Source organism: Papilio polytes, unplaced genomic scaffold (genome assembly GCF_000836215.1).
Source record: "Papilio polytes unplaced genomic scaffold, Ppol_1.0 DF822845.1, whole genome shotgun sequence".
NCBI classification, from domain to species: Eukaryota; Metazoa; Arthropoda; class Insecta; order Lepidoptera; family Papilionidae; genus Papilio; species Papilio polytes.
Window position 1 is genome coordinate 3,928,412 of NW_013526359.1, and position 72,089 is coordinate 4,000,500.

The following is a 72,089-nucleotide window of genomic DNA, read 5'->3' on the forward strand; positions in this document are numbered from 1 at the left end:
TAAGGACTGTACGAGACCAAGTTATTAATTAACACATAGCTATTGATAGTGAACCTACCAACAGTAAATTATTTACCTTACTGTAATCCATATTTTCTTTGTTCGTCTCCGCTACCGCTTATACACTATACGCTGGGGTTCGCACTTCGTTATTCTTTGTTCGTATATTATTCAGTTGGGCCGAGAAGCGGCGCCGTTTTTCTTTGCCAACTTGCGTCTGATTTTTTTCTTTGCAACTGTTAAATAAATGTCTTTCATGGATTTAATTAATTTTATATTAAAGAAGTTAAAAGATAATTAAGATAAATATCACATATATCTATAAGTAAAATATGATAGAAACCGGACAGTGGGTCGGATTGTATTGATTCATACCCCAAAGGGAAAAATACCCCCATACCCATTAAGTCGATTGGCCCAACGGGAAACACCCAACCGGACCAATTACCTATAGCTGTGTAGCTTGATATATAGGAAGATGGTGTCATGATAAAATTAAAATCTAGATAAATTATGACGCTGGTTCTCTTGTGTCGGAGGCCAAGACTCACTTTTGTGTTGCGCCAACGCAGTAAGTAAACTATGACGCTTACTTGATTTCAATTAACACTTTGTTTAAAGCCAAGTCGCTAAATAGTGTTCAAATATCAGACGTTTTACTATAACAAAACTTTTATGAATATCATTTTAAACGATAGTTGTTGAAGATGCTAGTTAAAATTAAAATACTTAAATTAGATCTATAATAATATTATAAAGAGATAAGATTTGTACATTTGTCTCTTTGTATGCGTTGAAATAACTCAAAAACTACTGGACCGATTTCAAAAATTCTTTCAACATTTAAAAGCTACGTTATTAGTGAGTAACATAGTTTTTTTTAACTGCACGCGGACGAACTTGCGAGCAACAGCTAGACATTTATAAAGTTTTTTCTTAGCTACAATCATATAATAGTATTTTCTATTACAAGTATTATATGTATGGTTAATACTAAAACGTATACAGGGTGCTAGGTGGGAGGCTTAAACTGTACACTGAGCCTGTCGACTCCCCCGAGGGTAAAATTGCATCGAGAAAAGTGGGAATTGCCCGGAGTTGGTCTCCATTCGGATCAAATTCACTTAGCCTTCCTTTTTGCTGCTGGAGTGGTCGCTGATAAAATATATACGTGACTTATAAGTTGTGAAAACTTATTGTTTACTATTAATTTAATAAAAGATTGTTTAAAAAACCTATTTAGCATTTACGTATTTTTAATTATTAGTTACTGCTTTTTGAATAAGTAAGAGACAGGTGGCCGGTTATTAAAATCATTTGCGCAGACCACCACATGATTAGGATAAGGCTAGGAAGACCATAAATTATTACCGGTTTTTAAAATACATTTTTAAGACTGCGTCCTACTTACTAATCAAATATGTCTATAAGTAAACTAAGATTCAAGTGGAACTTCACAACGTCAACAGTCGTCTAAGAAAAGGAAAATATTTTTAATAATGAAGAGATTTTTCCTAAACATGGACATTCCATTTAGGCGCCAACCAGTGTAATGGTATAACACAGGTGTACAAGAATACCGTACTAAAGCCTAAACAAATAAAGTTTGTGACAATTTTCCTATTCAAGCTATTACTACATTGCCGTGCGCTGTGGGCGGTGGGCTCGGGGAAAGCCGAAACGCCATATGTTATGTTATAAATTATTGAAAAGTCTTGCAATAAAATCGGTTGTTATCCTCGCACGAGGCGACATGTTGCGAGAATGTACAAAGTTGTGAATAAACTGTGTGTAACTGCCTGTAACTGCTTGTGGTGCAAGTTATAAGATTATGACTTTTTATTACAAATATAGAAGAATTCAGATGTTTCAGGATTTTGGTAAAGTTTGATCTTTATTTCATATGTGATGTTATTCTATTGTTTGATTTATTTTAAATATTGTGCATGAAATTAACATAACTAAAAGTAAATTAGAGAGAATTTTAGAAAATGTGCTAATTTTGTTTTGAGATCGCTGTACTCTTTTACCTTACATCTTTCAGTACCTTTTTCTACGGTATATGATTAATATGAACGAGTAGTTCGTATGTTTAACGTTTGAGAACAATTGTAATATCAGATACAGATTATGTAGAAATTATGAAAGAATTAATTTGATGGGAAGTATCATATACACTTTCTGCATGTTTAATTGTATAACGCTATGCTTCTAATTCCCAGTTTTAATTGAAGAGTCAAAATGTGTACTTAAAATTGTCAGAACTGAGAAAATGTATTGGCTTTTAGTTACTCCTAAAAAGTTTAACTTTCGTATCTAATTACATTTCGATAGCATTTATTTTACTTTAAAAATTGAAATAAAGTGAAGGTTGTGTTGATATGTAATTAGATGATTTTTTTTATACAATTAAAGTTGCTTCATGCCGAAGCACACAGTTTAAGTACGTCGGGTATTACGTTCTTTTGCGAAGCTAGCGTCATGTGCAGATCAAAATAATTGCCTCCCTCGAGACCCGAGGCCGGGAATCTTATCTCCTACACCACAATAATAGGGGCTCTTTATTTGCTCAATTTACTACGTTGATTAGAGTAACATGTTAGTACCTAAAGTATTGACTTGTGTGGAATTACTCCGCGAATCCGACCGCGTGGAATTATAAAACAAAGGTACTCGTAAGTAACATATGTGTTCTTCCAGACTATCCCCTTATCTATGTCAAATTTTATCGAGATTAATTTAGCAACAGTAGTCTACAAAGACTAAAAAACATCAATTAAATTTTAAACTTTTGCATTTATTATATACTAGCTTTTACCCGCGACTCCCGCCGCGTGAAATTTACAAATAGTAATAAAGAAGTGATAAAAATATAGCCTATGTTACTCACAGATAAATTACCTTTCTAACGGTAAAAGGATTTTTTAAAAATCGGCCCAGCTCATTTATTACATCAATCAAAATATAGGGTAGGCTCCGAGCCCCTCGGTGGGGACGTATCGTGAGCTGGTGATGATGATGATGATTCAAAATTTACCTCTTTATAATATTAGTAAATAAAAATAGCATTTTTAGATCGAATAAATAAATTTCATTTCAAAATCGCATTGGTTTTAGGCAACCGATCGCATATTTCCCTTGCATTTTACGTACCGTCAATTAGAGATCCGTTCAAAAGCCTGCCCGTTCTAAGCCGATTACCGCCGCAGACTGAGAGCTATCTTTAATTTATTGTCACGCGGAAAATTTTGTGTTGCGCTTGCTTTAAACCTCCCAACGTTTTAAACCCCCAACCGACTGGAGCAGAAACAGTTCGCTCTTTGATATACACAGATCCCTTTCGCATGAATAGAAGTGGGAAATGTATCTAGCCTGAATGGTTGTGAGTTTTTAACAACTCTAATGGATTGGACAAAGTTTATTTTAAAAGTTTTAACAATTTAAAGTCCAAACTTTTCATTTTGACTATGATTACTCCCTGCTTTTCTTAAAAAAAAACCTATTTTAGATAAGCCAACAACATTAAATCCAAATAAATTGTGAGATTGACCACAATAGACTACATGATATCGCCACAGGACAACCGCAAGTCAGCACAATTTGGGATTATCCTTACAAAGATATATTGCATTGCCTCTCTAGTTAGGGATCTCTCTTCGTTTTCAGAAAGCTAAGCGCTATACTGCGACAAATTGGTTTAAGCATTTTGTTTTTAAAAACATTTGTTAAATTTTAATATCAATATCTTCTAAATGTTGAACGTTTTAACGATTTTGTTTTGGAATAAATATCCTATTGAATATAACAAATAGAACATTGTTATAAATGTTCCTCGATCGTACTCTTTAAATAAATATCAGTAATATAAGTGCATCGTTAGCTGCAGATTCATCTTTAAGTCGTAGAATCCATTTGGAAATCGGAATTTGCGAAACAAAGCAACCTTCAAGAGGTTCATTTGCGAAGTAAAATGTCTTCCTCGTTTGCTATTCTACTATCGACTTTAAATTTATTCTATCTGCTATCCACCAACATTATGATTTATTATAAAAAATCTTGAGATAGCCGGTTGTTGTTTGTGGTTTAAATTAATTTTTTGGTTGTTATAAAATTAACTTTACATATTTTTATTTAATCATGTCAAAACTTACCTTTTGGGTTACTAAAATTTTGAGTAAAGCTGCGTTCAATTTCAAACCTTTAAAAAAGAAATAGAATCATTAGAAGTGTAGATATAGTTAAAAAACGTTTTTGAATATTGTGAATTTCAACTTAACGGGCCTTGAATTTTATAAACTCAATCAAGTCAATAAAATATCCACTACTTCCACTTAAGCATATTTTAAAGTTAAAAAAGTAAAGCAGTGGCTCTTAATTAAGTCTGTTTTCAGTAACAAAACAAGCAATATTAAAGAGTAATTTTTCCTTTGTGACAGTTGAAATTTGAGGTTATAACCGTAAAAACAAAAGAACCAGGTGTTGTTATTTTTTATGATTAGACCTTTTATTTTATTGTTTGCCAAAATGGCGGGTGTCTGCATGCAGATGGCGGGTAAGCGGCGAACTTCCGTTGTTTAATACAAGCTTCGGGATAATTATGGTTGAATCTATTTTGCGGTCTACCTCCTCGTTTTCGTGAATATTATCTGTGGTCAACATGTTCCCGCGTTTTATTTCCTTCCGCAGTTGGAATTTTTCAAATTATGTATTCGTTTTCCTACTTCCTACTAAAGTGGTTTTTTCTGGCTTATACGATTTTAAATGTCAAAAGTTTACCAGAATTATTCATAATATTTGCTTTTAGGTTATGATTTTTTTGTAGTTGTGCATTTTTTATTTAATTATTTGTGCATTGTCTTGCGTCTTTTGTCCTGTACAATACAGCCGCCATTGTAAAGCTTACAAAGAGGGCATTGTTTGTGTTTTCTGCTTCGACGATTTGAATCAGCAATTGAAAATAAGAAATAAGATTTTGTAATAATGAACACAGGCCTCAGGTGGTCTTTTATTGCGTCATTTTCTTATTAAATAACAGATGCATAAGAATTACAATTATTTCTTTATTTAAAAAAATGAACTTTGATCTGTTCTATTTTAGTGTTTATTTCTTGTTGATTATGATTCATTTCCAGTATAACATTCGAATCATTTCGTGCATATATTCTGATGTTCGTTGAAAAGCCACCCTTGTAAGCCGCTTAGCTCTGCCACAGACTCTAAATTATCGTTACGTCAGAAATTTTGCGTGGCTCTCACTTTAAAACCCTTTTAACGGGTGCTAGAGTTTGCAACATTGCTCTTTGATTGCCCTTCCTGATAATTTTGTAGCGAAATTGTCAACTATGTCGGGAATTTTATTTTACTAATGATACTTACTGTTTTAATGGAAATTAACACAACATTTAAAATTAGCTTTCGCCCGCGACTCCTTTTTAATTTTTTTGATTTTAATGGTGAAAGAATTTTAGAAATCGGCCCAGTAGTTTTTGAGCCAATTCATTACAATCAAACAGAAGTTTTAAAGATCAGTTGAAACACAGTCAATTCTGGTCTAGTACAAACTGCATTTTATTTTATCTTTTAATTTCTTCGCAGATATGTATGTAAAGTTTAATTAAGATTTTTCCCTGTACCGTAAGAACGTCGCATAACTACTTTGACTATGCCCTGAACTTACCATAGTAGGACATAAGTATAGGGAGAGGAAGATAAGCAAGTAATAACGCGATCGCGATAATCGTCCTTAGGGTTTTAAAACCTACAATCACTATACAATTCTTGAAAAAAAAAAACACATCGCCTATTTATGTAGACTAACAAAAAACAATTAAAAAAACTCCTTCGCTGTAGGTATTCTGAATTACATTTGTAATTAAAATTTAGGTACATATGTTACGTTTATAAAAGTGGTTAAATCAACTCCGATGATGTAAGGATTATCATTGTTACCCGACAAAGCACTCGGCGAGTCAGCACGGTTCGGGATTATCCCAAAAAAGATTTATTATTTGGACACCCGACACTGTCAGCAAAACGTTACTGGAATTATTTTTAGTTGCTAATGTACCGTTATGATATATTTTTTACTTTGATATACACTAAACCAAACCGCAAACAAAATTTCCTTGTAAATTATTATTTTTTGGTTGTTCAGTAAAATACCACTACAATTTTAATGTGTTATTCAAGTGATAATTAACAGTAAAAGGAAATGAAAAAACGTAGTTAAGATAATAAACGAATGTGTGGTATTAGTGCTGTATTTATTAATCAAACTCAAATTAATTACATCAGGGTTGTCATCATCACCTTAATAAAAGGCAATTTTATAATTATCCGTATTCAAAACGTAAGTTTATATAAAATTGTAAATTGTTGAAATTATTGAAAAATGTGACTTAAAAATAAACACGCGATGTTAAAAAAACGAATAATTTTCGATTGTGACAGCCCTATATACTTTATACGATTATGTCGAAAATAATTATGCAAACGCGTTTAGTCGCTCCACAATGAACGGAACTGGTAAATTAAACTATGTGTCACAAAAATTATTCTTAATAAACCTTAATAAATACGTGCAATATTAGAATGACGTGCGGTGAGTTAGTTCCTAATTTAAGCAAAGCATATTCTTGGAGTTAGATCTTGGACTCTAGCACGAAAATTTTCGAAAAAGTCTTTGTTCATTATGTACAAATGTTTAAGAATTGTTACTGTAGCTGGTACGTGTCAGTAACTGTAATGGTATGTGCCAGCTATTGGTATGTGTATTACTTGGGTAAGCATTTGGGTGAGCGCAGATTCTATGTGGTAGAGATAAGTAGGATAAATTTGTGGTTCGACAAGAAGGGATAACATATGAGAAGAGACGACGACCACATAATTAAGAAAGTAATGTGATAGGCTACAAGAAGTTTAAAAGAATTGATCGATGTTGTAATAAGGTGAGTGTAAGAAAGAAGTGATTTCAGATTTTTTTTTTACAACATAAGGTGGTAAACGAGCAAGCGGCCACCACAATCCGCCAAAAGCGAAGCGACCGCTGCCAATAGACATCCGCGATCGCAGATGCGTTGCCACCCTTATCCGACGGAGGAGGAGACGCACATAAAGAGGATATAGTCCCTTCCTATGCATCTCCTCCACCGTCAAATCTACTTCCCCTTCCGATCCTCTCGTTATAAGAAAAGGGTGGTAAAGATAAAGGGACTTAAATTAAATTAAACTTAGATATGACAAATTCCACTAATTAAACACAAACTGTTATTTTAAAGTGTTCCTTTCGTACGCTTTAATTGTACAATGGGAATGTCAATATTTTGTGAGAAAGTATTTTATTTCATCCTTCCAACATCAAAGCGTTCATGTAAAAATAATATTATAAGTTAATTGTGATTACGAAATGTCCAACCTTCTTTATCGTGCGGTTTATCTTTTGACTTTAACTTTTAAGAGACTGGACCTGTGACGCGCGCATTCTCTGTCTAATAATAAAAACAAAGTATCAAAACAATAGTATCAAAAAGTGCTATGAACTAGCCTGATTGTATACTTGGTTTGCATGAAAAAATATAGTTTTTTTTTTGTATTATAAGGTGGCAAACGAGCAAGCGGCCACCTGAATCCACCGAAATGGCGAAGCGACCGCTGTCCATAGACATCCACAATTGCAGATGCGTTGCCTACCCTTAATCGACAGATGAGACGCACATAAAGAGGATATATCCCCATGAGCTACGTCTAATTCGCCGTCAAATCCACTTTTCCTTCCCATCCTCTCCTCTTAAGAAAAGGGTGGATAGGAAAAGGGACGAAAAATAGGCCTCCGACACCATACTCATCAGACGAAACGCGGAATTGCTCCCACTTTACGCCTGTCTTCTGTGTGGTCGTGGTATTACACCGGGCGAGCCGACCCATTCGTGCGAAGATGTTAAAGCGGGCTCTACCACTTTTGAATGTATGTTTTGTGTCAGTATGCATTCATAAAAATATTTCAATATGCACATGTGTGATTGTCAACATGCCATAAAAGTGGCTGAATTTATTTTCTTCGTGGCTCTTTTGCTAGTCCGTTACTTTGTACTCAAAGATTTAGTGATGTTGATTTGAGCTCATGTCGGCATTTAAATCCATTTATGTTTTTAATTATGCTATGCGTGTAATCTGTTACGATAAGATATTTTTGAACAAGCGTTGGTGCGGCTATTTTCCTTTCGAACGTTTTATCGTATAATCAACGTTCAACACTTAGGAAATTGTAGATTACGCTAGATCAAAGGTTCTCAAACCTTTTTCTAGTGGACCCCATGAGTTTTCATAAACTATAGTTTTAAAAAAAAATTGTAGAAAAACAAATGAAAAAAATAACCCAAGATCGATTAATAAATTCGTCGGCTATTCAAGTACAAACATTTAGCTGTATTCTATATAATTACTAGCTTTCACCCGCGACTCTGTTCGCGTGGAAAAAACAAAAGTAAATATTCTATGTGTTCTTCCAGACTATCCTCTACATCTATGCCTAATTTCAATGAGATCCGTTCAGTAGTTTAGGCTAACTCTAAGAAACATCCATCAATCTAAATTTTCGCATTTATATTATTAGTAAAATTTATAATTAGTACCATATGGTTATGTGTAACACCATGAGTCATGTTTCCATCTAACAATCGCAGTGTTATCACAATGTTTTTTATCAGTAATACTGGTCGATAATATCAATCTGTTAACGTAATACGAAATAACCACACGTCAGTGTATTATCTACACCAGTCACGGAAGATCGTGCAAATAAAATATTTAAAAAATGGCCTTATGACAAAGTTGTTTATTGTATATGTATTGTTTATGATTTTTTTGTGTGAAAATGGAAGTGAATATTGATATTTTAAAAGGTGAGGATGTTATTTAAATTGTGGTATCGTGTTGCATGTTGAATATTGTTTTGTTTTAAGTTTGTTGACGTTCGGAAATGTTTGTAAGTAATTTTATACATGACCTTATTAAAGAGCTGTGACGCTAACCTCGTGTTAACATTCTTTATAAGGATTTGTACGATCGCAGGCTACCTGTATTAGGTGTATAGAATTCGTACAAGATTGACGAGCGAGCGGCAAACCTACTTCGTGCGTTGACTAACGTTTGGTCGTTAATTGAAGTACGACCACAGACCTATATAAATAGACTATAAAACATACTATTTTGTCGTAGTTGGTAGCGATGGTGTAGATTCTAATGAACAATAGACATAGAAGTAACTGTCATTAATAACAGGCACGTTTTATTCGATAAGTAAAAGCTATTATTTCAAAAAAATAAATAGCTACTTTTTTCCAAGAACAAAAAAAAACACTTAATGAAATTTTATTAATATTTTAAACTAGCTTTCGCCCGCGACTACGACCACTTGGGATTAAAAAAAACTAAAGTGTTTAGCTTTTACAATATTAGTATGATGCGAAAGTTTAGATGGATGTGTGTTTGTTAGAGTTTGTAGCCTAAACGGCTGAACGGACTTCGATGAAATTTGGCATAGATGTAGAGGATAGTTTGGAAGAATACATAGGCTATTTACTTTGTGTTTTACGTAGCGCGAAAAGCTAAGCGACCAATCTGTACGACCCATCCGGTAAAAATAGTTATATCTTTTCTAAACATACTCGGGTTATCTATCGAGTTTTTTTCTAACGATGTGTGCTTATCGAACTGTTTTGGTTTAAAATATTTGGAACACGAGTTAGTCACTGGTTTACCATGTGTTGTACATATGGACTACGCGGTGATTATTCCTTGATTCGTTGACTCTGAGTAGCCGCGTAATGAAGCGTGGACTAAGCTGTAACTGAGACTTAAAAATGTTATCTCAGTTATGATAAACAATTTTTTAACCAATTGAAAGTTTTTGTTGTGGTTGATTTAAATAAATTACTAGCTTTAGCCCGCTACTCCGTCCGCATGGAATTAAAAAAAAGAGAGTGTTCCATACCATACTATCCTCTATATCTGTAGCAAATTTCATCGAAACCCGTTTAGAGCTTTAGGATTCAAATTCTAACAAATATCCATCTATCTAAACTTTCGCTTTTATAACATTAGTATGAAGTCTGATTAGTATGATAGCCATTTTGCTTGCTGTAAAAGATTACAATTAAAACAAAAGCACGCATTTTTTTTTAATTTAGGGTGTTTGTAATTATGAATTAAAATTATTTTTAACGAAATGTTATAATCGCCGACAATAACGCACATAATAGGTATAAATTAATAGATACGGATAAAATAGGTGTGCCCGTAGTATTCCGTAATCAATAATTAGACCATGAATAGTAGGTCGATACGCTTTTTTTGGTAAAACTATAACTGTCTTAAAGTACATAGCCAACTTCGCGTTTTTTATTATTATAAGGTTGCAAACGAGCTAACGGCTACTTGAATCTGCGTGGTAAAGTGACCGCTACCCATAGACTTAAACAATTGCAGATGCGTTGCCTACCTTTAATCGACGGAGGATTAGACTCACGTAAAGAGGATATTTTCCCTTCCTATGCGTCTCCGCCGTCATATCCACTTTTCCTTCCCATTTTTTTTTCTCTTAAGAAAAGGCCGGAAAGGAAAAAAAACTAAAACTAGGCCTCCGGCACTAATGATGATCTCCTCGTCCATAATTTATGTATATTCGGAGCAGTATGTTCTAGGCCTATAGATCGATTTATTTCCTGTCATCTCAGTCAGTGTATTCTTAGCCCTTAATTCGACGGAGATTTTTGTAGCGAAAAAATGTTACCAACACACTAAAATCAAAATCTCACGTATTTCTAAACTGGTTTAGTAGATTTTTTTAAATTAGTTTTACTCACTCTGGACAATATCGAATTAATGGGTAATGTCGTCACTTGCGCTATCTATCCATTATTTATAAGGAATTCTAGTGGAGTCAACATTCATAATTCAATTTGATTCTATAACTTTTTTAATTGTCAATTTTATTAAAAACTCAATTCTCTCTAATTGAAGATAAGACCACTTTTCAGTTCTACATAACATAAATTCGTCTATTCAAATAAAATAGTTTTAATTTCTCCGAAAACTGTTATCCTAAAATCTTGTAAAATAATCAACAGTCTAGACTTGTGAATGATATCATTTTTATCACGAATCTTGATCCAGATAAGGTTATGCGAATTTTTAATTGAATGAAGTTATTAAAATAACTTTATTGGTTTTCTAATGTTTCGTATATACAACTAGCTGTTCCCTTGCGACTTCATCCGCATTAAATTATGAAAATTTTATTTTATTGTTTGTCAAATTATCATTTGCAAATGTCAAAATGACATGACAATTACAAACCATGGCAACCTTCCTTCCTTGATGTTGGCAGCAACTTATGGTCTCTTTCCCACATTAGGGTTTTTATCCAAAGTATTTACCCCCTAAGTTTAATGGCGTGAAAATATATAGCCTAAAGCGTGACGTAAGTGTAGGGCTTTTTATTAAAAAAAATAATTATTCAAAAATATGCTGTGATTGCTGACATCTTAGGCAACAAAGATGTGTGTGTTTACGCTTTATTATAATAGTATAGATTATTAGTAAGAAATTAGATAACAATCGTACAAAGAACCCGGGTAATTATTACTGTCCTTCTGTTAATTTCTTTTTAAGACAAGTTTTTTATCTGTTTGCTGTTTCACGCGATGACAGCTAGTTTACATAACATTATCAACTTAAACATGTCTATTGCTGTCCCTATTCCCACAAAGGGATGAGAGGGACAACGATATGTTTCTGAAAATGAATATCTGCAGTGGAAATTTAACTTTAATGTTTATTTGCTACGGAAAACGTTTAGTGCCGTTTGTTAATTCATCAGCGCGGTCGACCTCAATTGTCAAGTATTTTTCATTGTCGTGTCAACCTTATTGTTTTTTTTTAAATAAATAAAAATAGTTGTTTCTTGTTGTCTATGTTTGGTGATTTTAGAAGATTTATGTCACGGCCATAGTTACGGTGAATTATTTTAGGTTTTGATCAAAGAAGATGTATATATTAAGCCATTGTGTATTTTAAATTAGTTATAGTTTTTGTCTCGCGAATTAAATTTGATTTCTGAATGAAAGTAAGGTACATATATTAGTTGTTACTAACCGTTAGTAAAGAAATTAGAAAATGCTACGGGCACATTAAGTGCGTGGAGTAGGGATAGCTGCTCCCTAGAGACCAAAAAATTGTAAAATATAAGTTTAAATCCAATTAAAACATAATCCACAGACCCACATAGATAACTAAGAATCGATTTCTATGTTGTTTATTAAAAACTAAAAGAATTCACTAATTGCTAATGTGATGTTACAATACAGACGGATACTAAGATTTCTTCCTCTTACTAATATTGTAAATGCGAAAGTTTGTATGGATGGATGTTTGTAGGATCTTGTTTCTAGGAACAAAGTCTGAAGGAATTTTCTTTTTTTAATTCCACGCGGACGGAGTCGCGGGCGAAACCTAGTTGTTAAGTAAATTTGATAGTTACTATATATTAAGAATTACAAAATGTAATTACGCTTTAATACTTATTTTATAATTTATTTCTTGTTTTCAGGGAATGATCCACCTTTTCACAACAATGTCCGTCACAGCCGACAAGTCAAAGCATTCCAGGACTACAGTATAATTGACACGTCTTTCTGTAAATCAATGTGCTACCGATTATCTTCTATAGTGTTCCATGCAACTTCTTTAAAGTTTTTTCTATGGATCACCTCAATGAGTTTCATATTATCCATATTCATTACACATTTTATCAAAACTAATGAATACAAAACCATCACCGTACTCCAAGAAGAGGCAATCAGGAATGTTGGACTTGATTACAGATATACTGAGGTATACAAAAGAAAGCAGAAAATATCAAATGAAATTAAGTACATTTTGGAATGGACGCCGAAAGACTACGAACCTCTTAGACAACTTAGACAAGGCAAACTTTCCTTCATCAAAAACAATTGTTCATACGTAAACTGTTTCGTTACTGATGATCGAGATTTTTTCAACGGAGACTTGACAAAGTTTGATGTCATAGCATTTAACGGTCGAAATATACTGAACGCGAAAGAATCTGATCTTCCCAGAAACAGATCGCCTCATCAGAAATACATATATTTTAACATGGAGTCTTCTGACAATTATCCATTGTGCAATCCAGTGTTTGACGGTTTTTTCAATTTGACAGCTACGTATAAATTGAATTCCGACATCCAATTCTCTTATATACAAATAAGGGATCGTAACGGAGAAGTTGTTGGTCCTAGAATAGACATGAAATGGGCAGAAAATATGACTATTGATGAAGATTTGTCGATGTTAAACAATAAGAGCAAAGCAGCCGCGTGGTTTGTCTCAAATTGCAACAGCCGAAATGGAAGAAAAGAATTAGGAAAGAAATTACAAGAGGCTTTAGAAAAATATGGCTTAGCAGTAGATATATATGGCAAATGTGGACCGTTTCAATGTCCTAGAAATGAGAAGAAAAGATGCAATGAAATGTTGGAGAAAGATTATTTCTTTTATTTGTCCTTTGAGAATTCCTTCGCTGAAGATTATGTGACTGAAAAGGTGCTTACACCTTTGCATCATAACGCTGTACCGATTGTATTTGGTGGCGGTAATTATTCAAGGTACATGATATTCATGTTTATTGACTAAATATGTCCATTCATGAAATTTTTAATTTCGGCTGTGGTGACTCACATATTAGTGCCATCAAGCACTTCTACTAAATCGAATTCTATTCAACTTAACAACGGATGCGGGTGTAAGTTCAGTTTTGACAGCCTAGAGTCAAAATTGGTTTAGTAATTTATACTAGTCTTCGATGTTGACAAGGGAGGTGTCATTTTATTTGTACTATTCTCCGTAGTGTTTAAAAAATCATTAGTATTATTCAGGGCGGGCACATTTTTTTTTTTATCATACGAGGTGACAAACGAGCAAGCGGCCACCTAAATCCACCGAAATGGAAAGCGACCGCTGCCCATAAACATCCGCAATTGCAGATGCGTTGCCTACCCTAATTGACGGAGGAGGAGACGCACATAAAGAGGACATTTCCCCTTCCTATGCGTCTCCTCCACCGTCAAATCCACTTTTCCCTCCCATCCTTTCCCCTTAAGAAAAGGGTGGAAAGGAAAAAGGACTAAAGTTAGGCCTCCGGCACCACACTCATCAGACGAAACGCGGAATTGCTTCCACTTCACGCCTGTTTTCTGTGTGGTCGTGGTATTACACCGGGCGAGCCGGCCCATTCGTGCGAAGATGTTAAAGCGGGCACTACCACTGTTGAGCACATCTTCTAAACTATGGCACAACTGTTGTGCGATTGTCAATTGTTTCGCATCCCATTCAACTGTTTATTTGCACAACTATAAATCGAGTAACAATACGCACAAGCGCACCTCCAAATAAGTTTATAGGAATTAAAGAGCGACTAAACAGTTGTGCGATAGTTTAGTCTAAGGTGCGCTCTAATTTAATTTTTATAATTGTAACAGGTTTCTACCTCCGGACACATATCTGGATGCGAGATTGATGACGCCTGAAGATATAGCCAGTACCGTAGATCGGTTGATGCGTTCACCGGAAGAATATAGAAAATATTTCAGATGGAAATCTTATTATACATACCGTGACCCATCGGACACGGACAGTGTGTGTGCAGTGTGCGAACTCCTTAATAATGAAAGTATAATGCAACAACATACTGTTTACAACGAGTTTAGGGCTTGGTGGAATCCTGATTACAAACAGCGATGCAACTTGTGATATTTTTTATAATTATTAAATAAGTAATATTAAGATTTTTTAGTAAGAAAATAGAAATATTTTTTTTTTATTTATATACTCGTAAGTTTTTAGTTCCTGTAATCGTAAGCAAAAACAAAATATAGGTCGTATGGATCTAAACAATGTCAGAGAAATATGAACGAAGCAAAATGAAATTTCGTAGCTGCAGTTTATAAATTAGGTCCTAGGTTATTTATGTCCATAATGAATTTATAACTACAAAGAAATTCAAAGATAAGCAGGTTGCTTGATGATATTTTTCTTTACCGTTAGAAAATCAGGTGAATTACACAAATGAAATTCGAAAACTGAAAAAATATAACGGGCTTCGAAACCAGGACTTGCAGATTATAGTGCTTAGCCCCTGAGCCACTGTTGTTTTAAATATATCTAAATACAATTCTAATCAGAACTATTTAAGTGCACTACGATTTCCTGTTTGTTTATCGCAATTTGGATTGCTTTGTATATTGATAACAATTATCTGAAAACTTTCCATTATGGCGTAGGCAGAAAAATAGAAAGAACAGTAATTAGATTTCCGCAATGTGAAGAACTCTTCACGTTAAGAATAAACTTCTGAAGGTAAATTTTACTATAGTAAAATTTGTAGAAAAATCCTGATGAAATTTTTTATAGTAGATAGGGGAAGGTAATATCGTAACAGATACGACAGTGAAACCACACCAAAGTATAGAAACACGCAAGACATGCATTGTAATTTACGCTAGTACTATAAATTATTTTTGACTTACGGCCAATTATTGAAACGGATCTAAATACTTCGTATCGTAAGCGCCGATTCCACTGATAGATTACAAAATTTGTAAGTAATTGGAGTTTAAGCTTTCGGCTGTTACATATTTAACTAACGTCTCAAGATTCGGAAGTGTTGCAAAAGTACCAATGATGTAAACATTTTTGTTAAGTTTGATGTATTTTGTGTGTAAATTTGTTAACTTGAAAGGGCGTAAAAATTAAAGACAAAGTGAAACATAATGTTTGGAAATGAAAAAATCTAATGTGTATTATTTGTTTATCTTCATATTTTAATAGCCGTTGCTCGCGACTTCGTCCGCGAGTAATTTAAAAAGTGACAAAAAAGAAAGCTTACGTTACTCGGCATTAACGTAGCTTATAATAGGTGAAAGAATTGTTGAAATCGGCAAAGTAGTTTTTGAGTTATTTCAATACATACAAAAATCCAAAAGCACAAATCTTTTCTCTTTATAACACTAGTATGGATATAGATATTTTAGTTGTACATAATGTGTATTGATTGTACTGAAATTCGTTTAAAACTTGGTAACGCGTTTTATGCATATTTATTTTGCACTTCCTCAGTTCACCATAGAACTAAGTACGTCATGTTTATAATGGCCTTGACTGAGAAACAGTACGCAAGCGGCCGCCGCCCAATTCGACCGACTTTGCATCACTCGCGTTGTGGTCATTTTTAGTACTAACGAAAAGGTTTTTTCTTACATAAATCAATTCACAATATTACTATTAAATTCTAAATATTGTTAAAAATATTATCGTTACGTAAAAAGACTGTGATATGTGCATTTCAAGACATTTTCCAATATCATGTTGCGGTGTGTTTTTGGCGGACAAAACGCGCATGTGCGGAATAACTCGACGAATTTAAAGAGCTCGAAGACCTAATGTTAGCACAATTTACGCAACGGCCATTGTTTTTGTTTGGATTATAAAGTGACACGAAGTATACGGCAGGTGTGTATATTTTTCTACAATTCCGTTTTTAAATTATTTAGACAGAAATAAACATGTAGGTACCATAATGTTTTATTTTGTTTTTTTACAAAAATATTTCCAAAGCGGTTAAAAAACAAAAGTGATTAAACAACATATTTTATTGCATTAAACTTCCATTGTTTTAATTAACTCTTTCCAATTAACGTTATAATACAAGAAAAGAATTAGGAAAAAATGCAATTATATAAAACCTGCGAAAAAGATAGCAACAACAGCAACAAAAATGTTTTCGAATAATTTGGTGTTTTGTTATTTTTAGAATATTTAATTATCTTTTCCTTAATTCATATATACAAATATAGTAAGGTACTTGTAGTTTCGGTCACGTTATCGCTGTTCACAGCAATAACGTCACCGAAACTTCGTAATTTTGATATAATTTTCAAGAGTAATTATGTTTATTCAGATACGAAACTATTTTTGTACGTTATATTGTAACTTGATTAAACTATTGAATTTTAGATATCCGAATTACATTTTTAATCTTTGTATCCCTTCGTATTTATTTAAGATTATTAATATATTGTGATTTTATATCTTTTTCCAGTATTTTTCTTTATTTACAGATATAACTAGCATCAGGTTTGGTTGTCCAATGCACGTAAAAATATTTGAGTATTTAAAATGTTTGGACATGTCATTGCAGATATGTCTTTATTTATTCCGCTACGATTTCGTTTCTCATCTATTTTGATCCAGACAACTACCATCAAAGTCTTCCTTTTAATAATCTCGATAAGTTTTATCATCTCTATATGTTTTATTCAATCAACAAGCAAAGATTATGTATCGATTAATGAACATTCTATACAAGAGGCGCTCGACAATGTTGCTAAAGATTTAAGATACGTGGACGTATTTAGAAAGAAGGATCGTCTCCCCAAAGGTCTTAAATTTATATTATTATGGACACCAAAAGATTTTGCACCGTTCTATAACTTTGGTGAAGGACAACGTGCGTTTATTAAAAATAATTGTTCCATAATCAACTGTTATGTTACGGATGACAAGTACTTCTTCGATGGTGATGTAACAAAATTTGATGCCATTGCTTTCAACGGTCGGAATTTCAAAACTTTATCAAAATATCACATACCAAAGAAACGATCACCGCATCAGAAATATATTTATTTCAACACAGAGTCGTCTGACTATTATCCAGTTTGCAGTGATATGTTTGATGGGTTTTTCAACTGGACAGCGACGTATAAATTGAATTCTGATATTTTGTTCACATATGTACAAATAAGAAATCGAAGTGGAGAAATTGTTGGACCGAAGAGGAACATGGAATGGGTGAAAAATTTGTCATTTAAAAATGATTTTTCAATAGTACAAAATAAAAGTAAAGCAGCTGCTTGGCTTGTGTCTAATTGTAATAGTAGGAGTAAAAGGGGGGATGTTGTGACACACATACAAAAGTATCTCCAAAATTATGGATTAACTATAGATATATATGGATACTGTGGTTCGTATAAATGCCTCGATGATGATAAGGAAAGTTGTGCCACTATGTTAGGGCGGAAATATTACTTTTATTTGTCTTTAGAGAATTCTTTTGCAGAAGATTATGTAACTGAGAAACTTTTAACAGCATTAAAACATAACATGATACCCATAGTATACGGTGGTGCGAATTATTCAAGGTAAATAAAATAATTACCTTAATTTTTAAACGTTTCTTTAAATCTAATTTTACTACCTATCCCTTTCCATCCTTTTCTTAAGAGGAAAGGATGGGAAGGAAAGGTGGATTTTACGGTGGAGAAGACGCATAGGAAGGGAAAATATTCTCCTCCGTCAATTAAGGGTAGGCAACGGATTTGCAATTGCACATGTTAATGGGCAGCGGTCGCTTTCCATTTCGGTGGATTCAGGTGGCTCTTGCTCGTTTGCCACCTTACATAAAAAAAACACTTCCTAAAAACAATTAGTAATTGATAATTTTATATTTTCATCTTTTGCAGATTTCTGCCGCCGAACTCCTATTTGGATATCTTGAAGATGAGACCGAGAGAGTTGGCTGATACGATAGCGCAATTAATGATTTCACCAGAGCACTACGTTAAATATTTCTCATGGAAATCTCAATACGAGTACGTAGATCCGTTAAGAACGGACAACGTGTGCGCAGTGTGTGCAGCACTTAATAATAAAACTATGATGGAAAAACGAATGGTTTATAAAAATTTCAGGGCTTGGTGGAACCCAGTTTATAGAGATCGGTGTTGAAGTATATTTTTTAAAGTTGTACCACGTGCTATATTTTTTAAAATAAGATTTTGTGATTTTTCTACGAATGTTAATGTAAACCAAAGATAGAAATAACCATGTGTTATGTTTTATACATTATATAACTATTGTTATTTATTGCTAAGCAAGAGTATTCTGTGTTTTAAGTATTTATAAAGTTTTTTATTTTAGTACTTTTGCACAAGATTTAATTTTCTCCACTGCCGTCCAAAATCCATAGTGGTGCTAAAATAAAAATATTGGGTTTTTTAATGTAAAGATTATATTAAAGACTTTGTTTTTCTATGTATTCAGAATGTTTATTGGAAGAATAGTCTAAAAAATTACTCGGAGGGGAATTACAGAGATTTTATACATCTTTTATGATGGTTAAATTGGATAAATCAATTGTTGACATTAGATGTGTTGCTCGCCTATTTAAATATAAATTTAAACAATTGACAACCAAAGTTATGTTACCAAAGTTAGTTTATTCCAATGAAAACTTTCTGCAAATCTATAGTAGTTCGTTTCATCATGAACTCATCCTTTTCCCTATAGAGTGTACTCTTCTACACATCTCTATCAGCTGTCAACTGAATTACTTTCTTATGCATATCCTTATTTACGTATTCATCTTCGGTCATCCACTTTTAGCCCACATTCAAGGTTCCTTCCTTGTTTATATGAACATCTTTGCTTACGTACGATAACCTTTTCCTTCACAATTTCTCCATCAGAGACGCTACTTCTAATTTCTTATTTAACTTTTTTAAATAATATAAGGTGGCAAACGAGCAAACGGTCACCGAATCCACTGCAATGGAAAGCGACCGCTGCCCATAAACATCCGCAATTGCAGATGCGTTGCCTACCCTTAATTGACGGAAGAGGAGACGCACATAAAGAGGATATTTCCCCTTCCTATGCGTCTCCACCGTCAAATCCACTTTTCCTTCTCATCCTTTCCTCTTAAGAAAAGGGTGGACTAAAATTAGGCTATATGTACTCTTAAGTTTGATTGTAAAATGTTTCTCCATTGTACTTTATAGATGTATAATTATTGTTCACATAAGAGGTACGAGCAGTGTATGTGATGTTTTAAAACAATGTTTCAATTTGAACAATTGAACTGTTAGGCTGATACTATAATTATTGTTCTAAATGAAAGCGTTCCAAGAGTTTTATGTAAACATTGAAGTGTTATAATATATTTGTTATGAGTAGTGAGTGATGCCGTTTCATTATATTAAATTATACCTTTAGCTCATCGAATAGATTTAGGTTTCACAAGAGAATATTATAATAAGAAAAACTAAAAGATAACCCCTAGCGCCTTCCGTGGAGCCCCCCTGACTACAGACTTTAAGGACTTCAGAACGTTAAGCTAAAATTACACACCAAATGAATTATGTTTGCATTTCTATACATGTTTACACTAATTAAACGCCCGACCGAACCACCGACCGCAAGATAAAAAGTCTGTGGTCTACACGGGCTCATAATAGAAACAAATAATACTCGTATTTTCATTTCCCATCTTTCTTCTGTGTGGTATTCCATCGGTTGCACAAACCACTATTGCGGACTTCAAAACTCTGGTTGTAACCACTCGTGTTAGGATGTAATACTTTTTTGATTCTACTTATAACGTGCCCACATCTGAAACTAAAATATCGCACAACTGTTTAGTCTCATTTGATTCCTATGAGCTTATATAAAGGTGCGCACACTATTCGATTTTTAGTTATAAAAAACAGTTGAATGGGCTGCGAAACAATCGACAATCGCATAACTGTTATGTGATAGTTTAGTCAAAGTTTTGCGTCTCTAAAAGACTGGTAGTATAGTGAAAAAAGGATGTGTACGTGTAGCCCGATGAGAAGCGCTGGCATCGGTTAGTTCTGACAGAAAATATGTACAACCTTCATGGTCATAGAAATAAGTATAAAAGAAGAATACATGACAGCTGCGTGACAAGGTTCTGTATGAGCTTTATTGATTTATTTTTGGTCACCTCATATTGACATCTCAGACCATTTTTTTATAATTTATATTTATTTATTATTGAATACCACAGATATTGATTATTATTGTAACTTGATGTTAATACTTGCTTGCTATAATATCTGTACGAGGGTAAATATCACATGAAACAACGCCGTTGCAAAAATACAAAACAGAAAAAACAAACAACAAAATGAGGATAATAGTAAATAACATCAGGCAATTATTTAATCTATCAAGTAAGTTCAGAATAGCTGGGAACGATAGTGTTTGGGACTCACCTTTTAGACTGAACATAGGAGTTTAGATAACACTAGCTTTTGCGCGCGATTCCTCCGCGTGAAATTAAAAAGAAACTTGGTACGAATGATATGTATTATTCCAGATTATATGCTACATATGTGACAAATTTCGTTAAGATCCGTTAAACCGTTTTGGAGATATTTGTTATTTATATTAAACAAACATTCATTCATCCATCGATTTCGCATTTGTAATATTAGTATGAAGTATTTTAATATTACAATTACATGATCATCATCTCCCCGTTCTTATCCTACCCCCGTAGGGTCAACGCAGGTTTTCGTTTTCTAGGTAAATATATCTCCTGTCATCTTAGTCATCACTTCCTTCTTGATCATGTCATCTATCACGCAATCCATCCATCTCTTTTTACGTCTACCTCTACCGGTGTACCTTCATTCATTCTTATATGTTCGAAATGAGGCGACAGCACTGATACTTAGATTTATTTCCAGGTTCAAGCGGAGAAAATGAATTACATGGACAATCTTTAATTAAGCTACCATTTCGATTCATTACAACTTTAAACAAGATGACTGCCGTCAAAGTTTTCCTATTTATGATTACGATTAGTCCCATCGCTTTCATATGTTTTATTCAATTATCAAGAAATAGTTACATTTCAATCACTGAAAACCTTGTAAAAGGGGCTTTCGATAACGATAAAGATTTAAGATATCTCGTGCGTACAACAGAGGATGGTTTGTCAAAAGACCTAAAATACATTTTGCTGTGGTCGTATTGTAAAAAGCACGACCCATTCATTCAGCTGGGTGAGGGTCAAAGAGCGTTTATCAAAAACAACTGTTCTACAAATAACTGCTACGTCACTTATGATAAGTACTTCCTCGGTGGCGATGTTACAAAATTTGACGCTATTGCATTTAACGGTGTTTTTATAAATAGTCTGATAAAATCTAAGCTTCCGAAAAAACGATCCCCTCATCAGAAATACATTTATTTCAATATCGAGTCGCCTGATAATTATCCAGTTTGCAGCAGCATGTTTGATGGGTTTTTCAACTGGACGGCGACATATAAATTGAATTCTGATATTTTGTTCTCGTATCTACAAATTAAAAATCGCAGTGGAGCAATTGTCGGACCAAAGAAGAACATGAAATGGGCGAAAAATGTGTCATTGGAAAATGATTTTTCCATAGTACTAAATAAGAGTAAAGCTGTTTCTTGGCTTGTGTCCAACAGTAACGATAGAAGTGGAAGACACGAAGTTGCCACGCACTTACAAAAGTATTTACAACGATACGGATTAACCGTCGATATTTATGGATATTGTGGTCCTTACAAATGTCCTAGAGAACTTATGAATAGCTGCCGCAACATGTTGGGAAGAAAATATTATTTTTATTTATCTTTCGAGAATTCATTCGCAGAAGATTATGTGACTGAAAAACTTCTTATAGCTTTAAATCATAACATGATACCTATTGTGTACGGTGGTGCAGATTATTCAAGGTTAATATTTATTCAAATTAATTAACAAACGAAATATCTATTTAGGCGGCATCTGCAGAATAAGTCCTCACGTGATGCGTCAGAACAGGTTCATACAGATCATTACTATTGTTTTCTGGATGCAGTTGTAGCATCACCAAAGGCATAGTAGTGATCAGCTGATCAAACATGCTAGAGGCACAAAATAATCTAGGGAATTTCAACATCATCCTTAAAACCCTATTATGTTGGATGCATAGGTCATCTAACGTCTCTTAACATCAGTAAATCTAAAAATAATCATGTTATTTAAAAATTATATATTAACATACTCATATAACGTTACATATGCGTTGTTACTTTTTGTGAATAGTCAATTTACAAATTTAAACGGTGTGATTTTCTTGCAAGTTAGAAACGATGATATTCTGCTGAAATAAAAAATTAAAAACCAATACCAGATGTGATTAACGATTGTAACTTATTTTCTTCTTTTTATGCAGGTTTTTACCTCCAAACACGTATTTGGATGCTTTGCAGATGAGACCTCGAGAATTGGCTGACACCATTGTACAGTTGATGACCTCACCGGAGCAGTACGTTCAGTATTTCTGGTGGAAATCTCAGTACACGTATTCAGACCCGCTAACTGTGGACAGCGTGTGCGCAGTGTGTGCTGCACTTAATAATAAAACTATGATGGAGACTAGAACAGTATACGATGAATTTAGAATCTGGTGGAACCCTAGTTATAGAATACGATGTAGATCTCCGTAAATGTTGTAGGTATCCATGAATTTAGACTGTCATAGCACCTGTTTTATAATTCTATTGTTTATGCTTAAAGAATAAGGGATCATTAAATGGTTTCTTCCAAAATAAAAATTAATGCACAAGCATTTCAGGGTAGCGTTTTTTTATTTAACTTTGTGGTTCCTGTTTCCTTATTTTGGCATGTGTTATATCCTGTTGCCTTAGTTTGCCTTATTTCCTTGTGGTTGGTCGCGGTAGTGCGGATTCGAACTAATAATAGAGATATAATTAACTATCCATTACCATCAACGTCTGTTGATAAGTGTATACTTAGAGACCTATCCATTTAAACAGATCAGATATTATTTAAACTAAGGAGTTTTAATATTTTAAGCTTTCTTTTTCGTTTTCTGATATTGACGTCAACTGACAAATCCAAAAGAATATTTTTATTTATAATGACATTAGACAACATACAACGATAATAAGTCTGCCTTCAATTTAATTAAATTTAATAATTCTGTTTGTTAAATTAATGTGAGTTAAAACAAAACATTAAACAAACATGAATAACAGCGATGTATCAAAATTCAAAACGAAGAGAACTCGACACAACGATATGAAGAATTTGGCATGTAATATAAGACATTTATGGAATCAATTAATAGTGCGTGCAGCAACAGAAAACGGAAAAGACATGACTTTGCTCCAGGCAATGGCTTGGACTTCACTTTTAGGCGAACTGCAGAAGCATATATTGGCCATCATTCATTGTTGTCTGTGCTCCCTTTATCAGTTCATCCCAGCATGTGCTTTCCGTTTTCTTATACTCGTATATATCGTAGTAAAACATTGTAGCACAGGATTTAATAATCTATTACTTGCAGGTACTAACAGAATGTGTAAAAGTAAATCAGTCAAAAACACCTTGTCCTTGTTTAAGCTACGGCGATTTGGCTGCATCATGATTTTAAAAAAGATAAACGCGTTCAAAGCTTGTTTACTTATAGTCACAATTACTTTTATTATCTTCATACGCGTCAATCAATTGTCAAGTTATATATACAAATCAAAAGTTCAGAATCTTGTAAGAGAGGCCATCGTAGATGTTGAAGAAGATTTTAGATATGTCGAGGTGTACAAAACAAAGTACAGTTTGCCGAAGGATCTTAAATTCATTTTACTGTGGACGGACTGCAAATTTAACCACCCATTCAATACAATACGTGATGGTCAACGTGCGTTTATATTCAAAAACTGTTCGGTGTTCAATTGTTACTTCACCTACGACAAGTCTTTCTTCGGTGGAGATCTAACAAAATTTGACGCTATAGTATTTAATGGCCCACGTATACATACTCTATCAGATGAACTTCCAAAAAAACGCTCCCCTCATCAGAAATACATTTATTTCAGCATAGAATCGCCTGATTATTATCCAGTTTGCAACGATGTATTTGATGGGTTTTTCAACTGGACAGCGACATATAAATTGAATTCCGATCTTTTGTTCTCATATATAGAGATAAGAAATCGCAAAGGAGAAATTGTAGGGCCAAAGACTAATATGACATGGGTTAAAAATATGTCAGTTGAAAATGATTTTTCTATAATACAAAATAAGAGTAAAGCAGTTGCATGGCTTGTGTCTAATTGTGAAGACAGAAGTGGAAGAGGTTTAATTGCTAACAACCTGCAAAAGCATTTACGACCGTATGGATTATCCTTAGATATTTATGGAGATTGTGGTACTTACAAATGTCCTAAAAAACGTATGAAAAGCTGCCTTAACATGTTAGGGGAAAAATATTACTTTTATTTGTCTCTAGAGAATACTTTCGCAATAGATTATGTGACTGAAAAACTTGTAACTGCTCTGAATCATAACATGATACCTATAGTGTACGGTGGAGCAGATTATTCAAGGTTAACATTTGTTCTAATTTATAAATCTGATACGTATGAAATATCTGTCAGAATTCGGATTATTCCCAACCGTCCCCACGTAAGGTCAGATGAGAAAAAGTTTCATCCGACCCACCCTTTGCGATGAGGGGACGGTTGGAACTGATTTTATTTCATAACGGTTTCTTCTGTCACCTTATTAGTGATTGTGGGACTAAAAGGTGAAACTTTTTATTCTCATGTGGGGACAGATCGGGGTGACGGTTGGAAATAATCCCTGAATTCCGGCGATTAGTTTAGATGGATGTTTGTTAGAGTTTGTAGCCTAAACGGCTGAACGGATCTCGATGAAATTCGGCATAGATGTAGAGGATAGTGTAGAAGAACACATAGGCTAAATACTTTATTTTTTAATGTACGCGGACGGAGTAATTACTTACACTATACTATAACGTTACATATTAAATATAGAATTGTATAAAGAATGTTTTCATGAAAAATCTAATTTCAATTGGGTAACTTATTAACAGTTTAAAAAAAACTCGTTATTAGTGGGCAATGATTATACGTAACAAATTATAAATAAATACATACATACATTTTATCCTTGTAGGTTTGTACCTCCGCACACGTACTTGGATGCTTTACGTATGAGACCTCGAGAATTGGCTGCTACTATCGCGAAGTTGATGACTTCTCCGGAGCAGTACGTTCAGTATTTCTGGTGGAAATATTATTACACGTACTCGGATCTGCTGTTTGTGGACAACGTGTGCGTAATGTGTGCCGCGCTTAATAACAAAACTATGATGGGGACAAGAACGGTACACGATGACTTTAGATTCTGGTGGAACCCCTATTACAGAATACGATGTAAAACTCCGTAGAAATGCTTTTAAACTCCGTAATTACACTGTCGCACCTGTGTTGTGTGTATTATTGTCCCTTTTTTTGCTAAGAGAATGAGAGGGATGATGATACTGTTATACAGGTTAGTTCTATGGAGGGTTGCTGTTACATTGAATTGTTGCATTTTTTCTTTTTTTAAACCCCAAGTTTTATCGGGTTTTATCGGGATTTTGACATGAACGTTGCTGATACTTGTAGGAATATTATAGACGACTTTTTTGTTAATTACACGATGACAAAGTTTGCTAGTGTAAACTAGTTTATGATTCTGAGTGTACACTTCGCTCCAAAAGAACATTAAATAGACAAACTCGTAACCGTATCAAAGTAAATGAGTTATCGGAAACAGGAAACAAGTTTTCTAAGAGAACTGGAGTAAGTAAAGACAACATTAAAACTACAACAAAAGCCACTCCGCTCGTTGGGGCGTTAACGAAAAAAGTTGGATAAAGTTAATTAGAAAAGTTTGCTGTGGCTTCGTGGTGGCGGTATCTAATATACGTGAGCCGAATTTTGGTTTCCATTGTTGTAATACTTGTATGAAAACAAATTGCTTCTCTCTTTTATTCTCTTTGGAAAATAGGGACAAAAATATTTTATAAAGTAACACGGCTGTGGAATTTTTACGGTTGTGTTCATGTCCTGCGATTTTGTCGGCGCAAAATTAATAAAAAAAATATGTAATATTTATGACATGTGCTTTCATTCAAGAGAATACTGTGCTTATTTATTGTTACGCTATTCGATACTTTTTAAACATCTATTAAGACACTAGCTTACGCCCGCGACTCTGCCCTCGCGGAATAAACAGCCTATGTGTTACAGCCTATGTGTTCCAGACTATCCTCTACATCTATGCCATTTCATTGACATCCGTTCAGTTAAGGCTACAAATTGTAACAAACCTCCATCCATCTAAACTTTCGCATTTATAATATTAATTTTTATCTTGGCGGATGAATAATTTTATGTTTATCGATTTTGACGAAGAGGCACTTACTTGTGTTATGTCAGTAGAATTTTTCGATAAAAGTATCTTGGGGTGGGGATACAAGGGAGGGGGGTATCGCTCCGCAATGTCATTACTGGCCCCGGAGCGCATAAGCGATATTCAATGGTGTAAGAATGGTAAACAGAATTTTTAAATATTAACAAGTTCAATACATTATTTATAGTTCAATAATAATCTTTATATAGATTAATATTATGAAATGTAATGACTATGTTATCACGCTATTTAATTTAGTGGGGATAAGATTTGAAAACATTTTGATCCGAGAAAGAGACAAAGACTCCAAGCCAATAACAGTAAAGATTGCCACATCGGTAATTTTTAAATACTGAGACTTTGTTGTCCTTTGAGTGTTTAAATTTTAACATTTGCAAATGAAAGTTTTTCGGAATAAATAAATTAAGTTTTTATAATATTCGCATGTAGCCGCACGGGAACAGCGAGTGTCTAAATAATGAAACAAAGCAAACTATTATTTTCCTTGAAATTGAAAAAAGTAATATGATAGAGGTTTCGAGGAAGATTAGCAAGTAGGTGTATGTAGAGTTAATTCAAATCTCTGTCAGCTTAGACACAAAGATGTAGTCAAGAGTGTTGAAATAAAAAAAAACAGTAAAGGAATAAATCAAACGTTTCGTAGCTCCAAGTACACTGCGATAGTCAATAAGAGCCCTCTAAGTAGATTTGCGGGCCCGCAAACGACGCGCCTGTCCCGCTGCGCCGTTCTCATTCAATTACCGGCAGTCAAGCCTTAACCGCACCACTCATGTACACTCGCGTGCAATTAAAAAACAAAAGAACAGTATGATAACCACACAGTTAATAACAAGTATCAAAAAATTCGGACATAATCGCGGTTGACTAGGACTAATCAACCCTAACATAAAAACGCATATATCTGGACCGGTACATATGTTAACGATTATAGAATAGTGCCAAAATACACACTCCGTCCGCGTGTAATTAAAAAAAAATAAAAGCGAAAAGCTTATGTGTTCTTCCAGACTCCCCTCTAAGTCTATGCCAAATTTAATCGATATTCGTTCAGACGTTTAGGCTACAAAATCTACAAACATACATCCATACATCTAAACTTTCGCATTTATAATATTAAGTAAGAAGTAATATAAATGGGAGACTATACGAGTACCTACTACAATATAGTGTAGAAATCTGAGATACTCGCTTGTATTATGAATGCGAGTATCTCTGATTCTCTTATCGGTGAGATAGATGGCGCTACCGGTCTTATATTACCATAGTATTACTAACAGGAAATGTGTGAATCTATAAAAAATGAGGTAGAAAATTATGCTTAGAGTGTAACACCGGGAGATTCTAACCGCAGTATTTTACAGATGATAACCAGATAAATCTTATTAGGTAAATTGCAATGAAAAATATAAAATTTCTATTAATTTTAAGGTTGTAATTATTTTGCAATACGACACATAACACTGGCCATTGGCGTTTCCAATCAGCCGTGAAGATTTTTACGGCCGTACTAATTGAGCGAGATGCCAACACCGGAAGCCATAAAAGTTATTAATTGGTTTCCCGCCAAGCTCGGCGGCGGAAGTTGTAAATACACGCCGCTACTATTTCCGGTCAATCGACACGCATCGCTCCAACCTTTTTGGAGGAAATGGAGAGATTGATGTTTTATTGTGCGTTGCAAGCGGTGTAAATCATGAAATATACACCTTGTATTAATTTTCACTGTATCGCTATTTTTACAAATTAATATTAATAAAATTGTAACAACACTACAACAGTGGTAGAGCCCGCTTTAACATCTTCGCACGAATGGGCCGGCTCGCCCGGTGTAATACCACGACCACACAGAAAATAGGCGTGAAGTGGGAGCAATTCCGCGTTTCGTCTGATGAGTGTGGTCCCGGAGGCCTAATTTTAGACCTTTTTCCTTTCCACCCTTTTCTTGAGATGAAGGAATGGGAAGGAAAAGTGGATTTGACGGTGGAGGAGACGCATAGGAAGGGGAAATGTCCTCTTTATGTGCGTCTCTTCCTCCGTCAATTAAGGGTAGGCAACGCATCTGCAATTGCGGATGTTTGTGAGCAGCGGTCGCTTTCCATTTCGGTGGATTACCGCCTTATATTAGTTATATAAAAAAAAGTTAGAATTAATTTTTTATCATTGTTTTCATAAATTCAAAAATTTTCAGATCGTGCGCAGACCTTTGACTAGCTATCGCACAGCTGTTGTGCGATTGTTAACTGTCGATTGTTTCGCAGTCAATTCAACTGTTTAGTTGCATAATTAAAAATCGATTAGTGTGCCCACCTCCATATAAGCTCGTAAGAATCAAAGCGAGACTAAACTGTTATGCGATAGTGCAATTTCAGGGGTGTGCCTGCTTTTAATGTTCTATTTTAAGTCATGTGCTTGTTTAGACGTAATCTATACTAACATTATAAAGATTTGTATTTTTGTACATAATTAAATAACTCAAAAACTACTGAGCCGATTTTAAAAATTCTTTCATCATAAGAAAGTCCGTTATCGGTGAGTAACATAGGTTATATTTCACGTAAACAAAGTCGTGAGCAACAGCTAGTAACAGTATGCGTCTATTTTTTTTCAATTATTTGGCTAATAAAGAGACGAAGCACACAAGTAATTACAGTAAATATCTTTCATTCATTGAGAGTATTCGTTGTAAAAAGTCACTAATTCGTTAAAAGCTTTCCATTGTTCCGGATATCCGTGATCTTCTCAATTAGATGATTAAGTTTCGTTCAGTTAAGAGTGATCGATATTTATTTGTGGATACGTAATCAACGTGATAAAGTTAAGAAGACTAACGACTCCATATTCAGTAGTGTTATAAAACGGAAATTTATTTGTTTATTTACATACGGAAAAAAATATAAAAAATTCACAAATAAAAATGTCGCCAAACTGCACAGCGGTTTGTTGATGACCAACACCCATTTCTTACAAATATACCTTGATGTATCTTGTACTTATTCTTATATATTTACATCAATTTTAATTTTGTAAGAAATGATTTCTTAATTTATTTTTTACAATGTTTTTGGATTTATTGACAACGTTTTCATCTCTGAGGAAGTTAATGATATTATATAATTAAGGAATCATGTATTTCGTTGTCCTTTCCCCTATTAAATTGGTTATTTATTGTTGGAAAGTTATTCTTAGGTCTTGCATTTAGCTTGAATTAAAGTTGAAGTGCTCTGTTAAACTAAGCTACTTTTTAAATTACTTACGTAGGTAACGTTAAGTATCTGTACATTAGAGGAAGTTTGAAAGTAGCGCCAGTGGTGGAGAAATTGAGAAGCAATAGGTTAGCGTGGTATGGACGTGTTATGCGACGAGACGATGGGGACATAAACCTGAAAGTGTTATGAATGAATGTGGATAGCAACAAAGGAAAAGGAAGACCGAAGAAAATATGGAAGAATCGTGTGAAAGAGGATATGCTTAAGAAAAGAGTGGATTCATATATGACGGCTGATAGAGATGTATGGAAGAGCAGCACATTCCGTAAGGGGTAAGGGCAAGTGGATGAAGACGTAGATAACGTAGACTAGTCTATTCAAGTGGCAATCAGTGGAGTGAATGGGCCGAGATGCGATTGCTCGACCAAGACAAGGTCAAAGGTAGGAGGTAAGGAAGAAGAACTATACTTTGTAGCCTAAACTGCTTAACGGATCTCGTTGAAATTTGACATAGACGTAGAAGATAGTTTGGAAGAACACATAAGATACTTCATTTTGTTTTGTTTTTCAATTCCAAGAGAAATCGCGGGATAAAGCTAGTGTAAATAAGCGTTTATGTAATGTTATTGTAAAAAATTGTTGATTATTTATACGATGAAATATATTTAATAAAAATGGCGTTTAATCAAAGAGAGTCATTTAAATCGTACGCCCGTTGAAAGCGCTCCCTAAATCTGTTCGTTGGAACGTAAGCGCGCGCAAAAATGTAATTTCCTGGCTTGCACGAGTTGAAGGCGAAAGAGAACTGATAACAGCGATTCCCTTCGCTTCGCTTGCACGTGATATCTGTACGATCATACACACCCTCAAAGAACACACCAATGTAATCTGTTTTACATACTCATTGCGTTTTAAATTAAACGCTTTTTTAGAAAGGGATGAACACGTGGCGAACAGCGAAGAGGTCAAGACATCCATAAGACCAGAAGAACTTCGGTTTTGTCGGTTTTAGACCAAATGGTACCCTGGCTTTGTATTGGACACTAACTGTTCCCCTGCGACTTCATCCGCATGAAATTATGAAATTTTTTTTTTAATTTTTACATTTGTCGAATTATCAATTACAAATTACAAAGTGACATGACATGATGACAATCTTGCTTCCTTGATGTTGGCAGCAACTTATGGTCTCTTTCCCACATTAGGGATTTTATCCATAATATTTGCCCCCTAATTTAATGGCGTTAAAATATATAGCCTAAAGCGTGACGCAAGTGTAGGGCTTTTTATTAAAAAAAGAATTATTCAAAAATATGGTGTAATTGCTGACATCTTAGGCAACAAAGAAGTGTGTGTTTATTCTTTATTACAATAGTATAGATAGAAATGTTACAATCCGTATATAACTTCCTTATGTAGAATAAAATAAATAATGTAAACTAGAGCTGTTGCTCGCGACTTCGTTCGCGCAGTATTTAAGAAAACATACGAACTATAACACAAACAAAAAAAAATCATTTCACTCGGGAACTTGACAATTGTGACATGTGTTACTCCTGACTTTGTTTTATATCTGTGCCAAATTTAAATAAGAGAAGTGTTTCATTATAAGGAGGTTAGTCCCGGACTTGTCGCAGTCTATTAGAATAATTCCAAGTTTTCTTACTCTAGAGAAAATTAAACAGACTTGTGCATTAAAAGGTTATTTTTTAAGTAAATAATACACGTTTAAAGTATCACGTAGCGATATGAAATATTAACCTCCAAAACTCTTAAGATAGGCCTATCTTTTTACGGAAGAGCGTCGCGTGCTTGACTTGAAAGCGAGACAAGTGCCCAGTAATGGATATCTATTAGCCCCAGTTGCCGTAGCTTAGATCAGGGCTGCCACTGCGTAACTACTGGTGGACATATATATTTTTAAACACTAGCTTTTGCACGCGACTTCGTAAGCGCGAAATTAACACAATAATGTAATGAAAATAACATACGTTACTTAGTGATAATGTAAGTTTCTAATAGTGAATTTTTTGTAATCGCTCTGATAAATTTTGAGTTCATTCGTTACTTACATAATTATAAGCTTCTTTTTTATAATATAAGTATAGAGGCATAGACTTCATAAAACATTCTTGACTCATGATAGATAAATTTAAATTATAATTCTAACTCCTCAACTAATTAGTTTATTTTGTTTTTACTCGTTATTGCCAACCCTGAAGCGGTTCCCCATCCATTACAGTGATTTCCGACACGCAGCCTGACGCAGCTCTGTGGCCACTCTTACACAGAGAAAAGTATATCTTTTGTATTTTGGTAGTACGTAAAAGTCAGGTAAAAACGTCATGCTCTCTGCGACCTCATGACTACAAAAATACTTGTTTCTTAGTCCGTTTAAAGCAATATTTTTCTATTCTTTCAGTTCCTTTGGTACAAGGTGGAACACACCCGGTATATAGCATGTACATTTTTTATTCGCACTGTAAGCGAGATACACAGGTGCTTTAGACCTGGTATCACATTCAACTTGTTAAGAAGTTGTAATTTTAAAATAATATAAGGATATATGTAAAATGAAATGTTATTGCATCCAATGCAACAGTAATCTTATATTCCGATGTTCATTTTGGTCACAGCACGAGGGAAGTTGATAGCCGTCTACACTTGCAATATTATTGGCGAGAGGGGCGTGGGGGAAGGCGCGGGGGATGGCGATGAGGAGGACGTACTCGATGCTCATTTCTCAGGTTCGACTCCCAGTATTGATATTGCTGGATATTACGAGCCGAAAGCTGGCGGAGTCATGTAGAGCTATAAAAGTGTTAGAACTGATTTCGTTAATAATTTCGCTATGTTTATTGAAACAAAACGAATTAAAGAACTTGCATTTATTTCTTACGCTAGTTTATTAGTTGTTTAAAAGAATAGGGGCATAATTATTTTTTACACAATAATCTGTTTCGGCTAACCTTTAATGAACTTTGGCAGAAGAAAGATTTGCTTTGGGTCACAGCTTAAGTCGAATTAAAACAACGAATTATGGTTCGAATAAATTGAAAACGCTGTCTCATATAAAAGAAAACGTACTTTAAAAAAATGTTTATTTACATATTTTTTTTAGTCTATTCAATGTCGACTCTATTAGATTCCTAGGTGTACGTTATCAGAGGGTAATATTTGTTTAATCTGCAGGCGGGCTACGACACCCGCCGCCGACTATTGCTGCGACATAATCTCAGCTATATTTAACCACCACAAATCGCTATCACTCTACTATATTAAAATATAACACTGATGTTTCGTCCAATTTTATGTTTTATATTTTTTTTTCAAATTCATCACTTTTTAAATCGTAGTTAAAAATATATGAGTAGAGATGCAGAAATTTGAGTAAACGCCCGAGGGAAATTATGAATAATTGGCTGTATAGGTCGTTGCCCTGTCGGCTCTTTTTTCCATGACGTTTATCAAAAATTGAAAAGATTTTTCTAATTACTTATAATATAATAACTAGATGTAGCTCGTGACTTCATTTGTAATGAAATAAATGTAATAAAGTAACTTTTGAATGGTGAAAGAATTTTTAAAATCAGCTCAGTTTGAGTTATTGGATACAATAATCCAAATATACAAATCTTTCCTCTTTATAATATTAGTACAGATTACTGAATAACACTTTTTTTTGTTTTTATCGTATACAGCTCTACTCTAACAGCAGCTTATAACATCAATAGTTTACTATACGTCTCCACTGAGGGGCTCAGAGCCTACCCTTATTTAGGGTGAATGGACCTCAACCACGCTGCCGACTTACTGCGTGTTGGTTGACATCACACATCTTGGAATTTGCAGATTGCATCACGATGTTTTCCTTCACATTTGCGGCGGTGTTTACGCTAATTTTATTTTAGTATAGATTTTTTTTTTATTTTCTAACAAATACTCATAAGGTGTACTATAGCTAACAAGAAAATAACAAACAAGACCCTTTCGTTACGAGGCTTCGGGTTCTAGAGGGTAATTCGATACAAGGGTTAGGGGAACGATTTGTTGCAATCGGAGGCGACGAGTAATGTTTCCTTATCGTAGAACTGAACGGGAAACGGGAAGCCGTTTTTCCTCCGCCGATAGTTGATTGCTAGTAAAGGCGCTGCGCTCCCGTAGTACACTGACTTAAGTTTTGAATGCGATAGCTTCTGTCCAAAGCATTTTTGTGAAGTATTTATATGAGGATGCAAATATAATCAGATAGAGGTTCTTCAATACAAAAAATTGTAAAATTGTAAAAACAATTATAGCATTTTTTTGCTTTTCTTTAGTTATTATATTTGGGTGCAAAATTGCAAAACAATAATAAAAATTTTATGTGCCGAAACCCGGGATCGAACCAGGGACCTTTAGATCTTCAGTCTAACGCTCTCCCAACTGAGCTATTTCGGCTACAATACATATTTACAATTTTAAGTACAGAAAGAATAACAAAGATTTTCTCAAAAAACATGGTATTTGTTATTGTATTTAACAAAAGCTGAAAGGTTATTAGTTACTCTGGTTTATAAAAATACGAATGCTATAGATTCCTAGTTTGAACGAAAAAAACATAAATATTTGCGGGACCCACAGTTAACAAATGTTTCTTAATTTAGTCCACAATATTATAATAATTGTATTTTTTTAACATATCGTTTTTACTAAATAAATGTAAAATAGCAAAGAAAAATATTTACATAACTTTTTATGTACCGATTGCGTATATTTTATTTATCTTCAACATAAAACATATGTATAGATTAAATAAAATATTTCTTCACAGCAATTTTCATATGAAAATCTTTTACAAATTCACGAGTAGGGTAAGATAAATGTCGGTCACTTAGTTTGCAGACTTCGCTGTATCTCATCTTGAATTTTTTACGGTAACCTTTATAATGTTTTGGAATGAATTGCGTAACGTAAAACTGAACTATTAAAGAATCAGGATCTTATTATTTTTATAAAATTTCATAAGGTATTAAGTTCTCTTGCTTGTTATTCAAATTATCTTAATAATTATAAATGCGAAAGTTTAGATAGATGGATATTTGTTAGAGTTGTGCCTAAACAGTTGAACGGATCTCAATGAATTGGCATAGACGCTGAACATGTCTAGAAAAACACATGCTATTTACTTGTACGAAAATATACGGAACTGAAATTCTTACACAATTCGAAACATTTGACGATTTTATTATCGATATTGGTATTCATTTTGTCTACCGCAGCCTCCGTATTGAAAATTTCTTGAATTGTTGTCTTCCGCCCCCGTCTTCGCATGCTAATTAAAAAACAAAAGTAAGTAGCTTATGTGTTCTTCCAGAATATTCGCTACATGTATGCCAAATTCCATCCAGATCCGTTCAGCCGTTGAGGCTACGAAATTTAACAAACATCCATCCATCCATCCATTTATTTAAACTTTCGCATTTATAATATAAGTAAGAAGTAAGATTTTTAATTCTGCGCAGACGAAGTGTAGAGCAAAAGCTAGTCTTCGATAAAAATACAGACGATGGCAACATCTATTCTTATAACTCATGCGACTGCTCATAGTTCGAAGAAGACTTGTACCAGATTCTTTATGGAATATCCATCTTTCGACCACATCTTCACTATCAGTCGGTGGGATCTAAAAGTGAAATAAAAACATGTCGATAAAGTTTTCCCTATTCTTTATGAAAATAAATCTCAAGAAAGTTTGGCGTAATATCGCTAACCGTAATCAACGTCAATATAAATTTCATAATTACAGCGATCCAATTAAAATATTAAGTAAACTCTGACGAGCGGAGCTATTCAAAATTCACCTCCGGCGCAAATTATGCAAACTGTTCCCCGCAATATTCTCGTTTTCGACAATATATTTGCATTTGGAATAGAGTTGTAACGGAATAAATAGCCGTCGCGGCACGTCCGCTCGCTTCGCACTCGACTCACGAACTGATTTGAATTGAGAATTTGTTCGCTCGAATGATACGGCTTGTTAGTTTTTTTCTTTTAATTTTGACTAATCAATTGACGAACTAACAAAACTGATATGATATACCGCAATTAAAGATCACACGGTCGAATACCGTAACGAATCTTAAACACTTCGCATCCTCAGATTTAAAATTTAATGTTAATTTAGATTTCAAGTGTGGTCTTATAATTTAAAACACTATTATACATTTAAATGTCGTTTCAGTGTTTAGCTGACATATAAAATGTTAGTTGACGTGGAAAAAAAGTAACACCAAAAACCATTACTGTTGCCAATAATTACCATTGTTAAGTGGCACGTTATTTAGAAGAAGTACTTAGACAAATTGTTCTAAGTAAACAATAAGCAAATCGAAAACTTAACTGAAGTTGAGATTTTCTCTGATTGATTGTTAAAAGCCGTTGTAAAACGTCTTGGAACTGTCAATACTTCAAAGATTAAGTAATATCTAGTTGTGACTGTAAGTAAAAAGCAAAAAGATTGGGTTTCTTAAGAATTTTTTAAATATTAAATTGACAAAATTATTATAAGCAGAAGTAAAACAGTTTGAACATAAAAAAATACTAATTGTAATGTTTGGTGGTCGAAAAGGTGCGATAGTTTTAATATCAGGGAGAGATGGTGTATATTTTTAAAAAACATGTTTCTATCTACTAATGATAACATAATGAGTAATGTGAAAAGCATAATTTAATGTAATTACAGCAAAAAAGAAGCATGGTACTTATTCCATTGTTTAAATTTTAAAAATTTTATATTTATATTATAATATGAAAAATTGCTACAAAGTAAATTTTGTTACCAATGTGCCTTTCTGATAAGATCCATAATCTTTGACAATTCCGCCCAAGGCGCAGCAATTACACGGCAGTGGAACTTTAAACCTGCGCACTTATAGATGTTTTTCGCTTATTTGTACCCCTTTTGTTCCGTGGAATCTGAGGCGAGCTATCTCGGTTACTAATTGGTACTCGTCCCCTTTGAACGGGCTTTGTTAAATTGCTAAGAATTACAAATGTACCAGGTATTTCGACAAACTTCCATGCGGTCTCAATAAAATGCTTTAAGTTATTTTGCTAGATAAAGACCATTTGTTCTTCAGTATTTAGAGAAATGATACTTTGTTACATTTATCAAATCTTAATTAAAATGTATCGTTAAAAGGACGCTTTAATTGAATTTATTAGTAACTAGCTTACTTAGAAATTAGAAAAAGTAGCCTGTGTTATTCACTCAAAAGAATTTTTGAAATCTTAAAACGTTAATTTGTATTTTGGTATCAATACTTACAAAAATACATATCTTTCCTCTTTACAATATTACTATAGACTAACTGTGGATTGTCTCTTGTTTAGAATATTTTGGTTTTAGTATTGAATTGGATACAATATTTTTATATTAAGTAGTTGTATTTGCGGGTTTATTTCTTTAAGTCCAAATTGCTACATAAACCAGCTCGAATTTAACGAGAATAAATGTTGGATGCCCGGGCTTCAATTTTTCTCCGCAACTCGGTTTCTCTCGGCCAACCAGTGGGAGGGACTATTTTAAAAATTGCTTTCATGTTCCACATAAATTTAGATGTTTAAAAATTCTAACTTTTAAATATATTGATACGTTTACAAAATAAAAACAATTACATTGTAATTAATTATATGCCCTGTGAACAATACAGTTTTTTCTCAAATTGATGGTGTGTGGCTTTGTTTGTCAAAACGTCATGTGGTTTGCATGTTTGATAATTTGGATCGACAGCTCATCTTCTATCCAAACATTAGGGCAGGAATACACATGCAAGTGTCAGATTGAACATTGTATGTTATTAGTATTAGCAGTTAGTAATGCGTATATGTTAATAAAATGGTCCTGTAGCTTGCATGTCGCTTTGATCTTTGACTAAACTATTGCACTACTAAACAGTAGAGCTTTGATTCCTATGAGTTTATGTAATCTGCGCACGCCACTCGATTTTAGTTGTGCGATTAAGTTAGTTGAATTGAACAATTGAATTAAAGGAGTTTTATGGAACGGTGCGTGTCAGTGTCACTGCTCCTCAACTTGCATGTCCGTAGTTGTCATAAAATAAAATGTAGTCGTGTATTCCCGCCTACATAAAAGTATAACGCAAGAACTGGCGCGGAAATAAATTGTGATATTTGGTTAGAACTCAAAGTTTGACAAACATGGTTTTAAAAATCTTTTACAGGGGCGTTAATTCTATCTCATTCGTATATTATGATATTTAATGACTTCGTATTTTACTTAACTATTAACAATCAGATATTTATTTTTATCTTATTTTTTCATTATCTCAAGAGACATTGTTAGAAAATGTATTATTAATACGCTTTTCATGCCACTCGCATAAGAGATTTTCTTCGTTCCCTTCATTTCTTTGTTTAGTTGACATAAAACATGAGCGGGAAAACTCAGTGATTTTATAAAAAAATAGTTCGTTTAACTATTTACTTAATATTAAATACACATTATATAAGATATATGTTCAGTAAATTCCGATACTCGTACGTTAGAGTGAAATTGTGTGAAAATAAAAAAGGGACCGTTAAAAATGAACGGAGTGTAATCCTGGATCAGGCTAACAAGGCGGCCGAATGAAAATTGGATTTGTCTCCGATTGGATTTTTATTTACTTAAAGGAAGAAAAATTCTTTCGTTTCGAGACGTCGGCGTTATAAACGATTCCGAGATCTTCTATCTATTTAGTTGATTAGCAGTTTCCTTCTCATGTCTATATCAATACGATAAAAAGCTTTTGTTTATTACAGAGTAGCTTTCACCTGCGATTCCGTCCAATTGAAATAAAAAAAATAATAAGTAGCCTATGTGTTCTTCTAGACTAGCCTCTACGTCTATGCCAAATCTCATCGAGATCCGTTCAGTCGTTTAGGCTACAAACTCTAACAAACATCCATCCCTCCATCCATACATCTAAACTTTCGCATTTATAATATTAATAAGATTATTACCCACGGAGAGGATTTTGATGTAAATAACAAAGACATATTAAAACCTAAGTTGTGGCTAGGTTAAAACATTTTCCTTTTTGGTCTGCTCTATTCTTCACTTTGTCACATTTTAATTTTTTTATTATTGTTACATTTAATGTTATGGCAATAAATATTCTCTTTTTCCTTTCTTTCAAAAGTCATACATTTTCTTATAGACATAATAAATAAGTCAAAGTTTAATATTTTCCTAACGTACACACCTCATGAATACATTTGCTTAATGCTGCGCGTTGTCGGAGGAAAAATTGAAATTATGCAAGAATGGGGAGGAATTTCTAAGAAATACTTGTTATTTGCGTCGAACTGTTGAAAAATCATTCGTTTTAACAATAATGGTTAAAAATAAGCTTCATATATAACATGCTCACGCCTGAAAGTAAACTATCGCACAACCGTTTGGTCTCGCTTTGATTCCTATAAGCTTAAATGGAGGTGCACACATTACACGATTTTTAGTTGTGCAACTAAACAGTTGAATCAACAATCGCACAACCGTCGTGCGAAAGTTCAGTCAACGGTGTGCGCCCGCCCTAATGATGTTCAGTTGTTCAATTTGTTTACTTTTTTATCTCTACAGTGTTTAATTTTAAGACCAATTGCGAACAATTTTTGCAACGCCTATACTTTTTCGTCTGAAGTATATCGTAAATTATACCAGTGGTGATTCAAACCAGTGAAAAAAAATGTCCGACATATTTTATTTCGGTGCGAGACACGCCCTTATAGCGTCCGTTGTACTGTGACCAAGTAAATTGATACTTGTATTTACCAATATGAAGCTAAGCTAAATTGTAGATATATTTTATACTTTAAAATAAGTTAACAAAGTTTGATTTAAATGACTGTAGCTATTCAATTTATAAAGGCGTCACTTACTGGAAAATTCAACATATTTAAATGCAACTCATTAAGTGCGCGTGCACACCTTTGACAAAATTATCGAAAAGCTGTTTGGTCGTGCTTTGCTTCCTATCTTGTATGGAGGTGTGCACTCTATTCGAGTTTTAGTTGTGAATTTCCAGTTGAATTGGCTGCGAAACAAACGACAATCGCACAACAGTTGTGGAATAGGTAAGGTGTGTTGTGTGTGGTAAAGGTGTGCGCCCGCTCTTAAACAGGATCTTATCAACGTTGTAAATCGATTGTCTCCCACTGTCATGTTCTTAGCCTGAACTTAACAATTCGAGGAAACACAAAAAATAATGTAGCATTTTGACTTAATGTTTATTTTTCTCTTTCAGAGTCTTTGCAAAAGTCATCAATATAAATGAACAAGGAGATGGAAGAAGTTGCTGAGTCAGTGTACATTAGGCGTCCGAGTACAGTCGTCATCAATATCAATGCGCCGGACACTGTCGGAGCGCCTTACAGATATTTCACACGAGGACGGAACACAGAGCAGTAGACAGTGCAGTATTTTTTTAACCAAAAGTCCGTGATAGATACCTTTCTACTATTGAGTGTGCGTTCCACTATACTGCTTTAGTGTTCTGCCCTTGTGTGAAACTTTGAATTAATCTTTTTCTACTGTAGATATACTGTCGAGATTGCTATAATTCATCTTGATGTTTTATAACTTAAGTAAACATTTCTGAGATTTAAGTGGAACATAACAACAATACCCAGTCATTCAGATACTCAGGTAGTTCTATCTATTTAAATGTACACATCTATTTAAATAAATGTTCTTGTAAATATCATATGTGTAATATTCTGTTACATGAGTTAAATAAATTATTATTATTATTAAATAACAAGAAACGTGGTGAAAAAAAAACAAAATTTCATTTTTGTATAGTGTGTAAAAAGTTTGTATTCAAAAGTGTGATGAAATAAGCAAAATGCCCTGTACATTTGTTCCGCTTGGTTGAATAGGACCAAGACCTTTTTTCATCAAATAATTCCTCGTTAATTGTAGGGTTGACACCCACGAGCACTGACAAAAACCGAAAGAGGATGGCACCTGTAATTTTTCATCGAGTTTCAGTCGCCACCCCTTGCGGATCCCGTTTATACGACGCCTAATAAACTTGATACTTGAGAATAACATGAACTTTTTTTTTTATTCATGTAAATAATTTCATCATCCACTTGCCCTTATCCCTTACGGAGGGTCGGCACAGTATGTGCTCTTCCATACATCTCTATCAGCCGTCATATGTGAATCCACTCCTTTCTTAAGCATGTCCTCTTTCACACAATCCATCCATACTTTCTTCGCTCTTCCCCTTCCTTTGTAGCCATCCACATTCAATCTTAACTAATATGTTAAATAAATTGGACATCATATTGCAATTATTAACATTATTGAGATTCCATTTTTTTTGACATCCTTTACTTATCGCCTATGTATCATTCTTCTCTTTCGTGTAACGAAACGTGACGCGGCCTTGCAATTTCACTTACTTTCATCTACATACTTAAGTACAGTGTTGCCGTATGACTATAGTTTCAAAAATACGAGCGTAAAAATACAGAACCGTTACATTTATCTGTTAGAATAGTAATGAGTACATTCCAATTCCGCAACATCGCAGTGACCGTTTGCATACGTTTGCGCATTGCAACTTACGTGCAAGGTGCTAAGCGATAATTTCCCAAGGGAATGGCGTGCTCCACAAATTATAAAGGGAAATTATTCAGCCGCACTGTGTCTTGATCAATTTAATTTTCAAACACTAAATTTTGCACGTGCATTTATCGTGTCTTGCAAAGTATGATACAATATTAAACTTTTTGGAAGACAATATCAAAAACTGATGAAAGTTTAACTTATATATTCAGAGTCACTGAATGGTTGCTTGATCAATTCCTTAATGCATATTTTTTCTTAAAGTGTTCTTTGGATAGATTTTTTTTAGTTAACCTAAACATGAAGCAAAATTATGAACTTAAATGAGGCCTAAACATCAGTGACAATAATTCTTACTTCTCCTCCTCCTAATCCTAAATGTAAGGAATGCTTGGTGAAAATGATCATAAGTGTAGCAGTGAAGTAATTTTTAGAAGCTCTTTGTTCACTGTGTCGTTTGTCAGAACTGATTTAAAAATCCTTGTTTAACAGCAGCAAACTAAATATATTGTGTAAAGTCGAGGATTGCATGTTTGTGTTACCAAACGAACCGTTCCTAAGGAAAGCGGATAAACAGAGTTATCTCAACATGAGTGAACTCCCACACGCCTTTGACGATAGTCATTTAGAGTTACTTTACAAAATTGGCTTTTACGTGTAACAATTTTATTTTGTACCCTCACTGTAGAGCTTGGATGAATTAGATTCCTATTGCGTATACAATTTTCCATTATTTTTAAAAGCTTAATAAACAGTTGACTATCTAGAAATCTAGATTAATTACTTAACAATTAGAAGTCTGAATTATCTAGCTATACAATTGGAGTGTCTGTGTGCAATATTGAGTAAAATTGGCGAAACTTGATGTGTTTGCGTAGCTGATATCAAAAACCATTTTTCTTAGTTCTTGTTTCTCTGTGTGTATGTGTATTTTCGCAGCGGCGCGTTAATTCTGGATAATCTCCGGAACGGCTACATCGCTTTTGACGGGATTTCAGTGAAAATTTACCGATGCACACGTCAATGTTATAGTTTATAGGTTAATTATTTATTTAGGGTTTTACATTCTGAACTCAGGGACTCTGGCGAGCACTAGTTTAATAAGATGCAAATGACGACATGAGTCAGCTAATGTAAGTCTTTTTTAAAAGAATATTTTAAGTGATGCGTTGCCTTTTTATTAAAAAGGTATAGACAATTCGGACACCAAGAATATGAGGGTTTTTAACCCTTTTGTTATGTTTTTCATTGTCACATCCTACTCTGGTAATAAATACGCATACAATCAAATTACATATTTTTTACTTTTCATCTTGCAACCTAATTTGAGAATGCAAACGCCGTTTCTGTTTTTACGGCTCATAAGCCGGCACGCAATTTTCAGATTGAATTTTTACGACAACGAACAAAAAGACAGAGTTGTAAACAGATGAATAACCCGGCCCCAAAGCGCGTAATTGCTTGTAGAGTGCCGCGAAAAGGGAAATAAAAACGAACATTTAATTCTATGGGTCCTGCTTTTTGTACTTTTTATTATAATTACGTAAGAAACAAAGAGCCATGTGGAAGAAACAATTGATAGGATAGGATATCTTCTTTGGGGATTTAGCACTTTGTATCGAAGCGAAATTTGAATCAAACTAAGTGAAGGCCTATTGGGAATATTTGCGAGAAAGCTTTCGAAACATTATCGACAAAAACTGGTTTTAACTGAACAGTTGAACTATTAGAATTTCTTGTCTCTACCAAATAACACCGTCCCTATCGAACGTAACGTGAACCAATCAATCTCATAAAAAAATTGTAGATGACGTTACGAAAACTATCGCAAATGTTCATGATAGGTGCTCTGATTATTTCCCATCTTTGTCGATTGTTATAATTTGTCTAGTCTCTGTATTTATTCCATTTACGTAAGGTCGGCGCACTATATGAATCTAACTTCATTCTCTTCTTAATCATGTATTATTTAGTCTACAAAGCTATCTTATTTCCTTAGTACTAGCGTCTCATTAGCTTCATACATACATAGAATTTGTGCTCCAAGATGATATACAACACAATTCTTAACCATCAACCAATTATATTGACCCTTCAGAAATTCTTATTCGATTTTATTTCAATGCACTAAGAAGGGGTACAGCATGAGAGGAAGGTCAACATAAAATGGTAACGTTATAAATAACGATGTTGGTGTAAAGCTAGCGCTATTAATCATTTGCCATAAATGTTTAGGTCATTAAGCTTTTGGTATGGCTAATGGTAACTTTATTCTAATATAAGATTTCCATTATAAAAAAAATTTTACGTCAGCGTCAATTGTGACGTAACTTATTATGTTATTGATTTCCTAACCCGTAACTTAATTTATTTATAATTATGCTCAAATAAAACAACTTAGATTAAACTAATAAAGTTTATCTTTTCTCTAGTATTATCCCACTTAAGTGGGGTCAACGTACAAGATTTAAAAACCATAATATTTTACAGCCGGCTGACTATCGCCATCCCTACTTGAGAGGAAAGATTTATATAATATGTAATTATTGTTAAGAAGAAAATTAGTACCGTGCTGTAGAATTGTCGCAATATTAGATTATCGACATAAACGTCACATCCCTAGCTGACAGCTGTCAATGTCATTAGAAGGATTGGAATATTCGCGCGCATTCCTGACGAGATCTCTACTGGAGTGTTTAAATTAATATTGCTAGTAACAATTATATAAATTGTTTAAAATTATAAACTGAATATTTCTAGCTAAAAATACTGCTACAAGATTTATTGTTTAACAAAAAATAGAACTATAAAGTTACATATTCATTTAGTGGACATTTCATACCAAATACTAAAAGTATGAGAGAAATGTTTAAGATGACAAGTTGCAGATTCCGGATGGCAAATGGCGGACATATATCTCCCGCTACGAGATTCACCGGGCACTGAAAGTCACAGCGGGAAACTGACTTTAGTACTCTATCTTTGAGATTTATCGAATGAACTGATGATATTTTTACGTGAAACATTTAATGGATTGTTAGAGCGGGCGCACACTTTTGACTAAACTGTTGTGCGATTGTCAATTGTTTCGCAACCAATTCAAGTGTTTAGTTGCACAACTAAAAATCGAGTAGTGTGCGCACCTCTATTTAATGTCATTGTAATTAAAGCGAGACTAAGCAATGTGCGACAATTTAGTCGAAGGTGTGCGCGCGCTCTAAGTTCTATGTATTTAAATATCGTTTCATTACACGTCCGTTAATGTAATTAGAACAGAGTTTTTTTTTTAATGTGATAAAAGAGTTTAAGAATGTCATTTCTGTTATATGTGAAAAAAAAAACAAAATTGAATCAACCCTGCGCTTTACTTATTTTTTTATGTGATTGTGTCAATGGTTAATATCTTAATTAATGTTTAAATAGTTTTGAATTAACCCTTGTGGTATATTTAAACGTATAGGTAATTGTAAATTCAATAGGATCACATGTAGCACCTTTCAAGATAACTAACACGTTTTCTGAATTCAAAATAAACCGAATCAAATAAACGTAAGGCACGAGTTTCTTTCAATAGACGTACTATAAGGATATTTAGGCTCAGATCACGTGTACAGCCAATGTTACGTTTTGTGATAAAGTTTTACGTAACATGTTTGAAGGAAGTTATACATACCTTAGTAAACGTATTACTCATGTGTTGTAAGGCTTAAGATTGTACGAAGAATGTTGAACATAATTTAATAACATTTAGAACCTGTCCCACCAAATTGTAAATTGTCTAACAATCGAATCAAAAAAAAAAAAAAGAAAAACATACAGACGAATTGAATACCTCCTTCTTTTGGGAACTCGGTCAAATATGTGATGGAATTATCGGATTTTGTTATACGACAGTGACGTCATTTTTAAGCTATCTGAGCCTCTATCAGCCAGTGGTGAGACAGGTCCTTAATAATTTAAACCTTTTTGAATTCATTATATTATTGTTACAATTAGGTTGTGTATAAATTTATGCTTAATATATATTTGCGTATAGGTACAGTCGCGGAAATCTGTGTTCCAATTAAAACAATTTGCTTTTAGTATTTGCAACGAGAAAAATTAATTAACTAAAAAAATAATTAGGTAGCAGGTAGTAAACAAAGGGATAATAAAAAAAAGTTACCGTGTATCATTAACCGACTTTTTCGTACAGATACATTTATAAGCTGCGTTGTATTCATTTTAGATCCACGTCTCGTTGCGTTGGACATCGCCAATTTCCCCGGACTGCAGATCCAGATAGGAACGATTTTGAACATCAATAAGGGATTAAAATATATGATTTGCTCTTTTTAATTAAACTACGGTCAAAGTCTGACACGGCAAATGAATATGTAACAAAAGATCAGCCCACAGTTGTTAACAGTGCTTAATAAGCGATGTGTTTAAGATTCGTTTCGCTATTCTGCCGTAAGAAAGAAAATTCCAATTACTTTTATTCATCTTCAATTTAATAGTAAGTTCATTATAAATTAACTAATACATTTAACCGACAAGTTCTAAGATCTATGTCATTAAGAAGTTGAAAGTAAACTCGAGCAGTCGGTGCATGTATCGAATGTTTACTTTAACAAACGAACCGTTTCCTCGGACTACAAATATACAGACTTCATTCGCTTACTCTAACTGACTTTGACGGCAAACTTTGAATCACGCTAAGAGCTTCCACTATGTAGCAATTCATATTTATTATTACTTAAATAACAAAAGTACTTAAATTTATTAAGGAACTATCATTCGCCCGCGAGTCCGTCCACGTGGAAGTAAAAAAAAAGTGAGTAGCCTATATATTCTTTCAGGATTTCCTCTACATCTATACAAAATTTCATCGAAATCCGTTCAGCCGTTTAGGCAACAAACTCTAACAAACATCAATCCATCTAAACTTTCGCATTTATGATATTACTATGATGAATGTTCTTATATGTTTAAACTAGCTGTTCCCGTGCGGCTTCATCCGCATAAAATTATATAAACCTTAATTTATTGTTTACATTTGTCAAATTCTCAATTTCAAATGTCAAAATACCAATGACCTTACTATGACAATCTTGCTTCTTGATGTTGGCAACTCGTATCGTATAGTCTCTTTCCCACATTAGGGTTTTTATCAAAATATTTACCCCCTAAGTTTAATGGCGTAAAAATATATAGCCTAAAGCCTGACGTAAGTGTAGGGCTTTTTATTAAAAAAAGAGTTATTCAAAAATATGCTGTAATTGCTGAGATCTTAGGCAACAAAGAAGTGTGTGTTTACGCTTTATTATAATAGTATAGATAAGGAATAGTGAAAGTACAAATCAATAAATCACTCTGAGAAAAAGTATTCTGTGTAATGTCCTGACCGATACTGAAGACAAAATAACTGATGAACGTGGGAATGTTATAGACTATTAACACGTTGATGAAGACGCGGGGAATCTAGTTGCTGAATAAATATCAAAAATCTATTTTTTATTACATTTCATTGTTCTTATAAATTCGACAAATTCTTTTGGAATAGATTAGTTTTATTACTAGAATATTATTCAAAATGTATGTATATTTAGTCTTGCCATTTCAACTAAGATATGTTCAATAGCATTTTATCTGTAAAGGTGTAGAGGAAGATAAGCGAATCAAGTAAACGACGTGCGCTTTGCAAAGCATCTACAATAAGGTACATTGGCGCCCTGATCACGTCTCGCATTCCGAACTAACGATATAGACTTCTATGTAAGACTTACATTGACCACTCTATTCTAGACACGGTTACCTTTTTCATAGAGAAGACTAGAGAGGAAAATGTGAGAGTTAGACTGACAGAGGCAGATTGAAAAATACAAAAAAAATCACGACTGCCAGCCAAAGTGGTAGGAAATAAATTCACGGAACCTATAATTACTAGAATTGACATTGTCATAATAGGAAGCACACCTTTCTCTAAACTATAGCACAACTGTTCAGTCGTGCTTTGATTCCTATGAGCATATATGGAAGTGGGCACACTACTCGATTTTTAGTTGTTCAACTAAACAGTTGCATTAGCTGCAAATCACTAGTTCAAATATAGTTTCTTTCCTGGAGGTCACAAAACTTGTTGCCTAAGATGTCAGCAATTACATCATATTTTTGAAAAATCCTTTTTTAATAAAAAGCCCTACACTTGCGTCACGCTTAAGGCTATATATTTTCACGCCATTAAACTTAGGGGTAAATATTTTGGATAAAAACCCTAATGTTGGAAAGAGACCATAAGTTGCAGCCAACATAAAAGAAGAAAGATTTGTCAAGTCATGTCTTTTTGACATTTGCTATTGATTGTTTGACAAATGTAAACAATAAAATAAAATTTTAATACTTACTTGCGGACGAAGATGCACGGGAACAGCTAGTATAGGATAATCATAACTCTGTCTACGTGAGGAAATATACAAATAATATATCAAACTAATACGGTCGGACAAATCTTAAGTGAAGCGTAACATCGTAGAATAACTTCAGTATAAGTTTTAGCGCTGGATGTTCTAAAGTTGTTCGTGAATTTGTACGGCGTTGCTAACGTAGGCGGGCGGGCCGTCGCTGCCAATTTAATATTACTTTCTTGTACCCAAAATGCACTTAATATTTTGTATCATATTTATCAACTAAAAGTCTACTAAACACAAGGCAAATTAAACCCAAACTTAATGGCCAAACAGTTTAAAATTATTTAATCTCTTTCTATTTATATAACGAAAGTAATTGATTTCATTGCCATATTGTCATTAATTTGTAAACACATATCTAGTTAAATGAATGCAGAATATTGTAAAAGAAAACAAGAAGATAGAGTTATAAAGGTTTTATCGTTGGAAATACAAAACTTGTTCAGAAAATCTGAATAGAAGTGCAAACGTAGCCAGCCGGTCCGCCTTTGCCAATTTAATAATGCCTTGTAAGGCGTCTCATAGCCCCTTGTCGGACGTATGGAGAAAATTTGACATTATTAAGACGAAGCAACCTCGTAGAAATGGAAACGTTACATTCAATTTGTTAGATTTGTTACATTTAAATATGCTAACTGGAATTGGAATTTGATTTGGAATTCCAAAGTCAAAAACAAGTCAACCGTGTAAATGCAGGGAAAAAAACCTTTTCACCGTTTAGAACACCTTAACAAAGTTTTACCGAATCTTTCTTGCGTCTAGTAATTTGTGTTTTACTAATATTACGTTGTTTAATTAGAAAAAACATACAGACGATTTAAATACCTCCTTCTTTTAGTCGTCTAGAAGTCGGTCAAAAATGGCAGTAATCAAAATTTTTACAAAATAAGCATTTAAAGATTTTAAATTTATTCAATTTATTAAATTTACACAGAAGTGTATATTTTCATCATTCATATATATTGTTAACTCTTTTTAGTAATAATCTCATATTCTTAAAATTTATAAAAATGCTTCTTTCTATATTAAATTGTTTAAACTATCGTGAGACATTACTTCAAGCGAAAATTAATTAAAAACGGCTCAACTCACGCTTTGTTCCTCCGGTGACGGCACCGACTAGTTTCGGATCCTTCGGGGATCATTCTTCAGGGCGAGTATTATTTAACTTTTGTTCGCGGTCGCGTCGCGCCTCGCACTCAACTCAACTTTTGTTCGCGGTCGCGTCGCGACTTAGATAATACTCACCCTGAAGAATGATCCCCGAAGGATCCGAAACTAGTCGGTGCCGTCACCGGAGGAACAAAGCGTGAGTTGAGCCGTTCTTTCTATATTTATCAATTTGTTAAAAATCCCTGATTATCAACAAGAACAAAGTAAGATTTACTTGTATATGTTCGGAATCTTTTCTAATTCTCTTATTGCGTTAGCACTAACAAGGTAAGTTGGTATAAGATAAATTTATTATCTGAAATATAAGTTGTTTATCCAGTAAACAAGGCTGTGGGGTCCGCGATCGCCGGCGGCGCGGCTATATTTGATTAGTCCCCTCTTTGCCTGCTGCCTCCGCTCACATATGACCCTTACTTATATAAGTAAATTACTGTTTTCATAATAAATTAATACAAAAAAATTAAGCAAGAATTGTTTAAAGATGTTCTAAGATTTATGTAACACTAGCTTTCGCTCGCGAATCTGTCCACGTGGAATTAAAAAAAAACAGAAGTGAATAGCCTAAGTGTTCTTCCTGACTATACTCTACATCTATACCAAATTTCATTAAAAACCGTTCAGCTGATTAGGCTACAAACTCTAACAAACATCCATACATTCATCCATCCATCTAAACTTTCGCATTTATAATATTTGTGTGATGTTTATGTCTTTCTTTTAATTTTTAACAATAAAATTGTCCAGTTTGCTTTTCATTTTAATTGTGATTGACTTTTATTCTGTTTCGGGGAACCTATCACGAAAATTTTAAAGTGTTACTAACATCATCGATATTGTATAACATTTGTTGGTGTACTTTATGCAGGGTACGGGCTGTACAAATGGCCAGTTAAAAACTGGATCTTGTGAAGTCAATAAAAGCATTTTAAGTTAAAACTAAGTTAAGCCGTTACAATAGAATATATTTAAAGTGCCATAGGTCACGTACATATCTTACCCTCGACTGGCACATAATGCCCGGTGTAATACAATACTAGGGTCCGGCACTAAACTGCTATAAGTATTGCAAGTAGGTCCGGCATTTGGGCGCCGCGGTACGCATACAAATGCATTACCTTAATACACGAATATCTATCGTCATAGGTGAATGGATATGGCACTTTAATGTTTAAATCCTTGTAAATTAAACAACGTATCTTGGAATTTTGACTATAGTACTGATTTAATTTACAGAAAACATGTGACTAACAATACAAGAAAATTACTCGATTTTTTATAGAAAATCAAGGCTGGAAATGGGGCTTCAAATCATGGTGTTAAGAGTTTTATATAGAAACAATATGTTAAAAAAATTACTTAAATATTTTTGTAACTAATGTTAAAAATCTTAGTTTTTTAATTCTACCATTAAAAGTGTAATCTATGCAAGAAGATTGAGTTATAATTTATCAGCGAAGCGAGCTAACAACAGTATTATTTGCCGCATCCATTGTTTGGTACATGGATGTGACGCGGGGTCTTAACTTAGCTAGTTTATTTGTGCGAGGTGAGGGCCGCTGAAAGTAAGATAGTTCACTTCACTCCGGCGCCGGCTCGTCGGCACGCCGCACACGTATTGGACTTTTTAACTTTACTTTCGTGTGGGTTTTTACTGATTATGTAAGTTTCAATACAGTTTGAGCCTCTAAAGAAGTAAACGACAGCCTCCGTGACTTGCGCGTAAATTACTTTATGAACTTTACCTTTTCGCTTGTAGATTTTTAGATCTTACCATACTAATATTATTAATGCCAAAGTTGAGATGGATGTACAGTTGTTACTACGTAACCATAAAACGGAAACAAAATTGGGTATAGATGGAGAACATAGTCTGTGAGAACACATGCTTAATTTTATTTTTAATATCGAAGATATCATGACTAAAAGCTAATATTTTAAGAAAGAAACGTACAATGTTAAATAGACTTAGAATGTAAAAAAAAGTTTCCATGGGATATTACCAAATAAACATGCACAAAAACACATTGTTTTTCAAATAGAATGAGGGATGAATTGTACGGGGGCTTCAGTAGTGGAAACTGACGTTTAGACTTTGGTAAACACTTCATTGGCATTTATTAGGTACGGTACGGTATTGCTTGACATGTATAAATTCCATGCCATCTCTAGATTGGATATTTATGAGCCCCAGGTTGTGTACACTTCATAAATAAATCCGAGCACAGTACTGGACTAAGGTTATTGCTTTTATAACCGGCTATATCCCAAGAAATGTGTAATAATGTGATTGCCTCTATTTCTTTTTCAGTCGGCTATTTTTCAATTTGTATACGTTTGTATTGGGAAACATCAATAAAATGAAATAACCTGAGTAATGAAACGACCGAATTATGGTCTAATAAAACTGCGCCCTTATGATTTTACTAAAGCTACGATTTAACAAGAAATATGACAGCTTTCGCCCGCGACTCTGTCCTCGTGGCATTAAAGAAAAAACAAAAGTGAGTCAACGAGTTCTGGCAGACTATTCTCTACATTTGTACCAAATTTCATCGAATTCTGTTCAACAGTTTAGGCGATAAACTCTAACAAACATCCATCTAAACATTTGCATGTATAGTAAGCATTAGTATGATTTTTGTGAGTAAAGGAAAACAAATGCAGTTGCAAAACTTGTTAAAATATTCTTTCATTTGTTTTCAAACAAAAAAACATTCGGATTTTACAATATTAATATAATATTCATATTAGATCGCTCATGTGGAATTCTCGGTACAACTTCCTTAGTAATAAAATGCTGTATATTAACATTCGAGGCAAGACGATCCGCGCCTGAGGCTATCTGATTAGTTCTCCTTGTCCGAGCTGCCCACAGAATCCCCACATAACAAGCAATATCACTAAATAATATTAAGAGTGGGCGCACATCTTTGACTAAACTATCGGACAACTGTCGTGCGATTGTCGATTGTTTCGCAGCCAATTCAACATTTTAGATGCTCGACTAAAAATGGCGTAGTGTGCTCACTTCCATATAAGCTCATATGAATCAAAGCGACTAAACAGTTGTGCAATAGTTTAGTCTATGGTGTGCGCGCGCTCTAACTGTAAACGATGTTAAAATAGAAACCAAAATATGCAAAAGGCTTTTTTCATACATGAGAACATTTTTGTAACGTCATCGAGAAAACTTCTATGTGATTTGTTACTTATTATGATGAAAAGCATTTTTCGACCCAGCGTTTAAACATTGTCTAATATACCTTGTATAAGATATTATGGGACTGACATCTAAAGAACCAAAGACCCTATAAAAAATAAAGAAAAAAATACATTTCGAATACTATTTTAAAATTTTTTAAAAATAATTATCTGACATATACGTAATCTACTTATATGCTACGATGCGTGTAAATTCGTAGCGGCAGTGCTACGATTCATTGTCGTAGTAGCAGTGCTACGTTTCGTTGACATAGCAATCAAAATTATTTTGTCAAAGTGCGAAAGTTTAAGTCGATAGAGGTTTATTAGAGTTTGTAGCCTAAAATATTAAACGGATGACTATAAAATTCGGCATAGATGTATAAAATAGTCTACAAGAAAACAAGCTTTTCACTATTTTTTTTTAATTTCACGCGGTTGGAATAACGGGTTAAAGCTAGTAGTTATGTATTTCATTCTATATATGTGATAGAGAAAGTTCCAGTGAATATTTTCCATATTTCAATACGTTAAAATGTCTACGAGTATATATTCGGATTTCTCTTCAAATGTGGGCATCAAACTGTGCGGTCAATATTTACAGATAGCCTCTTCGCACACCGCCTCCGGCGAGTCTTGGCAGCGGCTTTATGCTTTGTATGTTTGAGCTATCTACAAAATTTTCTGTTTAATGTTATAGACAATTTAATATTACATTATAATATAGACCTACGGTTCTCTCCGATGACCTCTATACTCTGTCAGGGTTATTGTAAGTTATTTTAAGCCATCTTTTGAATTTTAAATCTTTTCTTTAACCCAGAAAAATATTGTTTAGTCTTACTTAGAATTTCTTCTAATGTTTTAAAAATTAAAAGTTAGTTTATTGCATGAATGTAGATATATTTTTTACAATCAGCTTTCAATTACAACTGAGTCCGTGCGAATTGAAAAAAAAAAACCAGTAATAAATTTAGTCTATATCATCCTAGAATAGGATAGCTTCCCAACTATGAAAGAACTTTTCAAATAGATTCAGTATTTTCGAAGCTAATAATCAAATCTTTCCTCATTATAATATTAGTATATATAACGCAGGAAATGCGCAAGCAAGGTCAGTATATACTTTATTTGTACAAAAGAAACCTTTAAAATGTATTTTCCAGTTTCTAAATACATGAACGTTGTGTGTCGGTAACAGCGGCGTCTGAGAGTCATGCTGGAGAGCTCCACAAACAGCGAAGGACATACGGACAAACATCGAGTTTCTGATGCCACCGGACATTTCGCATATAAAGTTATACTAAAATTCTATGCATCATTTAGATACATTTGAATAAAAAAATTTAAACACAACTAGCTACTTAAACATGAAGCTATAAAAGCTAAACAACATTTTTAAATGTGAAGAAACAACATGCACTAATTATTAGTAATTTATTTTTATAAATATACTGTTGCTCGACTTTATTCGCGTGAAATTAAATTATATGTAGCTTACGTTACTCACAGATAAATTACCTTTCTAACGGTGAACGTATTTTCTAACAAAATCCCAGTAGTATTTGAGTTATTTCATTACATACAAAAATACAAATCTTACCTCTTTATATTAGTATAGATATAAAAATTACAAACACTAACAATGGAGAAAACCCAAATGAAACGTTGTCAATATGAAATTAGCAATGCTTTTCTTACCTAAAATAGGTTAATTTTACAAAAAATAATATAATAAGCTTTGCTTTCTCCTTTATTATATTTAGACGAGTACTTAAAATACAATATACTTCTTATAAGACTGTCCATAAAATATAAAGCAATTGTATTGGATTCGGGTTTTATTTCACACATTATAACACTCGCTAGGCGTGTCGGGGATGCGAAGTCCGGCTTTTATGATCCGGGGGAAAATCCGAAAGTTATAGTCGTTTTATAGACGAAATACGACGTCCGTCTAGAACATAGTCAATATAAACTCCTTTAAATTGGTAATAGAACTAATGTATGTATAATAATTATAATTTTCCTAATATTATAAATGCGAAAGTTTAGACGGATGGATGTTTGTGAGAGTATGTAGCCTAAACTACTGAACAGCTTAGATGTAGAGTATAGTCTGGAAGAACACATAAGATACTTATTAAGAGCCGCGGGCACAAGTTTTTATTTAAAAAATATTTATAACTAATATTATCATGTATACCTCCATCAAAAAGGTATTCTAATATATCTATTTGGAACTAAGAGATTTAAAATCTTACTTCATTTACTTTTTTAAGATAAGTTTGTTATTTAATTTCGGTATATAAACATAAAGTAACATTTATAGACTAATTTGAGACAGAGTGTCATTAGATTATGTACAAAACGTTTACAGTATAATAAAATTAACTATTGTTTTTTATCCGGTCTATTTCTGATAAGTATACGTAAAGCTTTTGCTCTAGTTAGATTTGATCATATTGGATAAGTATACTTAACGGATATCGGTATAATATTCTACAATTTCTACAACCTAACTATATGTTTTAGAATATGTAAGTAAACCAAAAAGCAGTTGGTTTAATTAGTGAAAAAGGGTAAATAATATGTTTCGTTTTCTACAAGTGACTGTTATATGAGCGTTACTAAATATTCTTAGTTACTATACTATCTTCGAGATACTTTAAAATACTACAAGGGTTTCTTTTCACAGATCGTATTGCCGCTTCTAGTACCAATGGTACTGGTGTAAAGGACTTGAAAGGTAACTCGAGTGTCGGTTTGCATTCTACCCGCATTCCACATTCAATTTCGTCGCAATGGCGTCCCGTAAAGAGAACACGCGCCTCGTGCACGGGTAAACTTTATTAGCACCGCTTGTCCGGGCAAATTGTGTTTGTATGTTTGTGAAATGTACAGGATGTTTAAAAATAACATTTTAATGAAATTGAAACGTTTGAAAGACTTTTTATAGTCATAAGTATAATTGTAAAGTGCACACAAAAGCTAGAAAACAGCTCTCTTAAGATATGAAATGGCAATTTTTAAGTTGGATAAAGCCCACTTTAACATTTTTACACGAATGGGTCGGCTTGCCCGGTGCAATACCACGATCACACCGAAAGTTAGGCGTTTTGTTTGATAAGAGTGTGTGCCGGAGGTCTACTTTAATCCTCTTTCCCTTTCCACCCTTTTTTTACAAGGACGGGATGGGTAGGAAAGTGGATTTCGCTTTTCCTACTCTGTTGGTTAAAGGTAGACAACGCATCTGCAACTGCGGATGTGTTTGAAAAATTCAGGAGGTCACTTGCTCATTTTCCAAAATATTATCATACTAATATTATAAATGCGAAAGTTTAAATGGATGGATGTTTGTTAGAGTTTGTAGCCTAAACGGCTGAACGGATTTCGTTAAAATTTGGTATAGATGTAGAGGATAAAGCTAGTATAAAATATAATATAACTGGTTATTGAAAAGCTAAAAACTTTTATATTAACTATATTTCATGTAACTAAATTTTACACTTACTGAAGTAAGTAGAGGTGTGATGTAAGTCAGTTAAGATAAGGGATCCTGAATAGTTCCTTTTAGATGACATTTTGCAAGAATACGTAAAATGTTTTATGATCGTGTCGTGCAGCGGCATCTAGCGGCGGATATTGGAATCTACGGCACTAAATCTGCGAGAACATCTAGGACGACTCTAAACTAGATCTTTACTGTAGCTTTAAAGTGAATAAAATTTGAACGATGTCGTTTTACTGAAGATAATTGTGGTATTGCTGGTATTAAGTTGACTACTTTCCCTTCTTTGGTTTTTAATTAGTTTTCTTTATTGATCACTATTTTTATTTTACTGTTTGTTTTATAGTGCTGTAATAGTTTAGATAATGATAGGGGTCAATTAAGTTCAAATAAATTACTAGAGATTTTTCCATTATTTATAATAACTTCGTTATCATACTAGGTTTTGCTCTGTAGCGTTTTTTTTCTGGTCTGTTGTTTATTAGTGTACTAGCTGTTGCCGTGCGACTTCATTCGCATGAAATTATGAAAATTGTTTTATTGATTACATTTGTGAAATTCAATTGCAAATGTCAAAATGACATGATGACAAGGCATGGCAATTTTGCTTCCTTGATGTTGGCAGCAACTTATGGTCTCTTTCCCACATTGGGGTTTTTATCCAAAATATTTACCCCTTAAGTTTAATGGCGTGAAAATATAGCCTAATGCGACGCAAATGTAGGGCTTTTTATTAAAAAAAGAATTATTCAAAAATATGCTGTAATTGCTGACATCTTGGGCAACAAAGAAGTGTGTGTTTACGCTTTATTATAATAGTATAGATAGCCGAGACAAATATTTTACTCTAACATGTTTTGTATTGATAAAGCTATAGTTAACTATAGGTATATACCTCCTAATCCAAATAGTGGTTACGTAACTCTTAAGGATATTTTCTGGAAATATGAAACTCGGGGGCGGTGAGATATTTTATTGAGTCGATAAAAGGAAACGGCCCTTAATGGCATTGGCCGAATTATTTCGCTAAATGTTCGAACATGTGTCGCAGTGACTTAAGAGTTTCACTCCTATGTTATGTAACTATGGTAATACATACATTTTCTTTTTAGTAACTGTTTGCAAGAAAAAATAAACTTCTTTATTGCTTAATTATCAGTTTTCATTGCTGAAATACATATACAAAAACATATAATAATAAGAGAAAATTATTATTAATAGTAAAATTTTGAGTAGAATTGAGAAGCAAAAGGTTAGCGTGGTATGGACATGCTATGTGATGAAATGATGGGGACATAAACCAGAAAGTGTTAAGATTGAATGTGGATGGCTACAAAGGAAGAGGAAGGCCGAAGAAAGTATGGATGGATTGTGTGAAAGAGGATATGCTTAAGAAAGTAGTGGATTCAGATATGACGACTGATAGAGATGTATGGAAGAGCAGAACATACTGTGCCGACCCTCCGTAAGGGATAAGGGCAAGTGGATGATGATGATGAGTAAAATTTTTGATAGTTTACCGCGTCAAAATCATAATATCATGTTTTCAGTATTTCCAAATAAAACTGCGGCAATATTTTCTTCTAAGTTACATAAGTTACGAAGAGATAGTTTACAAACTTCAAAATATTAAAAGTGAAATCCTCAAAGAATCAGAAACGTATAAAAGCCGGAGTCTGCGGTCAGCCTTTATAAAGTGGACTTTTATATCAGGGGCCCGCGAAACACAACCTCTCCCGTAAAGTATACCTACATAGATGTAAAGCCACTAGATGTGACAACGACAAATTTAATTTAACTGACAAATTACAGTGATTAAAATAAATGTTGTTGTCCCTGAAAATTACTAATATTAATTACATTGATAGACGTTCAAATATAGTCGGAGGAAACCTCGAATTAGTTGCGTTATTACAGTACATTTATAATCACAGAATTATGTGAACGCTTGTTAAATTTTTAGACGAATAATGTTAATCATTGTCCCTTTTATAGGATTTCCAATTTATAGTTAGTTATAGAATAATGTTTTACAAGTTTTTGTATAACACTTCCAGTAATTGATTATCTTCGTCCCCTTTTCTCCCGGAGATTGAATAAGGCTGAAGTGAAGTCGAGTCTGGATTTATGAGGATTCCGCCGACGCCGCACTCCTCCGATTGCCAGTTTATTTTGTGTCAAAGTGCGTGTGATGCCGGATTGGCGCGAAACTCTCTAGCTTAATCGCTTTTTGTTTGAATTAAAACGTTACATTTCAATTTTCGAACACTAATATTGTTTTGTTTTATATTTTGATATGCATATAACTATTTATACATTTTGTTTACAGTCAATTTTTATTATTGAATATGAAAAAAAATACATTTCCTCTTTTACTACTTATTATAAAAAAAACGAAAATACTTTTTTGTCATGTGTTGTAGTGACTTTTGGATTTTATATAATAACTAGCTTTCCCCGTGTCTCCGTCCGTGCGGAATTAAAAACAAATCTTAGTAAGCTATATGTTCTTCTAGACTATACTCTACATATATCTATGCCAAATTTCATCGAGATTCAGCAGTTTATGCTATAAACTCTAACAAACAATCATCTAACCTTCACATTTATAATATTAGTAACATAATAGCTATTTTGTTGTTTTCTTCTGTATATTTTACACATAAAAATCAATGTCAATAGACACTCCTTGCAATCTCAGTTCGAAGGCGACAGTTCGACTAGCGACAGCTTGAACGGACATTTTATGGTCTTCATAAAATAAACGTCGGTTATTACTTATAGCTGCACCTTTCACCTGTCTTTAATGCATGTTCCATTTCTATATTCTTTGAAATAATACCAAGACAAAGTTATGCCTTCGTGTTTGCTATTTCAAAACTAATGATTTTAAAGTGATACTATCGTTTAATTTAATTGGGATTTAAATAATTATACACTTAACTTAAAGTTACAATAGTAAGTTATTAGTATTCAAGATGAAGCTACTTAGTACTCAATAGAAACCTTTAGTCAGCTTCTAAGATCAAAGTAAAATAACCGATTAATTAAAAAATACTTAGGGCAATGAATATATGGCATCAATCAATCCTGTCTATATTTTTTATATAGTTTATGATTTCTGCTGGTACGTTATTTAATGTTTTCAAAATTAAAGCCTTGTTTTAAATGGATGAAATCTCTTGAACCTGATATACACCTTCAATTTTAACTGTACAGTTGAAATGCATATTTAAAACTAAAGGTTTGTAGAGGACTTCAATAAAGTTGGAGGCCTAAAGCCATTACAGTTCTGCGCGACGGCAACCTTGTAAGTCAATAAAGATATTGTAATATTGAAGGCGAAAGAACGTCAACGGGGCATTTCTGAGTCGTTGTCAAAAGGCATATTCGTCGCTCCCGGCCCCCGCCTCAAGGCGCGTTATCTAATCTCCCAATACATAGAGAAGGGTACTCGTCATCTCGGCGAATATTTTTTTATATCTCCCCAACGATCCACTCGACAAAGGATCGGCCATTTTTCCGGTAATTTCAGACTAGAGAGGGCATTACGTGAAGTTATGTGTGTGATTGTATAATACATTTACGATCGCATAACTGTGAAATAAAATAAAGGGTGCGACGTTTACTGTCCATTTTGTAAATTAAAAATTCTTTGACGTCGACACTGTCTGTACTGATTTTAACATGTATGTAAAAATGTTAACTTCGAACATTTACTTAACTGTCAAAAATGTTTACTTATAATCTTTGTATGTTAAAATAAAATTAATGGTTTAGTTTTAGAAGAAAACGAGTAATAAAAAAGGGCTCGTCCGGGATTTGAACCCGGGACCTCTCACACCCGAAGCGAGAATCATACCACTAGACCAACGAGCCGCGTGACTTTTATGACATAAATACAGTTAGCTGAACCAACAGCCTGAACTATTTACAGTAAAAGAATGGAAAATTTAAACACAGAACGAGAATCCATTTTTTATCTATGTGTAAAGAATTAAAAATATATTAATTGTTACAAATTATTTACAAACGCTTTGAAAACATATTAAAAAGTTTTATTGCAACGTTGGTTCGAATCTATTTGATTTAATCCAACATTTTCAAAGAATCTTTGAAACCGCACTAGTCAAGTTTATTTCAAGTGGCTATTTATTTCGGTGGGAAAAGCGCTCGACCGGGGCACCGCGTGTGTCTGACTGTACAGATTATAGCACTTCCAGAAAGTGGACACGACTGTACCAGAAATTTTATATCAGTTTTATTAGTGGATTCAATAACTTTTTAATGATATTTTGACCACAAAGTAAAAGAGATAATTGTAACTACTTTACAACTAAAAGTAATATTAAAAAGTTAGGCATAAAAAAAATAGTAGCGTATGAAAATTAGGAGAAGGATTTTCACATTTTACGAGTTTCACTTGTTAAATATAACTGGTTACTTTCAAAAGTTAAATTCTTTAGCTGAATGGAAATAGAAGTAAAACAATTGAATTCATTCTTTTCAAATGTAAACTTTATTCTTAGCGAAATAAAAGCGAGTAAATCTAATTCTAAATTTAAAAGTTAAATTAAAATGAATGTAAAATTCTAATGATTTTCTTGTTCATTAATATTTGACTTCTTTTAGAAGTTATACTTTGTATATATTACCACAGATAATAAAATCTTACACTAGTAGTTATTACTAGATATTACGCAAGTTAGTTAACATTTTGTCGACAATTATTTGTTACAATTACTACGTCTTAAGAAAAATATATTTATGAAAACTTTAAATCTAGATTAAATAATAATACAGGCTTAGACTTACACTAAGGACGTATATTAGTCCACTACAACATATTGTAGTACTAATCTATCTTACTAATCTTACTTCTTACTAATATTATAAATGCGAAAGTTTAGATGGATGGATGGATGGATGGATGGATGGATAGATGGATGGATGGATTGATGGATGTTTGTTAGCGTTTGTAGCCTAAACGGCTGAACGGATCTCCATGAAATTTGGCACAGGTTTAGAGCATAGTCTGGAAGAACACATAGGCTACTTTTTATCCCTGGAATAGTTACGGTTCCCGTGGGATTCATTAATTTAGTTTTTTAATGTTTACTCGATCATTCTGCAACGGTTCAACATATTGAAATTTGGCACATTTTTATATCTAAAACAAAGTCTGGAGTACACATGGGATAAGCTTCATCCCCAAGAAATGTCCGGTTCCCGAGGGATACGTAGCTTTTTGTAATTTTTATAGTTTGTATGTTTTCTAATACCACGCGTACGAAGTCACGGGCAACAGCTCGTACTATTATAAAGAGCAAAAATATGTATTGAAATAACTTAAAAATTACTGGGCTAATTTCAAAAATTCGTTCACCATTATAAAGCTACGTTATCAGTGAGTAACATAGACTATGTTCATTACATTTTTTTAATATTTCACTCGAGAGAAGTCGCTAGCTGTTGCTAGTAAAAATATAAAATGTGACTGCGTTTAGATAAATATTTCTTTTAAGTTTACAAAACTTGGGAAAACATTTGTTGGGAATTATGTTATTAAATCTCGTGCATGTGACGTAAAGAGGTGCATTGGAGAAACACTTTTTATATTTCTAGAGTGGCTAGAACATCCAGGTAAAGCTGAGCGTCGAAAAAATAGAAACTGCATTAAACGTGTCATATGCAAGCTACTTTTAAATGCAAATGCTAACTTCCTTTAGAAATGCTTGTTTCTCATACATTTATTTCGCTTATGCAATTTGAGTTGGGGTAATTTATTTTAATTTCTAGCACTTTTAGATAACATGCTTTTGTGGAATACTAGCTGTTGCTCACGACTTTGTCCAGTTGAAGTTTAATAATATATGTTAATCGGTGATAACGTAGCTTTGTAATGGCGAAAGAAGTTTTGACATCGACCCAGTAGTTTTTGAGTTATTTCAATACATGCAAAAGAACAAATCTTTCCTCTTTATAACATTATACATTTTTAAAAAATGTTCTAATTTCAATATGATTTCAATTTATTCATATTTAATGTGATGATTTGATGATATTCAAGAGGGTTTCGATTTGTTTGCATGTTTTGTTATGTGGAAAAATTATGAAAACTTAAGATCTGTAATATACATTCAAAGTATTTTTTTTATGTTAAGTATTTTATAAATTCGATGCGTAGTTAAAAGTCTAAAATTATCTATATTTGATAATGAATACTTTTATCGTTTTACAATCAAATAAAATTGTCCGTGGCTCCGGGATACTGAATTGATTTAAAACAAGGTCTTTACCATTGATTCAATTTAAACAATGACCTTAAAACCTTAAAACACTTTATTTCAATACTAGCTGTTCCCGTGCGGCTTCGCACGAAATTATAAAAACTTTACTGTTTACATTTGTCAAATTCTCAATTGCAAATGTCAAAATTACCGTCACCATAATAACATTGCTTCCTTAATGTTGGCAGCTTGTAGTTTATGGTCGGTTTCCCGCATTAACGTTTTTTTCCAAATTTACCCCTTAAGTTTAGTATGAAAATATGTAGCCTAAAGCGTGTCGTAAGTGTAGGGTTTTTCATTAAAGAAGGAATTATTCAAAAATATGCTGTAATTGCTGACATCTTAGGCAACAAAGAGGTGTGTGTTTACGCTTCATTATAATAGTATAGATTATGTAATCATATTAAGGAAAGAAAACTTAATTACACCCGCTCGCCTGATCGTAGGGTAGTGTTTTTGAGAGATGTATATTCTAGAGAGGAAATATTTTATAACTCTGTATGTAACAAAAACAATTTTACTATTAGAAAGTTACATACTGAGTAACATGGCTATATTTTTAATAGATTTTATACCACACAGATAAAGTCGTATATAACATTTTATTTTTTAATACTTCGCTCTACCGTTGCTTTTGTGCCTGTGAAACAAAAGAATGAAGAAAAAAGCGTAGACTGCATGTGACATGCAGAGTTAAACAATGTTCAAAACATCTTCCTAGACTGGTAGTTGTACTAATATTAAAAATAGGAATGTTTAGATGGATGTTTATATAAGTTTGTAGCTTAAACTTGAGCGGATTTTGATGAAATATTTGTTATTGGCATAGACGTAGATGTTAGCTCCAGTGCTTCCAGAGCACACGTAGAAAACTTTTGTTTTATTAATTACACGCGGAATCGCGGGCGAAGGCTAGTTAATGAAAAAGATTAATTAAAATATCAACGCATAACAATTATATCTCATGTATATTTTAAAATTATGTCAATAATTTTTAATAATTACGATTATCACTTTAGATTTTAATAAAATAAATCATATTTTTTATTAATACTATAATTGCGAAAATTTACATGGATGGATGGATGTTCGTTAGAGTATTTAGGCTAAACGGCTGTACGGATTTCAATGAAATTTGGTATATATGTAGATGATAGTCTGGAAGAACACAGTGGCTACTCACTTCTTTTATTTCACGCAGACGGAGTCGCGGGCGAAAGCTATATTTATAATTTTAACTCAAATATTATTACAATTTGTGATAATTTTACTTCAATAACTACTAACTTTGTTCTTGTTAAACGAAAGTTCAACGTTCATTTAGAAATCAAACATTGTTTTGCTTGATTTAATCATATTGTTTTCATCGCTTCATTCCCTCTCGAGGGAACTTTATTACGAGTCGTGTACATTTATGTTTTAAATCTAGTTTTTCTTAACATTGATTATAATGATTATATTCTTTTTCGTGAATATATTTGATAGTGTCTTGGTTTTAAAATATGAATAATAATTATTATTTACTTACAACTTAATTAAGTTGCTTCAGCTATAAGTCTTTATTATACAACTAGCTGCTCGCGGCTTCGTCCACGTGATATAAAAAATAAGCAAAAAAAGCCTATATTACTCAAAGATAAATTCTCTTTCTAATGTTGAATGATTTCTTTTTAATTTGAGTTATTTCAATACATACAAATATACAAAAATACAAAACTTTCTTTTTTATAATATTAGTACAGATTCTTACGATTCAATTTGGTTTTCAAGTTTAATTAATAACACATATATACATAAAATAGTAGATTATGATATTAATCCCTTATAAGGCGAATAAATTAATCTTCCATAGTTAATCTTGCATTTAATTCGTTACGAAACAGACAATTCGCGAGAAGATTTTTCTTGTCTTAAGTAAATAAAAATCCAATCAGACGCAAATTCAATTTTCATTCCGCCGTCTGCTGGATTCATCCGAGATTCTCCTGCCCTCATTTTTTAACGTTCCTTTTTCATTTCCACACTATTTCATTTAGTTTAGTCGATAGCTTTTTAAAATGCACAGTTAAGTTTTATATTTGAAAAAATCACACAGTACATTAAGTAGTATTAGCGGGTGTTGCCCGTTGGGCCGATTGAATCCGTGTAATTGTTGTTGATCAATCGGCCCAACGGGAAACAAATGTTCTGTCATTTTAGTTGAACTTATAAACGATTTATTTTGTACAATGTTAATAGAAAATAAAACTTTAGTAAATACGAAAGTTGATAGCAAAGTTGTTCAACAAACTATTCAAGACATCTCATCCGCTAAGTGCATCGTTACTTAGTTAAATGTTGCGTCGGAAATACATGTATATAGTAGTTACAATAGGTAGATTTAGCCCCCTGGGTACAGTATCAAAAGTGACAAATGAAAATTTATGTAATTTCCCTAATTTCAAAACGTAAATAGAATATAACATTATCTTAAACTTAGCTTGTTATGGACATCAATTTGCGAGGTCGAGTTCTTGATCTATGTAACTTTTTAATTTAAGGGCAGCTAATGCTACGTCCGAATTGTTTAAAAATAACGTACCGTGTTCGCGTTAAATTAGGGTCGTTTCGTTTATCCTTAGGATATAAATTTCCTCACAGTTATTTATGGTGATAGAATACAAAAAATGCGTTTAATTTAATGAGAATTTTGTTTCGTAAGGTTAATGTTTTACAAGATATGGTTATATTTATTACACATACCTTTTTGATGTTCATTTCATAGAGGAAGACCGAAGAAAGTATGGATGGATTGTGTGAAACAGGATATGCTTAAGAAAGAAGTGGTTTCAGATATGACGGCTGATAGAGATGTATGGAAGAGCAGCACTGTGCCGACTCTCCATAAGGGATAAGGGCAAGTTGATGATGACCTTGTTGCATTCTCTAAATATAATCAAAAGCAATTGGTTTAACATTGACATAAAATTTCTTGTAAAAAAAATCTATTTTTGCTTTGTAATATGTCGAAAACATTCTTCAATTTATTAGACCACTTTACTAAAGCCACATTAAAGTAATTGCTCTTTATAATAGAACAATCAAAATTGTAGCAATTTAAACAAACCATCAAAAGGGAGGAGTACCAATTAGTAATTGAGATACGTGGCTCAGATTCCGTAGAACAAAAGGGTACAAATAAGCGAAAAATATCTATAAGTGCTCGGGCTTCGAGCTCCGTTTGCGTGTAATTGCTTAGCCTAGAGCGGAATCGACAAAGATTAAGACATTTTAAAGACATGTCATTTCAAACTATACCAATATTATCACTTGATATTATTTTAGTTGATTAAAAATGGTAGTTAAAGACTATAGTGCTACATGCTATTGCTACGCAGTTTTGAACGGCTACGGTTACGAAATTGCCAAGTCTACGTATGTCGTAGCATCGGTTAGCATAGCTGAGGTTTGCTCTACTAGTTCTACATATAAAGTACCTTTGTTACAAATTATTGTAGAAAAATATTGTACATTAATAATTAAACCTTTTTAAGAAAATATGTTTACATCTTGAATTGTTTACTCCTTGCTTCGGTTATTTATTCTTTGAAGAATCGACGAGGTTAGCTTCCATCGAAAGATTCCCACTTAACAATCAATCAGTTAAAACAATTTATATAGAACTACGTTTTAAAATAATAGATTTGCAAATCCTTTTATTTTATGAACAAGTCAAAATAATTACAAGTAATTAGACATGCTTTTTAATATCTTAAAGGCACATAAATTAAATGTAGCATTATTTTTTTGATGTTTTAACGCAATTCAATATTGTTGTTTTTTCATGTTTGCGCGTTAACGCCGTGTCCGCGGTTACGTCGCGGCGCTCGCGGTGCGTTGGCGCGTGAATGACGGCTGTCGACCGCTTTTATTGAAATACAAATTTATTTGTGGTTAAATTTTCAATACGATTTCCGTATATTCTAGCTCTCATTATTGAGATTGAATTTTGGGATTTCGTATAAAGATATTTCAGTATTAGAAAATTTGAGTCGATGATATACATGGGAATTTAGACACTATAAATCCTCCGTTAAGAAGTTTACAGTTACGTAAAAGTGCGTATAATTTTTTTGTTTAATTACTTTTGTTATCTGTTGCGGTAACATTTTTAGCGTATTAAATTATATAAAATCGTAAATAGTAACCGAACTGTTATCTGTGACGTGATATTGCCGCGTATTTCCATAATATCCGTTTTATGGTGATCAGGAAATCGTATTTGGTTTTTTAATAACGGACGATTCGATATTTCATTTATCATGTGAAATTAATCATACTAAATAACATACTAATATTTTAAATACGAAAGAAAAAGAAAGGTTGCATGTTTGTGAATTTGTATCTCTCAAAAAACTTAACCTACTAATTTTTTTTTTTACCTCGCTGACAAAGTCTCGTCTTAAAAGTGAGTTTTAGAACGACAATAATATTTTGTTTCTTTATAGAATATAGATCACTTTAGTTAACTAGACACTAGTTAATTTTTTTTATGTAGGTCTTGCTATTGGTAAAATAAGATAAACCATAACTTTGCTTCGAATTTTAGCGAGCGGTATATTTTAATTATATTATAACCTCCAGATATTGTATAGCAGAGTTTAACTTTCATATAAATGAATCGAAGTTTCATTAACGTAAGTCCCCGTGGGCGTCGACGCGCAGTCACCGGACGAACTTTGAAAAATTCTCAACTGGTTTATTTTGCTGAGACTGTACAGTGTTCGGAACTAAACTAAGTTAAGGTACAAGTTTCCACATGGCCCCGTGTTCTAGAAATTTAATTACTAAGTCTTCTAACTTTCTCAACGATGATATTATAGAAATTAAATAGAAATAGTGTGTTTTCTAAGTCTTTACAACATCATCATCATCATCATCATCACCAGCTCACTATACGTCCCCACCGAGGGGCTCGGAGCCTACACTAACACGGGGTGACTAGGCCATAGTCAACCACGCTGGCCAAGTGCGGGTTGGTTGACTTCACGCATATCTTTGAGTTTCTTCGCCGAAAAGTGCAGGCTGCATCACGATGTTTTCCTTCACCGTAAGAACGTCGGGTAAATTATTTACATATGATAATTCGAAAAATCGAAAATCACATTGGTACATGGCGGGATTCGAACCCAAGACCTGTAGATTACAAGTCAAGTGTTCAAACCACTGAGCCACCGACGCTCAACTTTTTACAACATACGAGTTAGTTATTGTTACTTTTTGTTTTTAATTATCTCAGGAAGAATTATCAAAGAAAAGCGTTCAAAGATAATTTTGTTAATCTTTGTCTTGCTGATTAACAGTTTTTTTTATAATAAATGTTCAATAGCTTGTCGCCGACTTGGTACTTTTCGATAAGTGATACATTTCTGATGGGTTTAAACATAATAAAATAAGTCGTTTAATCTGATATTTTTATAATCAAGACTAAATTACGATGAATATTACATTAATATTTTATAACAATATACTAGCTCGAGTTATCAATTAATTTCTGTACTCAGGTTAAAGTTTACAAGTTATTTTGTAAGTATATCAAACTGTCAAGTTAGTACACGTAATTAAACCGGAGGCATTAAGCAATTTGTATTGACAATGTCGAGTTGCTCAACAATCTAACCGACATGATTGTACGTAATTAAATCTAAGATGACAATTTGACACAATTTAATTGTGTTTCCATTTCCGCTGTACATTTAGATATGTTACACATTTATACAGGTATTTTTTTTATAATTTAATGCATGGCGTATGTACGAGTGTGTTCTGTTTGAGCTGAACGTGTAAGCGAGAGCGTGGAACAATAGATAGAGAAGCACGATTATCTCAAGTGTTCGATTTGTCACGTTATCGCGTAAAATTATCTTCCTTACAGGCAGCCAATTTTTGTTTTATATAAACCCACTATTTATAAAAATGTCACTTCTTGTCTGTGTAGTTGTTTGTAACAAAAAGGACTCTTTTACGACTAACAAGCTAAAATTTGTCCTATTCTAAATTAAATTAAAACGAGTTTTTTCACGCCGAAAAAATATTTAATCTCTCAACATGCTCAATAAATTTGAAGCAGCGAAGATTAACCGAGGCCCGGTAGCCTCAGTTTGTTCATTTTTATTCATTCAGCATTCACGCCGACGTTGCCAAATGTATTCATGGGCAAATTCAGTGGAAAATTTTGCTACGAGTTTCATTTCGAATTCCTGTTTAGTTGTTCGCACTTAGACGTACATTTTATGTTATTTTTATAGTAATACTGATATAATTTTTTGTTATAGTTGCAGTCATACTCATAGTTGAGTAATTTTACTAATATCTCACTAACATAAATGCGAAAGTTTAGATGGATGTATTGATATTTGTTAGAGTTGGTAGCCTAAACGGCTGAACGGATCTTGATGACATTTGGCATAGATGTAGATAGTCTGGAAGAACACATAGGCTACTTACTTTTGTTTTTTTTTCGCGCGGACGGAGTCGCGGGCGAAAACTAGTGACTATATAAAATGTCCATTAATGGCATGTTTAGACAAAATTTCACAATTTTGCCGCTTACAATTTATCAGGCGTCAAAAATTTTAATGGAATTTATCATTTATTTTTGTTAGTCAATACAATGATTTAGTTAATATAGGTTACTATCTTAATACAAAATAAATGAGAGCTTATGTTATTAATCTATGGTTGTTGTCAAGTAATCCTGTTAGCGAAGCCGCTATCGTCACATCCGGGAACTGCGAGCCTCGACTAAGTGCACCTTAAACTGATTATGTTCTCAGTCGCCCTCAGCTTAAAGATTATATACTGTGTTAACTTATTTTTATTTGTGTAGTAGCTTACGCCCGCTTCTCGGTCCGCGTGGATTAAAATAAAATTAGTAGCCTATATGTTTTTACAGACTAGCCTACATTTATGACCAATTTCATCAAGATCCGTTTAACAGTTTTGACTACAAACTAACAATCATCCTTTAGTAAGATATATTTTGGAAACCAAAGAAGTTAAAAATTGATTATATGTTAAATGCACTATATTAAGTAGTGAATTCTGATATAACGACTGTTAATGTATGGAAAACTACAAAAACGAAACTCCGTAAGAAAAATTCAAGTTGAGAAATTAACTTATCATTTAAATTAATCTATACATACTTAACAAGCTAGAAATATTAAATGCTAAAGTACCTACGCATCGGTAGCTATCTTTAAATCCGTCTTGTATTTACATAATGAATGAGACCGTGAAATATATTCGGGAAATCCAACATAGCGTCGAAGCATAACATAGTGTTACATATCTGAACTTCCGGCTATTGAAGAGCCGGACCAGAATTCGATTTCCTACATTGCTATACATAGCTGGTATAGTGCATAACAAAATTGATCCTATTGTACAGTCGCGAAATCTATTGGTGTGACTATAAGCTATGTTTGCACGTTTTGTACGCATTAAGATGACGCGGAAAAATAACCAATAAAACGCAGCTTTTAAATGTATTTGTACAGAAAATGGTCAGTGTACACGCATTATGAGAGCGTTGGTGGCTCAGTGGGAGAGCGTCGGTGGCCCAGTGGTTAAGGTACTTGTAATCTACAGGTCTTGGGTTCGAATCCCGCCATGTACCAATTTGATTTTCGATTTTTCGAATTTTCATACGTACATAATTTACCCGACGTTCTTACGGTGAAGGAAAACATCGTGATGCAACCTGCACATATCGGCGAAGAAATTCAAAGATATGTGTGAAGTCAACCAACCCGCACTTGGCCAGCGTGGTTGACTATGGCCTAGTCACCCCTGATTAGGGTAGGCTCCGAGCCCCTCAGTGGGGACATATAGTGAGCTGGTGATGATGATGACACGAATTATTGTTTTTTATCATTATCTATTACAGTTGTGGCTCTATCAAGGTTGGAACAAGGCATTTTTTCTATAAGTAGAACATTGCGGATTACCTCGACTGTACAATTAGCTGCAAAAGTATTACACATAACATTAGAAGCTTCTATAAGCCTACGGTTATTAAAACATGTCTGCACGTATTCAATACACATTCATAGTTGAAAGCATACGGATGTTACATCTTTTTGAACCCGAAGGCGTACTTCTGAAGTTTTGTATTCATATTTTTCAGCTGACTGTACTAACACATAATAGACGAATGCATATGCAATTACAAATAAGATCATTTTAGTGCTACCTGAAGAAACGCTTCATTTTGATTTTCACTTGCAATTAAGTTTAAAATTTTAATAATTAAAATACTTAACAGTTGTTTCAAAATGTCGACTATTTTCGTATGCAATTTTGGAAATTTTGTCCATAACATATTATATTTACAAGTTGTTTGTATGTCATTTTCCTTGAATACGAATAAACAAAGCATATACGACTTCTCTGAATACGAGATTTGTGCAGAGATCTCGTGTTCATATTGACAAGTCTTGGAAGTCCCTTTGAACGGAGTTAAACTATTCTGAGATTAAATTTGATATGAAACGCATTGAATATACAAATAAAACACTATTTATTGGCTAAGAAAAATACAAAACAAAACAACAAGAAAATACAATATTGTATCTACTATTCTAACGATATTATTTTTAGAAATAATTACACACAGTTCATCATAAAATATCTAACTAAATTATTTTCTGTTGTGCGTTTGAAAGTTCATAACAGAAGATCATTCATATAAAATTGAGAAGAAACCCGCGGAGCATTACAATATCAAAGGGAAACGATTTATCTACGATTAAGGCTTCAAAGAATTTTCTAAAATACTTTCCTCTTACAATCGAAAATTCAAGATAACCGTGGATTTCTATTGCCAAAAATCTTATTTTTTTTTTATCAAATTGAGTATCAAGGTTTTTTTTATAATGCAAACTACAGGTTTTTTTTATAATACAAGGTGGCAAACGAGCAAGCGGCCACCTGAATCCACCGAAATGGAAAGCGACCGCTGCCCATAAACAGCCGCAATTGCAGATGCGTTGCCTACCCTAATTGACGGAGGAGGAGACGCACATAAGAGGACATTTCCCCTTCCTATGCGTCTCCTCCACCGTCAAATCCACTTTTCCCTCCCATATTTTCCTTCTAAAAAAATGGTGGAAAGGAAAAGGGACTAAAACTGGGCCTCCGGCATCACACACATCAGACGAAATGCAGAATTGCTTCCACTTCACGCCTGTTTTCTGTGTGGTCGTGGTATTGTTTAATTCGATAAAATATTAAAGTGATCGTTACCCACAGATAAGTGAAAAGTTCCTGTATGTTTAAATACATGTTTCGTCAGTGGAAATTAACAGCACATTCGGAAAGCATAACGAGTACTGGTCGTATTCGATTTAGTGTGAAACTACAATTCGGTTTATGGAAGTCTCGAACTGCATGTCCCT

The 72,089-nt window shown here is 33.5% G+C and overlaps 3 protein-coding genes and 2 non-coding genes across 10 annotated transcripts; 3 read left to right on the forward strand and 2 right to left on the reverse strand.

Moving 5' to 3' along the window:
* Positions 1–1,796: 1,796 nt before the first annotated feature.
* Positions 1,797–19,686, forward strand: LOC106105604 (alpha-(1,3)-fucosyltransferase C-like). Of its 6 annotated transcripts, none has more exons than XM_013286016.1 (4): positions 1,797–1,880; positions 12,608–13,682; positions 14,556–16,584; positions 17,193–17,371. In XM_013286016.1, the coding sequence occupies exons 1-3, from the start codon at positions 1,832–1,834 to the stop codon at positions 14,824–14,826; spliced, it is 1,395 nt and encodes a 464-aa protein (XP_013141470.1). In that variant the 5' UTR covers positions 1,797–1,831; the 3' UTR covers positions 14,827–16,584; positions 17,193–17,371. The 6 variants fall into 6 exon arrangements, with proteins under 6 accessions (XP_013141470.1, XP_013141471.1, XP_013141472.1 ...); XM_013286018.1 differs by lacking the exon at positions 1,797–1,880 and adding an exon at positions 8,751–8,900; XM_013286021.1 differs by lacking the exon at positions 1,797–1,880 and adding an exon at positions 12,112–12,129.
* A 1,179-nt stretch (positions 19,687–20,865) lies between these two features.
* On the forward strand, positions 20,866–23,530 carry LOC106105627 (alpha-(1,3)-fucosyltransferase C-like). Its single transcript, XM_013286050.1, has 3 exons — positions 20,866–21,104; positions 21,624–22,644; positions 23,127–23,530. The coding sequence occupies exons 1-3, from the start codon at positions 21,059–21,061 to the stop codon at positions 23,398–23,400; spliced, it is 1,341 nt and encodes a 446-aa protein (XP_013141504.1). The 5' UTR covers positions 20,866–21,058; the 3' UTR covers positions 23,401–23,530.
* Positions 23,531–23,837: 307 nt separating this feature from the next.
* On the forward strand, positions 23,838–26,207 carry LOC106105626 (alpha-(1,3)-fucosyltransferase C-like). Its single transcript, XM_013286049.1, has 3 exons — positions 23,838–24,011; positions 24,264–25,302; positions 25,895–26,207. The coding sequence occupies exons 1-3, from the start codon at positions 23,942–23,944 to the stop codon at positions 26,166–26,168; spliced, it is 1,383 nt and encodes a 460-aa protein (XP_013141503.1). The 5' UTR covers positions 23,838–23,941; the 3' UTR covers positions 26,169–26,207.
* Positions 26,208–34,772: 8,565 nt separating this feature from the next.
* Trnaf-gaa lies at positions 34,773–34,845 on the reverse strand. The gene has a single exon. It is a non-coding gene; the product is annotated as a tRNA-Phe (tRNA).
* A 25,321-nt stretch (positions 34,846–60,166) lies between these two features.
* On the reverse strand, positions 60,167–60,238 carry Trnap-cgg. The gene has a single exon. It is a non-coding gene; the product is annotated as a tRNA-Pro (tRNA).
* Between the last annotated feature and the right edge of the window lie 11,851 nt (positions 60,239–72,089).

Coding starts and splice junctions, on each gene's coding strand:
- LOC106105604 (XM_013286016.1), top strand. CDS start 1,832: ATGACTTTTTATTACAAATATAGAAGAATTCAGATGTTTCAGGATTTT. Junction 1,881..12,607: donor TCAGATGTTTCAGGATTTTG/GTAAAGTTTGAT, acceptor TCTTGTTTTCAG/GGAATGATCCACCTTTTCAC. Junction 13,683..14,555: donor GGTGGCGGTAATTATTCAAG/GTACATGATATT, acceptor TAATTGTAACAG/GTTTCTACCTCCGGACACAT.
- LOC106105627 (XM_013286050.1), top strand. CDS start 21,059: ATGAGGATAATAGTAAATAACATCAGGCAATTATTTAATCTATCAA. Junction 21,105..21,623: donor GCAATTATTTAATCTATCAA/GTAAGTTCAGAA, acceptor ATTTATTTCCAG/GTTCAAGCGGAGAAAATGAA. Junction 22,645..23,126: donor GGTGGTGCAGATTATTCAAG/GTTAATATTTAT, acceptor CTTTTTATGCAG/GTTTTTACCTCCAAACACGT.
- LOC106105626 (XM_013286049.1), top strand. CDS start 23,942: ATGAATAACAGCGATGTATCAAAATTCAAAACGAAGAGAACTCGACAC. Junction 24,012..24,263: donor CGATATGAAGAATTTGGCAT/GTAATATAAGAC, acceptor TATTACTTGCAG/GTACTAACAGAATGTGTAAA. Junction 25,303..25,894: donor GGTGGAGCAGATTATTCAAG/GTTAACATTTGT, acceptor TTATCCTTGTAG/GTTTGTACCTCCGCACACGT.